The following is a 72,089-nucleotide window of genomic DNA, read 5'->3' as shown; positions in this document are numbered from 1 at the left end:
TTTGGTATATTTCTTGAAGAACTCAAGGATTTAAGAGCTTAATTGGAACGAGAAAAAGCTAAAAGATCCAACATCTACTCAATTGTAGCAACCATTTAAAGGTAAGAAGCTGTAAGTCCCCAAATCCGGAACCAACTAGTGATCAAACACAAGAACAAACAATAATCAATGGGAAAAAGAAGGAGTAGAAGCAAGAATGATCCAAATTGAACACATTTCTATTGAACCGAAACTGTCTGGTTTAATGGACACACACATACAATCGTACACTACTTCTGACAACATTGACACTATATATAGGGAACATGAACCGTAAACGAGTTCACGGCTGTAAACAGACTTACAACCGCAAACACCAGTTGAATCGAAAACACCTTGTTTTCAGTTCACCCAACCACAAACCCTATAAACACCTAAACAAAGACAAACAAGACTCATACAAATGAATGCCTAGACCAAACCAGAAAAAATATGACCTAACAGTCTCCCCCTTGGTTTGAGGCTAGCATAAGCTCAATCCTTCTCAATGATATGCACGCCTGACCTTCCCATTGCTCCCAGCCACATTTTCTTGCTAATAATCTATGTGACCATTCCTTTGAATTCTTTAGTAGCAGGCTCTAGAATTTCAGTCTTGATCACAATCTGATGTCGAGCTAGGGTATGAATGTCATGTTCACCAAATTGCAGAAGATCCTTTTCTTCAACTAGTCGGAAAAATGTTGGTTCAAAATTTAATGACTGTAGTGGCTGTAGCTTCATCATAAACCCAAAACTCCATATTGTCCAGAGATCCATCTTGGAAGTGCTGAATAATATGAATATGGAGCAATTGCTTTGTAGGAGGCCACATCACAGCCTTAACTGACTGATTGGTCTTGGGATCAAGGACGTCTTGGAATCTCTTGACAATTGACTCAACACTCTTCATTCCATCAAAATTCATCTTAACCTTATTCTCTAAGAAGTGTTTGAAATCAGTTGCACGAGGATCATTTGACGGATTGTGAAAAGGAGCATCAGCAAGTTCTCCATGATCGACTCTGGTCCATGAGCAGAAGTAATTTTGGTGTTTGTAGTACTCCACCTTTCCACTCTTCCTCTTAACCACCCAGACATTAAGTTTACCGTGAAATCCCCACATAAAGATTCCAGCCTGCTCTCCGTATTTTACCCTGAATCGTTTTCGCTCGAGCTCAGTTATGGTCAGTTGAGGTTGATCTTGACGAACATTTTTGTCTAAATTTTTCATGAAGAGCAAACCTCCCTTTCGTTGAGCAGTAACTTATCTTGGACCTTGCTTCAGAGTTATTCTTGGATGAGCTTGAGTAAGTTCACTCTCAAATCGATCAAGGATACGAGTTGTCCTGACAGGTTGATCAACAGGAGGATCTAGAGCAGCTTGGGAAGGAGCACAATGAGAAGGTTCTGATGCATTTGGTTCAGCGACCGACATCTTGAATTTGTTGCCAAATTCACCGATTAGCTTGTTTTCAGGTCAAAGTACCCAACAGATAATGCACCCAGATTTAGATGCATGTCGGAGATCCATTTTGATTTTAGAATATTTTCCTCCTCAAGATTGGAAACTCTGACGTCAAGATTTCCTATCAAAACATCCTTCTCGATAATTTTTTATTAGAATTCCGATCTCCTCCTGAGCTCAAACATTGTTGCATCTTCTTTGTCTGAGCTCCCTGTACCTATAGACATACCCTTGCCTCTTGGTGCAGGATCAATATCCTCACGAGCCAAAAATCTTGCCAGCCACTCGGAGGCTACATCGTGTGAGGGTGGAGGAGTTGAAGAGCCATCAGGAGCTGAAGAACTCCTGCCGATTTCAAAGAAAGATCGTACAACATTTGGTCCTTCATTCAAAACATGAGCTTGTTGGGTCGGTGTACCAGTTGCAAAAGATTGTTGGGCCGGCGAAGCTTGTTCCCTAATCAGCACTCCCGGCCTAGGATCAACTCTTCTCCTTTTGAGTGGAGGCTGGGAGGCTTGTGTTGTACAAAGACCACCTTCAGATGGAAAAGTGGCTGGAGTAACAACTGTAAGGGGAGGAATCCTTATAGTTGAATCTAGATTAGTTTAAGTGTCGACCATCTGATTAGCTATGGGAGGCGGCACTTTGAGAACATTTCCAACTCATTCAGTCTTCGTTGTAGGTTGTACAACATCATAGATGTCATCAAAAAACTCATTGAGTTCATCATTACTTGGCCTGAAATCATCATCCTGCTCGAAGTCGAATAATAAGTTATCATCACCAAAGTCAAGTACATTATCTCCTATATTCATCACATCTTCACCTTCATCATCATCATCATTTACCTCCACATTAGTCATCGTTACATGTTCCTCGACAACAATTGCAACGGGAGGAACAAGGTCTTCTTCATGCTCAGAAGCGGTAATAACATCATCTTCATCATCTTTATTGTCTAAGGAGCTTTCTGACTCGGATGCTTCACTGATCTCCATAAATTGCCCAAACTTCTCCAGTGGGTACTTTCCTTGGAATACAAATTTCGTATCCTTGTGGTTTTGTTTCATGAGACCAAAAGTATTAGCACCCAAATACTTCAAGTCCAAAGTTTAACGTCTTCTTTCTCACTCCGGATATTTACTGTCAAATATCATCTGGAGAAACCTTGGGAACATCAGAAATTTTTCCTTCCTTTTTCCTTCTAAATTGCTCATCATCTCATTCAAAACGTATCTTGAAAAGTTGAACTCAAGACCCATGGAAAGAGCAGCAATAGCACCAGTGTTTAATAGGAAATCTCATCAGCACTAAATTTCCTGCCTGGGATGCAAATTACGAAGGAGTGAGCAAGAAATCGCCAGTAAGGAGGCAACAACTTATTCACGGTAGATGGAAACAATCCTTCATATCCCATTCTTTCGAGAATCTCTTCAGTTTGTTCCATAGAAATCTCATCTTGAAACCCTGGCTGGATCTCAGCTTGAAACCCTGGCTGGTCATTGATTTGCAACACTTCACAAATAGTTTTCTCAGACACTACAATTTTCTTTCCTTGAATAACAGATTCCACCGTGTCTTCTTCATCTTCTTCTTTACTCACAGAAGCCTTGTTCCAAAACTACTTCACTAAGTCTTGATAAATAATAGGATTCAACGTGATAACATATGCAAGGCAGCATCTCTTAAGTCCATGAATCATGGCCCTAGATTCTTGGTGTGCTGCTGGAGGATCTAACAGATAAGCAGCAATGTTGTGGTTCTCTGAGAATTTCAATTCAGCCATTTGTTGTGCATCAAATCGGCCAAGTGAAAAAAATCAAGAATTTAATCCATTAAAATTAAAATTTCTCAATTATCAATTGATTATATCTTAATGAAATATGATTTAAATGAAAAAAAATTTTATGGAAATAACCAAGTTTATAGTCGTAAACAGGTTTACGGCCGAAAACGAGTTTACAGCTGTGAACAGTTTGCGGCCGTAAACGCAGTTCGATGCCAAAAAATGATTTTGCTTCCAAATCCTGCAAAACGCGATCGATTCGAGTTAATTTCAACAGAGTGGGGGTCGCCTTTGCAGTACCTATAAGATTCAAGGATCAATTTCAAATGAAAAACACAAAAAGATGACGAATTGGAGATGGGATCGAAGAACAGTCGAGAGAAAACTGAGAGGGTTTACGGTTGTGAACGCAAAAATGAATCTGATGAGGTTTACAGCCGGAAACATTACCTTATATACCCAAAACCATATCCGACCCAAAAACCCATGGGCTGCAAACCTAAAGCCTCAAGTGTAAGCCCAATACATCCAAATTTAATAAAAAAATAAAACATTTTGAAGACTTAAAAGTAAAATTAAAAATAAAATAAAATCTATAAATTTAAAATAAATTAATTTTGTTTAATTTTTAATTTTTAGAAAATAATAATAATAATAATAATAATAATAATAATAATAATAATAATAAAATAACACTAATTTCTCTTCGCCGTTGCTAATATTATTTTTTTATGATATTTGGATCAAAGTTTTAAGACAGCGTTAATATGTTTTTTCAGTACCTCCACCTTCATGAATAAATCTTGTCAATCGTCGATATTGTGGTCCAGTTAAACATGAAAGATTTTGACAAATTTGGACATGCTACAAGTGACAAGACTTTTGAACATGTATACCAAAATAATACTCTTAGAGGGACCATTTAGCTGATGACGACGAATGATATTGTTGTCCACCTAAATTTAACAGCAAGATCTACAGACAACCTATTAAATGTTCAAATTTAGATGTACCAAAATGTGTTTCCTGCTTCCTGATATACCCCGATAATCAAGGACTTCCAAAATACTCCTTGCTTTAGATGAGCAAACAATTATTAAGGAAGAAGATAGATTTAGAAATGCATATGTCTTATTCCCAGGTCGGATCTCTTCCAATCACGCAGAGGGATTAACATATGACTAACTAAATCAGAGGGATTGAGAAATAGAATGTTGCATATGTTGTGTTCCAGGTCAGATAAAAACTTATCACGCAAATGAGACATGATATGACTAATTGACAGAAATAATTGCATATAGAAGGATACATAGAGATAGAGTTGCATACGTTACAGTCCAGGTCGGATCTCTTCTAATCACGTAGAGGAGGCAACATATGACTGACAGAAAGAAAGCAAGAAAATAACCTTCTAAAGACCTACTTTATCGGAAGTCCCAGTCGCCCTATCAGTACCAGAATTAAGGACATGCATCCATACATCGAGGAAAATTTATGCCATAGTTCTAGATACATATTACTTTAGTGTAGCCTGCAGATTCCCATGTATATCTCACTGCTCAATCTACTCGAGCATCGTATTGTCAAACCAAACGGAATGATATAAGTCAATATTTGTGAAGTGTTTTCATAGTCCATTTATGCCTAGTCTACTCTATTTAAATCCTTCGTGTCTACCAACGCATTGAACACAGAGTCTAGACAATTCGGCTTTAGTGCATTACACACATCATAAATTTCCCTTTAGCACTATACTTCATATCACTTCCCAAACAATACCTACAAACGAAAAAGCTATAAGAAAATAAAAGATTGTCTTCAAAACGAATCAGTTTAAGATAAACTCAGGAGTATCGAGAAGAAAAATCAAACCGTAAGTCACCGATTGAATTTGCATCCAGAAGGTCTAAGAACAACACGCATAATCTCAGAACAAATCCAAAAATTCTTCACATCCGTAAGCACAAAACCCCATGTGTGATCCTTTCCTTTCTTCCTTTCCCGTAGAGGACACATACTCTCAAACAAAGTTGTGAGTGTAGTACAGTTGAGAGATGTCCCTTATCATGTGCCTGGAACATCCACTATCAACAAAACGAAGTCTGATGATATGCCTCCATAGCTGCTCCAACACAGAGCGGGATCAGTTGATCTTTGGAACCCAGTCCATTTTGAAACTGGGTCGACCTTTGTCATCTTTGCAAGGTACTCTCTCCCATGACATATCCTGCTTCTCACAAACAAAAGATGAAGAAATGTTAGAATCATTAGAACATTTGGGAGATTGAACCTTTGGTACCCATCTATAGTCGGGTTTGACCCATTTCTTGTTCGATCGGATGGATTCCTTGTCACTTGATTTGGAACTTGAAGCCAATCGCTGAGATAACTTTGACCTAACCAGTCTTGGTTTCACTGGAGCAGCTCTTGAAATTGGCTTCTTGGACTGCATTTCCTTCTTGACTTTGGGATTTTGATTCTTGGCCTTCTGCACGTTCCAGTCACCATTGTTTGAATGAGGCCTCAAAGGGTTTCTTTTGGAAATGCTCCCTCTTTGTGTGTTCTGCTAGCCTTGTGCATAGTAGGGGACGTATGCACAATTTAGACAATTTCTGGCAATGTGTCCAGGTGTTCCACATGTAGGAGTTGTTTATTCATGTCCCTGGTGGCATACCCTTGCCTTGAATCTAATTGTTCCCATAAGCACACTTGCAACAGGTAATCTGTTTAGCTTGAATTGGTGGCCTGTATTTACCAACAATAGGTTGATTAGAAGCAACAGATTCAAAGTTCAATGAGTCATTTGTTTGTTCAATAGTGTTCTCCTTGTTCTCATCTTCCACTACTTTACCAGCACATAAAGTAGAATCATCAAAAACATTCACCTCAATATCCTCAGTTGGCCCAGATTGTTCAGTCTTAACTGAAATTAGTTCAGGAAGTAGGCCAAATTGAGTAGAAATTTCTTCCTTATTGGTCTCAAGGGGTGGGTTATAGTTGTCGTTGAAGGGAGGTGGTACATTGCGATACCCTAGACTCTTGGTTTGATTATCTTTAAATGTCAATTGTTTTTCTGTCATGGATGCAACTACCTCACTTGACACATCAAATTTCTTAAAGTTGAATTCAACATCTTTATATTTATCTTTCAATGCATCAAGTTTGGTAGTCAAGTTAGCAAGTTGTTCCTTAACATAATCATAATTCACACATTTATTACTGTATTCTTCTTGAAGTTTTCTAAAATCCTTGGTTTTGGCCTCTAATTTTTCTTTTAAAGGTTTTTGGGCCTTACTAAGTGTATACGCTTCATATTTAAGATCCTCATTTCCCTTTTTAGCAAATCATTTTGTTCACGAAGAAACTTAATTGTAGCTTCACACGATTAAGAGCATGAAAGTTCATTGACCGGAATGTTTGAAGAACTCATTGTTTATAAAAAATGACCTTTTACTATAAACCTCAAAAGTCAACCTTAAAAGTCAAATTTAAAATTTGAAAGTTAAATGAGAAAGTCAAAGTTTAAAGTCAAAGGTCAAACTTGAAAGTCAAAGTCAAATTTTGAGGTCAAAAGTCAATTTAGAAAGTCAAATTGACTTTAAATTTTCTTAATTGATTGAAAACAAAACTTGTAAAGAAAGCACAACCGAAAACTAAGTTTACAGCCAAGAATGAGTTTACGGCCAAAAAAGGGGTTTACAACCGTACATGGGTTTGCAGCCGAAAACAGTTCACGGTCAAAGCAGTTTTACGGTCAAAGAGCGGTTTAAAGTCGAAAATAGGTTGTTTGCATTCGAAAAGAATTTACAATCGAAAACTCAGTACGTTTATGGCCAAAAACACGTTTACAGCCGAAAACTCCAAAATCTTGATGAAAACAAATGATTTCATGCAGATTTTCAATCCCTTTGGCCTTGAAATCACGATCAACAGCAGAAACTCAGTAACCAAGCTTGAACAATCACGAAAATGAAGAATAAATCCAATCAAAAAAACCACTTGAACCGTTTTGACACTGGTATGGCTCTGATACCAATTGTAAGTCCCCAAATCTGGAACCAACTAGTGATCAAACACAAGAACAATCAATAATCAATGAGAACAAGAAGGATTAGAAGCAAGAATGATCCAAATTGCACACGTTTCTATTGAACCGCAAACGTCTAGTACAATGGACACACACATATCACCGTACACTACTTCTGAAACCACTGACACTATATATAGGGAACATGAACCGTAAACGAGTTCACGGCCGTAAACAGACTTACAACTACAAACACCAGTTGAACCGAAAACAACCTATTTTCGGTTCACCCAACCGCAAACCCTATGTTCATAAACCAAGTCATAACAGACTTACAACGGAATGATACTCATTGAAGCAACTCCTATGCTCTACCTAGGTTCCTAACCTCACCGAACCGCCCCACTAACTCACTAGAGCATATCCTAGGCTTTCCTAGGTTCCCAACCTCGCCCTGCCATCAGCTGCTGAAGAACTTCCCATGATGCCAGCCATCCACCTCCTGGATATCGTCATATTCACTTAGTAACTAACTCCCATCACTCAAGAGTCCCACAAAGCACAAAGCAAGCAACATTCATGCAATATCACTCCGATCCAAAGAACTGCCATAGAACATTCCGCCCATATATCGCAACTTGTGCTATCCACATCCATCTATCATCGCTGTCGACTGCCTTATGCATGCAAATTATACATAGAACAAGATCTAATAAACTGTCGAATAATAGACTCTACCCTAGGACCACAACCAAAAAAAGAATAGGAAATAAGGCCAAATCAATTATTCTAAGGCTATAAAATCCTAACCGTGTACAATTTTAAAAGCATACACGTAGCAGTTTGTAACATCCCAAAATTCAAGCCCGAAAATTTCATTTTTAAATTAAGTATAACATAAGTCATAACACCAGAGCATTGCCAATAAAGAAAATCATAAATTCATGTCTCAAAATCCATATCATCAGTACAATAAAAATCAGAGTACAATCCCAGAAAGTCCGATGCGGAATCATGTGTGTGTGATGCGATGCTACGCCGCCGACTCCTTCCCCTTAGACGAAGAGGTACCTAAAACCAAAACTGAAAATGTATGCACAAAGCTTAGTGAGTTCCCCCATCATACCACATACCATACAATATCGTCAGTATCTTTCAACCGGTAACTTCCATCGGTATCTTTCAACCGGTAATCATCATCGGTATCTTTCAACCGGAAACTGCCATCGGTATCTTTCAACCGGTAACTGGGGACTATTCCACCCCTACCACTAGCATACAACAACAAGATATAAACATACAGTCAGGCATATCCAGGTACTGGCCTACCCTTCGATCCTAAGGACCGCTGTCAGGGAAACTAATCCCTACTATTCACATAACATATCATACAGATAAATCTCATGACCAAAGCACATAAACAAACCAAGATAATTATCACAGAGACAATCATCTTCTAAATACCCATTTTTGATGGGCCGACATTGTGGCCTTAGACCCACCCCTACTGGAAGGTAACTCACCTCAATGTCGTGCAGTGTTTGAACTATCCTCTGCGTACAAGTCGACTCCCTTTGACTCCTCGATCCCTACATGACAACCTTCAAGTCATCACACATAACGTGTAACCCTAAACAGGGTTAGTTCAAGTCTAGTCAAAGTCAACTTTAAGTTGACCCGACTCGCCGAGTTGGGCCATTAACTCGTCGAGTCCTTAACCCTTTACCCGTCCTAATCCACAACTCGACTCTTCGAGTTTGGCAATGACTCGATGAGTTCCTCTTCTATATGAACATCAAATGAACCTTCATCTGACTCGCAAAGTTGTATGAACAACTCGTCGAGTTCACCTTCATCTGATGAACAAGTCTTGTCCTTGACTCGCCGAGTTGTATGAACAACTCGTCGAGTTCATCTTCAACCATAAGGAGATTGCCTTGGACTCGCCGAGTCTGCTCTAGCACTCGCCGAGTCCCATGAACTCCAGGTCTAAAGCTAAGTCCAATGCGTTGGGTCACTCCTTCTGACCTGCTATAACCCTTCTAACACCCAACTGAGTTCTTTTGACCCTCAACAAATATAGGACTTTATGCCTTGGACTCTTCGAGTCCCAAGAACGGACTCGTCGAGTCGATAACGTCCACACCCTAAATCCTCGATTTCTGATGTACAACCTTTGACCAAAAGTTAGATCCAAGCCCCTAAGCTCGATCTAGCACGTAAAGTTATGAACTTTACGTGCATGCATGGTACTTTTGAGCCTAAAAGGCCCTAAAATGGTTCTTATAATGCATGGGATCTTCCTTGAGTGCAAAAGCAACTCCAATCTGCCTTGTGACTCTTCCCAACTGCTAGATTCGAAGTCTTGACCCCCAACCATATTTGCAAATCATGGTTGGTCACCTCATATGGCTTAAAAGCCTTAAATCTTCCCCAAAAAGGGACCTAACAAATAAGCAAGCAAGGTATAGACTTTATACCTTTCAAAGACTGCAAATGATGTCCCAAACACGAATCCTTCAATCTCCTCTTGATCCTTCTATGCTCTTCCTTCTTCCCTGTGAACAAAACCACCAAAATCACCACAAGTGCCTTTAGATTTTCACACACTCGGCTAGGGTTTTCTATGGAGGGTCTTTGGGAGCAATAGGGATGAGTGGTGGCTGAAAGAGATGATTAAATAGGGTGGAAACCCTCAGATTAGGGTTTTTATCCAGTCAGAGCCTACTCGTCAATTCTGGCCGCCGACTCGACGAGTCCGCCACTTAAGTCCTGTGCCCAAACCCGCTCCTACTCGACGAGTTAGGCCTTCAACTCGCCGAGTCCCAGGCCAAAAATGCAAAATACTTAAATAAAATACATACCAAGAACCGGGTGCTACAATGTTACTATACCAATGACCATTCTCATTCTAGCATGGCATCAAATATTCCCAAGGCTACAAGCACCACATATCAAGACAATCTATTGCTGACCACTCAGCACTAGCATGCAAGCCTTCCAGCTCATATAACATATACATACATCTCTCCTAGCCCTAACTAGCATGTGATTCACATATTCATAAACCAAGTCATAACAGATAACATATATGGGTATTCCGGGGAAACTTACTTGAGCTCGGCTGATTCCATGCACCACACCCTTTCTTGTCTTATAAATTCTTTCCTTAAAGCATTTTTTCTTTTGAAAACTTAACAGATCCTCAGTTTGAGTTCAGGCACACCCAAAAGTGTCTAAATCCCTCAAACCGAGGCTCAGATACCAACTTGTAACGACCCAAAAATCAAGGGTAAAAATTTCACTTTTAATATAGCTAAAACATTGACACTACTTATTCCAAACATTTCAAATCATCCTTAAGTAAAACATTTATCAGAGTTTATCCCAAAATCATTCCTTGAGGAAATCATACGTATGTGTGCAGTGCGATCAACCCGAGCCCTCCTCTTCCAAATCGGTAATACCTGAAACCAAAACTATAAACTGTAAGCACAAAGCTTGGTGAGTTCCCCAGAGCATACCCCACACACAATCCGCATAACACATATCATATTAGCTATAAAAGCTATCTCTACCACATAACACACACCCTATTAGCTATGATAGCTATCTCTACCACATACCACATAACATATTAGCTATAAAAGCTACCTCTACCACATAACACATATCCTATTAGCTATTAAAAGTTATCTCTACCATTAGCCGTAAAGGCTATATCTACTGTTACCTATAAAAGCTATCTCTACCATTAGCCGTAAAGGCTATCTCTACCATTAGCCATAAATTCTATCTCTACCCTTAGCCATAAAGGTTTGCTCTACCATTGGCCATAAAGGCTGTCTCTACCATTAGCCCTAAAGGCAATCTCTACCATTTGCCATAAAGGTTATCTCTATAATTAGTGGTAAAAGCTATCTTTACCACATATCACTACATAAATATGGCACACACCTCTACACAACAAGTATACCAACTATCATAAAATGGTTCGGCCTTGGTGCCTTAGACCCATTGGTATGGTGAGAAGACTCACCTCGCACTGCTGAAGTCTCGCAGACAAACTCTAGTTGTTTGATGACAGATTCCCAAACTGTCAATCATCAAAATAACACCCAATCAGTAATTGGGTTCCAATGGATAACCACAACTCCATACTTGGGGTAAAAAGACTTCTTTACCCCTAACTTAACTTTATTCAGTTCAAGGCCCAATCCAACGCCTAAAAGTCAAACCATGGACCAAAGCCCAAAATATGGCCCACTTTTCCAAATTGGGCCCAAACATCTATAAGGTCTTCTCTTAAGGCCCAACTATTTAGTCCAGTCCAAACATTTGGCATTCAAATGGCCCAATATCTCATAATCATCAAGGCCCAAATTATGGCTCATCAATGGCCTAATTTTCCAAATTGGGCCCGAACCCTCATATGGACCTTACCCTAAAGCCCATTCAATTATTCTAGTCCATATGATTGTTCTTCAATGACCCATTATTGACCCAATCACCAAAGCCCAATAGAAAAGTCCAACTTAAGGCCCAAGTGAAAGTAGGGTTTTTACATAAAATGATGATTAGGTTTAAGTGTTTCTCACTTAACCCATTAAGGACTTAATCATTTAAGTCCATCAATCTATTGGGTCAATCATGTAGTGTGGCCTGGCTTAATACACAATCCCAATCCAATCATCCAAATGCAACTCCCCACAGTCCAAAACCAATATGTCCAATATTAGGGTTTTCTAAACCCTAATTAGGGTTTCCAACCCAATCATAGCCCAATAGACCCAATAGCTAGGTCTTTTGATTAATTAGGGCTCATTAGGCCCACTAGGGTCTCATAAGACACATTAGGGTTTTATTAGTCGGGCACCACCCACTATCTTCTCGGGTAGTGGTGGTAAACAGCGACTCACAGCGACGGCTGATAGGTGCATTTTATGCACTATTTTGCATGTTTATTTCAGTCATTTTGTAGCATTCTACTTCATAATTCTTGCATTTAGTTGATTATTAGGGCAATTGCATATTTCATCAAGAATGCTTAGTACTTCACCATTTTTGATTTATTTTGCAGGCATTATTGAGCATGGAACGTGGATCTTGGATGCATGGAGCTTTGGAGCATGAAGAGAAGATGAACCGGTCATTCCATGGCAGAAAACATGAAGACGTAACCCGAGTCATTGTGCATTATTATCAAAGTAAAGGACTATGTTTGAAACGCGATTCTTGTCATACCGACACGGGTCGTGCTTTTCCTTTGTCATCTTATATTTGAGCAACATGACTCGTGGTGAAGCTAGATTGAAGATGGAGCCAACGATAAAGACTTTTTTGAATTTTAGCAAAAGGCATGGGCCATGCCAAAAACACATGGTCAAGACAAATGGTCGTGCCAAAAACACATGGGCAAAAGGCATGGCAATGCAAAAAACGCATGGTCTTATGGAAAGCACGTGAACTTTAATTAAAAACACAAGAACGCCATTTTGAAGGGCAGATGGTTTCTGGAGCAGTTTTGAGGTGATCTTGGGAGAATTCTTGGAGTTTTTTAGAAGACCTAATCATTGCAAACACTTTGTATTTTGTTTTTGTAAGTATTAAACATTCCAATTCCATCTTTATTCTTATTTGATTTGTTCTTAGCCATGTGTGGCTAAGAAACCTTAGTTTCTAGTTCTTGTTCAAAACATGTTGATTGTTTGACTTGAAGCATATGATTTGATGTTTGATTTGTGATTCTATTCTAGTGATTATGTTTATGTTTAAACTAGAACCCTTAAATTTGATTTGTGTTTGATTGGCCACTTTCATGAATTGAATTTTTGTGCAGTTAATTAACTTTTAGGGCACCTAGTCGTTCTATTAAGTTAATAATTGGTAACAAGCAATAAGTTTTCTTATTGTAAAACATATATCACATGTTTTCATACTTCCGAGCGTATGAGAAGAAATGAACATTGTTGGGAAGCTTGTACAAAACTTAATGTAGTTTTTCAATACAATCTAAGAACCTGTTTAGGTTGAATTAGTGAAGCTAGGTCTAGTCAAAGAGTGTATTTTGGTTAGATAATTTGGAAAGCAAGAGGAATTAAAGCGTGTTAATATCTTTCAGTACCGACTTAGAATAACAATATTGAATTACATCAAGTCATAATCAAGTTGAACAACAACATTGAGAACTAGAACTATAAGCACTTTTACAACTTGTTTTCGAATCTATTTCATTTTCTACATGTTCCAAAGTTGATTATTAAATTAGTATTTCACTTTTGCAAACAAATCCCCCTTCTTGTGATCAAAGTACCTTGCGCAAAGAGGTATAGACTCTTGTCCCGTGTCTCTGTGGTTCGACCCTGCTTGCCTTGTACTACTTTTTAGTGATTAAAGCAGAGTATTTGGAGTCTATTGTACCCCTTTTATTCGTTGGGTTTGACACACCTAAAAAATTGGCGCCGTTGCCAGGGACACGGTGTTACTAATTGTTTATGCCTAGATCTTTTCGTATAGGTACACCACTTCCAATTGACTCGGAGATAGAGAAGACTGCAATAAGCTATGGAAGCAAGCAAAGCTTCGTAAGAGGCAACCGGTTTCCGGAACTTCTTCATCATCTACCCCTCTGGTCATCAACATTTGGGAGGATATATCCCTCTCAAGTGTGTCAGAAATTGAAACAGAAAACCCATCATCATCATCTCAACCATCCTCACCCATAAATACCACTCCACTCTCTTTGCCTACTCACACTATCCCAACCACTACACCCACAGAAACCTTAACTCCTACTCATACCACGGGAGATAGCCATGGAGGTAATCCACCCTAAAACCCACCACCTAAATAAACCCTTCACCAATGGGTGAGGCAAGAGGTTACTCAACAACCTCTTTGCATCACCTATCCAGCATCCACAAACCTTGAATTGAAATCCGGTCTCATCCATTTACTCCCAACCTTTAGAGGCTTAGAAAATGAAGATCCCCACAAGTTCCTCATGGAGTTCCATGTTGTGTGTGTTGGCATGAAACCACACAATGTCACGGAGGACCAAATTAAGCATAGGGCATTCCCTTTTGCAGTGCAAGACTCATCAAAAGATTGGCTTAATGACCTTCCACCGGGGATGGTCAACACATGGGTGGATCTTGCACGCCTCTTATTAGACAAATACTTCCCAGAAATGAAAGCCTCAACCCTAAGAAGAGAGATAATTGGGATCAAACAACACAAGAGAGAAGCCTTTCACACATATTGGGAGAGGTTCAAAAAGCTTTGTGCCTGTTGCCCAAAGCATGGTATTAGTGAGTATCAAATCCTTCAATACTTCATTGAAGGCATGAAACCTTGGGAAAAAAGACTTCTTAATGCTTCAAGTGGAGGATCTTTTTCTGACAAGACTCCAACCGAGATTCAAGATCTTATAAAAAATATGGCGGGGGATTCAAAGCATACTAGTCAAGATGAAGATTGGTACACGGATGCACCCCGAGGTGTAAAAGAGGTGCACACTCCTCAAATGGAAACTGGTGGTAATGATGCTTGCTAAGGACAAAGGGGTGCAATCCACACCCTATCCTTGTGGCATTTGCACTTAAGTGGGACACCCGATTGATATGTGTCCTCAATTGCAAGAAGAAGAATATGAATAAGCAAATGCTATGGGAGGCTATTCCAGGCACAATCAAAGAACTTATGATCAGCCCCGAGGCAATCAAGGGTGGAACAACAACCAAAACATGTGCTATCAACAAAGACCGCCACCCCATTACCAAGCAAGGCGTCCATTCCAATAACAAAATTACCAACCGATGCAATCACAACCTCCTCCTCAATAAGTCGGGTCCTCAAGCATGTCCTTAGAAGATATAGTCAAAAGCCTTGCCACTAGCACTCAAGCAAGAGACCAAGGCAAGAATCAATAATATTGAGCAACAAATGGCACAACTTGCTTAATCGGTGAGCAAAATGGAGAATCAAGGAAAGCTACCTCCTCAAACTAAAAAGAACCCAAAGCATAATGCTTGTGCAATTAGCTTGAGGAGTGGAAAGAAATATGATGGCCCGAAGATGCCCGAAGAAGAAGAAGAGGAGTTGGTGATCGAAGAACCACCAAAGAAGGATGAAAAGAAAGAAAAAATGGTGGAGAAAAAGAAGCCCGGAGAGAAAGAAGCAAAGATCACACCACCACCTTTTCCATCAAGATTGAGCAGCAACAAAAAAGAGAGAGAAGATAGTGAAATCATGGAAATGTTCTGGAAAGTTGAAGTCAACATCCCCCTTTTGGACGCCAGCAAACAGGTACCTAGATTGCTAAGTTCCTTAAGGAACTTTGCACATCTAAAAAGAAGCTGCGAGGTAATGAGACAGTGAAAGTAAGTGAACATGTTTCTGCAGTTTTACAGAAGAGGATGCCCCCAAAGTGCAAGGATCCGGGTGTTTTCACCGTTCCTTGCAAATTAGGAAACATTTATGTCCCTCGTGCAATGCTAGATTTAGGAGATTCAATTAATGTTTTACCATATTCTGTTTATAAATCTATTGGCATAGGTACTTTAACAAAAACTAGGGTGATCATCCAACTTGCAGATCATTCTATAGTACTCCCAAAAGGTGTATTAGAGGATGTTTTAGTGCAAGTTAATAAGCCTCTCTATCCTGTAGATTTTTATGTGCTTGATATGGGAGATGATGACCGTCCATCCTCGAGTTCCATACTTTTAGGTAGACCATTCTTGAAAACAGCAAGAACAAAAAGTGATGTCTATAATGGTACATTGTCAATGGAATTCGATGGGTAGGTCATCAACTTCAATATCTATGAAGCAATGAGGTACCCAAGTGATGTTCATTGTATAAATTTTCTTGATATGATCCAACCGTTGACTAAAAAATGTTTTGAGTTGACTAACCATGATTTGTTGGAGTTAGTTTTGAGCAGGAATTTGGATAACAATTCAGTCAAAGAGATTGTAGAAAATTTCAAGTTAGATGAAGAGTTTCTGGAAATTGTGGAGATCATGGAAGAAAACAAGAAAATGAGGTATGATAATAGCAATGTGAAATTGCCCATTTCTACAACAAAACTTCTTCCTTCCGTTGTGCAGGCACCTAAGCTAGAATTGAATACTCTTCCAGATCATTTGAAGCATGCATACCTTGGAGAAGAGAAGAATTTGCCTGTCATTATCTCCAACAAGCTGTCCATTGCAGAAGAAGATGAGTTGGTGACTTTGCTGAAAAAGTATAAGAAAGCTATTGGGTGGACAATTGTTGACATAAAAGGGTTGAGCCCTTCCTTGTGCATGCATAAGATTCTCATGGAGGAAGACTTCAAACCAACTCGAGAGGAACAGAGAAGATTGAATCCACCCATGATGGTGGTGGTAAGAAAGAAATCATGAAGCTTTTGGATGCATATATGATCTACCCTATCTCAGATAGTAAATGGGTGAGACCCGTTCAAGTAGTCCCGAAAAAAGCCAATGTCACAATTGTCAAGAATTCTGAGGGAAATTTGGTGCCAACCCGTGTGCAAAACGGGTGGAGGATCTGTATTGATTATAGAAAGTTGAATGCCTCAACGAGAAAAGACCATTTTCCCTTGCAATTTATTGACCAAATGTTAGAGAGATTGGCGGGTAAATCTCATTACTGTTGCTTGGGTGGTTTCTCGAGTTTCCATCAAATTCCGGTAGCCCCGGAAGACCAAGAGAAAACCACCTTCACTTGTCCCTTTGGCACATTTGCTTATAGGCGTATGCCTTTTGGTCTATGCAATGCACCCGCGACATTTCAGAGATGCATGGTGAGCATTTTTTATGAATATGTTGAAAACATCATTGAAGTTTTCATAGATGATTTCACAGTCTATGGAAACTCCTTTGATGAATGTTTAAGCAATCTAACAAAAATTTTGCAAAGGTGCATTGACACAGACCTTGTGCTCAACTATGAAAAATGCCATTTCATGGTGGACAAAGGATTGATCTTAGGTCATATTGTGTCCCGAAAAGGCTTGGAAGTTGACAAAGCCAATATAAATGTTATCAAGAGTCTTCCTTACCCGACAAATGTTCGGGAAGTTCGTTCTTTTCTTGGCCATGAAGGTTTCTATCGGCGGTTCATCAAAGATTTTTCAAAGATCACAATGCCGATGTGTCAACTACTCCAAAAAGATGTTGAGTTTGAGTATACTCAGCCATGCAAGGATGCCTTTTATTGTTTGAAGGATTTACTCACCTCCGCTCCAATCATCCAACCAACTAATTGGGAGCTCCTGTTCGAGATTATGTGTGACACGAGTAACACGGCTATTGGGGCGGTACTGGGTCAAAAGTTGGATCGAGCACATCATGTCATCTACTATGCATCAAAGACCCTTGATAGTGCACAAAGCAACTACACCATAATAGAAAAAGAGTTGATTGCTATTGTGTTTGCACTAAAGAAGTTCCGATAATACCTCCTTGGAACTAAAGTGGTCATATATTTGGACCATGCAACCATGAAGAACTTACTTAAAAAGAAAGATTCAAAGCCAAGGTTAATACGGTGGATGCTGCTTTTGCAAGATTTCGATATTAAGATCAAAGATAAAAGCGGGAAAGAGAACCTAGTCGTCGATCATTTGAGTTGAATAGTCCAACCCGAAGATGCAACTCGCATCCATGACACATTCCCAGATGAGCACTTGTTTGCTATGCAAACACCACCTCGGTATGCGAATATATGCAACTTCATGGTCACAGGAAAGTTCCCACCCGATCTCACGAGGTCACAGAGAGATAAGATCAAGAAAGATGCAAGAAGGTACATTTGGGTTGAGCCATACCTTTGGAAACATTGTGCAGATCAGGTAATAAGAAGATGTGTTGAATAACATGAGGTACAAGCTATCCTTAACTTTTGTCATAGTTATGCGTGCGGAGGGCATTTTGGTCCTCAAAGAACTGCCAGGAAAATTTTAGACTGTTGGATTTTGTTGGCCTCAACTCTTTCATGACTCTTACACCTTTTGTAAAAGCTGTGAGAGATGCCAAATGACAAGTTCTTTGAGTTCTCGAAATCAAATGACCTTGACCCCCATATTGGTTTGTGAAATATTTGATATATGGGGTATTGATTTTATGGGTCCTTTTCCTTCATCCTTTGGGAATTTATACATCATTTTAGTTGTTGACTATGTTTCAAAATGGGTAGAGGCAAAGGCAACAAGAACTGATGATGCTAAAGTTGTTGTAGATTTTATCAAGGCTAACATTTTATGTAGGTTTGGAACTCCAAAAGCCTTGATCAGTGATAGAGGCACACACTTCTGCAACAAAACTCTTGGATCAGTTCTCAAGAAGTATGGAGTCCAACATCGGGTGTCCACAACTTATCACCCGCAAACAAATGGATAATCTAAAGTGTCAAACAGAGAAATCAAGTCCATACTTGAGAAAACAGTGAACACAAACCGCAAAGATTGGAGTTTGAGATTAGAAGATGCTCTTTGGGCATACTGAACTGCATATAAAACTCCAATTGGGATGTCACCTTATAGACTTGTGTTTGGTAAAGCATGTCATCTCCCTGTTGAACTAGAGCATAAAGCTTGCTGGGCTGTCAAAAAGCTAAACATGAAGATTGATGAAGCGGGTGTTCACCGAAAGTTAGAGATTCAAGAGTTGGAGGAGAGAAGAAATGAAGCATTCGAGAGTTCACGCATCTACAAAGACAAGACCAAAGCATTCCATGATAAGTAACTCTCCTGTAAGACCTTTGAGATTGGTCAAAATGTATTACTATATGGCTCTCGACTTAAATGGTTTTCCGGTAAGTTACGGTCCTGGTGGGTGGGACCGTTCATTGTTACTAATATATTTGATCATGGTGCAGTTGTGATTAAGAGTAACAAAATTGGAAAAGTATTCAAAGTTAATGGTCACAGGTTAAAGGTCTTCTATGAAGGTTTCCAAGAGAAAGACATGGAGGTTGACAGCTTGGAATGCCCAGACTACATTGATTGAATCTAAAGGGCAAAGTCGAGCCAAAAGACTTGAAACAAGGGTGACTAACCGAGAGGCAACTGGGGAGTATTTCTTTCTATTTTATTTATTTTGATTTATTTTGATTTATTTCATTAGTGTTGCAATGTTTTTGCGTCTTTTCGAGGGTTCCGCACAAATAACTTTCCTATCTAATGGTCAAAGAAAATTTGATTTTGAAAAAAAAAATTCGTGAATTCGATGTTAACAGAAAGAAAACGCACGGGGTAAGCCAAAAACACACAGGCTCATGCTAAAACGCATGGTCATGATTTTTTGTTCGTGCGGCCACTTCGAGGTATTTAAGAAAGAAAAAATTTTGGCATGGGAAAAACTTGAAAAAGCACAGGTAATCTCCAAAACGCACGACCTAAGCCTTAGACCATGCATGCCATCGAGGTTAGCAAGCAAACAGATACCAAGTGCATGGCCTAAACTCCAAAAATCACGGGCTAGACAAGAAAACACACAACCGACCCTAGACCGTGCGTTCCGGGTTTGACACACCCAGCTATCCGAGTGTGACACGCCTAAAACGCACACCCTCCTTATTCTTTCTCGAGGGGTCAGCGATCGAAAACACAAGCTCATGGCAACCATCTTGACGCGACTCACAAAAAGAAAGGGCCATGCATTTTTGATTTATCTTGTTCCCCATCCCTCACGATCATGCGTTTTTTTTCTTGTTCTCTTTCCCTCCTCACCACTCTCGGCCAATATATACCACAAACCCTAGTCTAGGGTTCTAATTTTTATTCAATTAATCCAAGATTGAGGCACAAAGGTATGTCATTATGGGTTCCTAGCTTCACTTCACTCATCATCTAGGTCGAATTCATCATTCATGGGTAAAAAATTTGAATTTTTCTTCATAAACCCTAGTTCTTGATTTGAAACGTTTGAATGAATTCTTGTAATTGGTTTCAAAATTCTTGTATAGGGTTTGAAGAACAAGCTTGGGGAGGTGCTCTTGGAAGAAAATTGGAAGCTTTCATCTCTAATTGGGCATTCCACCATTGAAGAGTTCAAGCTTTCTTGAGGTTGAAGATGAAGTGAACGATACAAGCCAACACTAGAAATTCAAGAGTTTGAACGGTACATTCCTTCCATATCTCACATTTTATGCGTTGAATTTAAGTTTGTTTGGTTAGAATGGTTGTGAATCCGTTCTTGTGCTTCATATAATTGTTCATCCGTGCTTGTCTAGTTGTGTTATCATCTTTGGGCACCACCTGTTTGTCATAAATCCGGTTTGTCATCATGCCAAAATGCAAAAATCAAAAGCCAAAAGAACAATTGGAATCCGAATATGGTGCCACCACCATTATTCACAACTCTCTTGAGCACCATGAGCGATTCCTTCACCTTAAGGACCGCGAATATTCTCAACAACGGTTTGTAGATATTCCCACTCTCCAAGAAATAGGAGTTTATGATGGCGTCCTTAGGTTATTTAGCAACATCGTTTGAGAGAAACTTCTCACTTTGGCACCAATAGAATCGTATAAAAACACAACCATTGAATTCTTACAATCTTTGGAATTCAATGACAGTGCCAAATGTCTCGCATTCTGTCTCATCCGTTTGCAATTTTTACCAAGTCTAGACGATCTTAGTGGTTTTGTTGGGATTTCTAAATTTAATACTTATGGTCCCAAATTAGGCTACATGCAAGAGAAAAATAATCTTTTCAAATCCTAGGTCAAAGCCTTTTAGAAGGAAATCACGGGGATGGATGTGTATGAGTCTCGATCCGCCAAAGCATCTCATATCATCCATCCGATCTTAAGGGTAGCTCTCCGAATTATTGCTAACATTGTCTTCCCCCAAGAAGATGTTAGCAAAGCCGGTAAGATGGAGTTAGAAATTCTTTGGTGCATGGTCACCGACTTGAAGAGACCTCATTTTGGTGCCTTCCTTGCTTCCAAACTTCTTAAGGTTTCTACCAGCGATTATGGCCCTATTCATTGTGGCGGGATTATCTCCTATCTTGCCACCCGCCTTGCTTGTGCCGAGCTTTTTGAGAGCAAGCACTCGGATCTCAAGAAAATCACACAAGGCTCTAATACCATCACATCCAATGTCCTTGTAGCCTCATCTTTCTTCCATAAAGAAGGTGATGGTAGTACCACATGGTTAGTGTGGGTGAGCCACATCTCCGAGTTCCTGCTGGGGATTTCAGCTCTCTCCAACTCCAGCAGGACATCACTCAGAATCGGTGGTGTCTACCAAAGAACACTCTTGCAATTCCATTCCACGCACTCCTGCATCCATCCCGAGAGCTCCTGAGCGGCTGGTCGTCGACCACGAAGACGACACCCCTATTCCTCACGCTCACTCCACTCCTCCCACTGCAGGGGGATCCACTTTTGTTGCCCCAGTAGAGACTGCACGTTATTTCTACACCCGGCGGGCGACTCAGTACCATGACACATACATGAGGCGTTTTGATCACCTTGATCAAGTTGTTGCCGACATTCGTGCTGATTTGTCTGCAACCAACACCTCCGTTCAGAAATTGACACAAACGGTACAACAAGCTATGCAGTTCATGCAGCGTTGGGCCCCTTGCAGCTAGTAGATTGCCCTACCCTCTTCGAGCATCGAGGACGATGCTTAATCTTAAGCTTGGGGAGGGGTCTTTGTACATTAGGTTCTAGTTTCCACATGCATTAAAAAAAATCCAAAAAGATTTTACTTTTCTTATTTTCATTTTTTTTCATGCATTCATTTCAAAGCATACGAAAAAAGAAAAAAAATCAATCTAAAGAAACATAATCTTTTTGAATAAGTTGAAGTGGTAAATTAGTCGTGGCTTGAGATTAGAACTTGTTCGTTTTTCATTAAAAATCTTGAGGCAATCTAATCACACACGAACACGTCTCCCGAAGCTACTCGTGCAAAACAAAAAATGATAAGGTTATCAACACCGAAACATAAAAACTGATATAGTTTAGCCCTTGTAACACACAACCGGTCTTATGAGTAGTAAGTGCTCACTCATATCCAAACTTCAAATTCAAAAGAGCCATAAAATGAATACAAAATTTCAGTGACTCGAATTCTCCAGCGCTCTAAAAAAATATTTTCTACCTATTCCCTTCTAAATACCCTGCTTGGGGACATTGTTTTCAACTATACTTACGGGTCTTTACGCGTTTACGCCAGTCCCTCGAAAAAATGTCTTATAAGTCTCTCACGGTAGTAGACTGTGAGATGTCCCAACAATAGAAAGAGTCAAGGACGAAAATATAAGGAAATAAGCCTAACAAACAAATTAAAAAATAATAAAAAATAAATAAAATTAAAAATCAAAATATTATTAAGTTAATCTGTGACCTTTGGGACCTGAATCAGTAAACCCCGAGGGGTGTTCTACACCTAATTGCCTAAAGTTGTATTGTTTGGGACTGATTGGGTCGAAAGTTCGCTACACGGGTTCCATAGAAAGTCATGAACTTAATAATAACCAAAAATATATATAAATATGTTTAGATATTCAAATAAAGCTAATCTGTGGCCTTTGAGGTTCGGGTAAGTAAACCCGAGGGATCTCTTTAAATCTAGCACACCAAGGTCATCTGGTCTGGATATGTTAGTTGGAAGCCCGCTACGTGGATTTCAAAGAAAGCCATTAGTTTTATTCGTAGGGAAATATAATTAGATAGTTTGTATATATTTATATTTATAGTTCAATCGAATAATATGTTCAGGAAAAATGCTTGGCTGCCAAAAGATTCCTTTGAACTTGGACTTGAACTTATGACATTGGGACTGACTGTAAACTACTTTGACTGGTGTACGTGGTTTGAAACATGTAACCAATCTGGGTAGGTATTAGGGAATTTTTAGAAAATATTTTTTAGAAAAATATTGTTTTAGTCAACAAATAGATGGAGTCGATCACTATCATGCTTTGTAAAATGAAAATGATTGAGTATTTTTGTCATAACATGTTTTCACAAGAGTATGGCCATAATTTGTTCCATGTGCTAACCCAATACCCGTAAAAGTGAAAAAGTGTTGTAACTTTTGATTTTGTTGATTTGTGTTAGGGAATGGCTAAAAATCTTGTTTTAACTGTTATATATCTTTGTGGGGTTAGCCAAGTTATCTCAAGGCACAACATGTGCACCTTTGACTGTATGACATAATGAGGTTAATTGGATTGAATATGTTCATTTGATTTTGTTTATTGCATTAATGTTTGAAAAAAAATCTTTTTGTACATATTTTATTTTCTTTAGTTTTTCTTTTATTGCATGCATTCACTCTTAATTCCATTTAGACCTTTTTGTTCCTTCCATTCTTTTCATCTTAGTTTCTTTTTAGTCGCCTATCGTCTTCTCTAAGGTGATTCTTAATTTTGTTCTTTCTTGAGGATAAGAAAGGTCTAAGCTTGGAGAGGTTACATCGAGAATGCCTGGTACTTCACTGTTTTTGATTTATTTTGCAGGCATTATGGAGCATGGAACGTGGAGCTTGGATGCATGGATGCACGGAGCATGGATGCTTGGAGCTTTGGAGCATGAAGAGAAGATGAACCGGTCATTCCATGGCAGAAAACATGAAGACATAACCCGAGTCATTGTACATTATTATCATAGCAAAGGACTATGTTTGAAACAAGATTCTTGTTACACCGACACGGGTCGGTTTGTCATTTGTCATCTTATATTTGAGCAACATGACTCGTGGTGAAGCTAGATTGAAGATGGAGCCAACAGTGAAGACTTTTTGGAATTTTAGAAAAAAGCATGGGCCATGCCAAAAACACATGGTCAAGACAAATGGCCATGCCAAAAACACATGGGCAGAAGGCATGGCCATGCCAAAAATGTATGGTCTTATGGAAAGCACGTGAACTTTAATTAAAAACACAAGAACATCATTTTGAAGGCCAGACAGTTTTGGAGCAGTTTTGAGGCGATCTTGGGTGATTTTGGGAGAATTCTTGGAGTTTTTTAGAGGACCTAATCATTGCAAACACTTTGGATTTCATTTTTGTAAGGATTAAACATTCCAATTCCATCTTTATTCTTGTTTGATTTGTTCTTAGCCATGTGTGACTAAGAAACCCTAGTTTCTAGTTCTTGTTCAAAACATGTTGATTGCTTGACTTGAAGCATATGATTTGATGTTTGATTTGTGATTCTATTCTAGTGATTATGTTTTTGTTTAAACTAGAACCCTTAAATTTGATTTGTGTTTGATTGGCCACTTTCATGAATTGAATTTTTGTGCAGTTAATTAACTTTTAGGGCACCTAATCATTCTATTAAGTTAATAATTGGTAACAAGCAATAAGTTTTCTTATTGTAAAACATATATCACATGTTTTCACACTTCCGAGCGTATGAAAAGAAATGAACATTGTTGGGAAGCTTGTACAAAACATAATGCAGTTTTTCCATACAATCTAAGAGCGTGTTTAGGTTGAATTAGTGAGGCTAGGTCTAGTCAAAGAGCGTATTTTGTTTAGATAATTTTCCAAGCGAGAGGTATTAGAGCGTGTTAATATCTTTCAGTACCAACTTAGAATAGCAATCTTGAATTACATCAAGTCATAATCAAGTTGAACTACAACATTGAGAACTATAACTGGAAGCACTTTTACAACTTGTTTACAAATCTATTTCATTTTCTGCATGTTCCAAAGTTGATTGTTATTTTATTATTTCATTTTTGCAAACAAATTCCCCTTCTTGTAATCAAAGTACATTGCGCAAAGAGGTATAGACTCTTGTCCCGTGTCTCTGTGGTTCGACCTTGCTTGTCTTGTACTACTTTTTAGCGCATTAAAGCAGAGTATTTGGAGTCTATTGTACCCCTTTTATTTGTTGGGTTTGACACGCCTAACAGCGGCCACCACCTCACGGTGGTGGTTAGGGTTTCTAGTCCATTTTGTCCAAGCATCCAAAAAGCAATCCAAACACATCCAAAGCACACCACCACCCAACATGGTGACAGGAGGCGGCAGCCACCACCCTACGGTGGTGGTTTTGAGTTTCTTTTAATTATTCCGACCCGATTACAATTTACAATGCTTAAACTCAAAAATAAACACACACACACACACACACACTAATAGATAAACACACATACACACACAACCACCTTGTGGCGGCAGGCGGAGGCGAAGAGTGGTAGCCACCACCTCATGGTGGTGGCGGTGGGGTTTTCCTTTGTATCTCCGGCCAAGAATCGCTCTAGTAGCCTTATACCATCACAACACACAAACACAAACACCACAATACGCACACAGCCACCTCTCATGGTGGCTAGTGACGGCAGGATGGGGTAGCATGGTGGCAGCAGCAACACTATCGGCAACTGGGGTGGCTAACGATGGTAACAACAATGGATGAGGTGATGTTGACAACGACAGCCACCATGACCGGCTGCCATGGTGGTTCTTCACAGCTCCTACTCGATAGAACCCTCCCCCATAAACGAAACCACCTTGAGAGCTACAAATGATGTCGCCATTGATCGGTGATAACATTAAATGCAACCCGCACGACAACCTTAAGACGACAGACGATGATCGGAGAGCACCAACGTCACAACACCACAATACGCACGACAACCTTAAGGCGGCGAAGAGTGGTAGCCACAACCTCATGGTGGTGGCGGTGGGGTTTTCCTTCGTATCTCTGGCCAAGAATCGCTCTAGTAGCCTTATACCATCACAACACACAAACACAAACACCACAATATGCACACAGCCACCTCTCATGGTGGCTAGTGACGGCAGGATGGGGTAGCATGGTGGCAGCAACAACACTATCGGCAGACGATGATCGGAAACGATGGACGCTCCAGTGCTCTTTGGTGTTTTTTGGCTTCATCGGCGGCAACCATGGTGACGTAGCAGTGGTGCCGAAAATAATGGGAGTGAGGGTGGCGGTTGGGGGAACTAGAGGCATAAGGTGGCGGCGGGTGTTGTTGCTTAGGGTTAGGGTTTGGACCGGGGGTGACGGGTTATATACCCCGATCCCTCGTGAACTTATTTCCATAATAACATAATCAGTCCCTCATTCCCTCTTTTCTTTCAAAATGAGTCCATCAATTACCCTTTTAACCCCCAACCATCTAAAATCCCTTCAAATGAAGTCCAACATTTTACCAGTTAGCCCCTCCCTCTACAATTATTTTCAAATGAAGTCCATATTTTATTCTTTATACTCCTTCTCCCATAAATCCTTCAAGCATAAGTCCAAAAATTACCAATTGTCTCCTAAAATCCTTACAAAATAAGTCCCGAAATTATACTTTAAACCTCGAAAGTCTAAAATATATCATTTGGCACCCGAAACCAACTCTCCGCTAAATATTATTGGTTTTAGGGCCATTATAAAATAATATAAATCATAAATTTACATCTTGGGGTTCCCGGTCTATTATTTAATAACCTTACTTCAAATGGGATGTTACACATGCACGTAAAGTTGCAACTTTACGTGGTAACTACACCCTAGGGGACTTGATATGTAGTTTGGAGCTTTGGATTCAACTAGAATGGACTGAACTTGAAAAGGGCTGAAGGAACTCGATGAGTTGGGTAGGGTTTACTCGTCTTCTGGATTTGGAGTGAACTTGTCGAGTGGGTGAGATGACTCGACGAGTTGATTAGATTTTTCGGTCTCCTGGACACTAAAGAAATCGACGATTTACTCAGGTAACTCGACGAGTGGACTCAAGTTTTCGGTTTTCTAGACTCTGAAGGAACTCGACGAGTTGCTAGATGCACTCAACGAGTTGGGGTCAACATGGACTATTGACCTTGACTTTGTCCATGGTTGATCAAGTTGGAATATAAGGGTATTTTTGGTGTTTCAGGATTTTGACAAGTTAATCACATGATGGCTGTAGATATTTGAGTTGGAGATGCAAGTTGGGACTTATCTTATCAGCTCAACATTTCTTGAGAGGTGAGTCTTCTCACCATGCCATTGGGTCCAATGCACCAAGGCTGGTCCATTTCATGATATATGGATTGTTAGTTGATTATGTGATATGTCACTATGACATTTATATGGAAGTCCCCAGGGGTTCCTGTGGCAGTATATTAAGACCATGAGGAGGTTCCTATGGCATTTGGTATAAGTCATTGGAGGGTTTCCACGACTTCCTAGTATGTTTACATGTTTAGCTTGTATGCTATTTCTATGGTTAGTATAGACCGTGTGGAGGTTCCCACGGCAGGTAGCCAAGACCATGTGGGGTTTCAGTGGCTGCTCACAAAGACCATGTGGGGGGTTCCCATGGCTGATAGTTAAGACCACGTGGGGATTCCAGTGGCACTTGGTATAAAACCTTGGATGGTTTCCATGGATTCCTCATATGTTTATATGCATGGCTTATGTATTATGTGTAGCTTATAGAGCTATTATGGATTATGTAATTATGTGGATTGTGTGGGGTGTGCTCTGGGGAACTTGCTAAGCATTAGCTTACAATTTGTTGTTTATTTCAGGTACTTCAGAGCTTAAGGGAAAGGGCCCGACTTGATGGCGCGACGTGCACTTTCTCCGACAATTTTATTTTGGGACACTCTGATATATTGAATAAAATGTCTGATGTTATGAATTTTGAAAAACAATTGTTATTGAAACTCCAAATTTATGGGAATGTTTTGGTGATCTAAAAATGAAATTTTTATTTGGAAAATTTAGGATGTTATATCTTCATTACATCCGTAACACACTCTTTTGTTGAATGTATACTCATTGGTGTAATGCCCAGTCTTCCCACGCTTGAAACAAGTCACCTTCTTGCCACGTTTTCCAGAGTGTTTCTTTTTACACTTCTCACACAATTTTGCTTCACCTCGTCCTTCTCCAGACTTTGAGAACATGTTGCTCTTGTTGGACCTTGTAGATCCCTCAAATTTCCTCTTCTCGCCAGCTTCAACCTTGTTGGTGGTCCTTCCTTTGATCATTTCTTCAACAGACTTAGCAACCCAGATGGCTGACTCAAGAGTAGGTGTGTGGCGTACCGGCATAATATACTCCCATGGTAGTCCCTTTGCAAACCTACCAGGTTTTGTTTACTCGTTAGGGACGATGTGCAAAGCAAACTCCATATTGTCAATGAAGGCATTTGTATACTCATCAATGGATATGTTTCCTTTTTTCAATGTCAAAAACTAGTTTTCCAACTCTAGCATGTTTTGGGCCGAGCAGAACTTGCGTTTAAAGTGTACGAAGATTTATGCCCATGTTAGTTGTAGTGGGTTATTGGGGCTTATGATATTTCTTAAAGTGTTCCATCAACGAACAACCCCACCCCTAAACTGACACACCATACGTTATTTGTAGCTTGCCCTTGCAACCACATGTTATGAAAGCTAGATCCATCTTAGAGATCAAGTCCATAACTCCGATTGGATCTTATTTACCAGTAAAAGTTGATGGTTTGAACGTGGTAAAGTCTTTATACTTGCATCTATTCCTTTCAATTCCTTCATCCTGGTTATTTCTTCTAACCACTCGGGGTTCAACTTGACTCACTGTACGACTGTAATTTCCAACAGTTCTTCATTCAGTTTGAGCTCCACAACAGGCACATTATGTTCATACCTATTATTAAGCAACATTTGTCTCATCTCCTCCCTTTGTTTGGCCATCATAGCTCGAATCATTGCTTGGACTCATGCCATCATGATTGGCTCGGGTGCAGCTGCTACCTCTGGTGCACGCTCAATCACTCATGGATCAGGATGCAAGTTACCGTTTCCCAATCCACTTCAAGTTCTCATCATTTCGATTTATACACTCTAGCAGATGTTTAGTGTATAGCAACGATAATTTAAGACAGGGAAAGCTTTATTTACGATAGACATATAAATCTCCTTATCACTACGAAAATTTATATGCCAGTTCTAATAACGTGATTAAACGTTTAGAAATATGAATGCATAAAATTTCCAGATCCGGTTGGCAACAGACCATAGATCCGATCAAATAATGGCATTATAAAGCATCACAAATCATTTAGCAGATAAAGCAATTTAGGCATCTTCTATAAGTAAGCTAGTGCTCGTGTCTATTCAGGAATACATCCTAAAATATATTAGACACACTCCTCATGATCATCGCTTAACATTCTAAGTTTAAGTCTAGAAATTTCCTAAAATTCCTAGTTCGCTTAAACTAATGCTCTGATACCAACTTTGACATCCCCAAATTCACAGTGATTTTAACAATTTTATTTATACTTATTTTAAAATAGAGTAATCTTTTTGAAGAATAATATTGCGGATTTTTTTCCCAGAAAAAACATGATAATCATATTATCAAAGCATTTCCAAAGAAATGTTTTTTATTTATATTAAAATATTGGGATGTGATCGTTAATACAAAAACATAAGGATAAACAGACCTTACATTCCTTTACACTAATGATTTACATCTCCTTTAACCTCTCAGTGTAATGTACATTCATATCGATACCTGTGATACAAAAAACTTGGTGAGTACATAAGATTTTCCACCCACAATAATATAATTATTATGTTTAATCATCAAACAATTATCCCAACTTCGCATCCCCATTATCTTCTTTATTCTTAAGGATCTACCCTAAGAATCATTTATTATTCATTCAGTCATTCCTAAGGATTCTCCTAAGGAATAGGCACGAAGTCCATCGCTGCCGATGTTATCTATTATACACAACTGCCAACATTATCCTTTAGGCAGCTACCAGGATTATGATGCATTTATTAGGCACAACTGCCAATATTATCCTTTAGGCGCAGTTGCCAGGATTTTTAGAGTACATCTGGTGAACACGTAGTTCAAAAGCATCTACAGGTTGTGGCACAACTGCCAATGTTCATCTATAGGGCACTAAGTCCATAGTTGCCAATGTTCATCTATATCATCTTTCATCTCTCATCATTCATATACCCATCTTTACCCAATATATTATAGGTATAAAAATACATATATAGTTTAAATCACGTAAAACATGTATAAATCGTTCATCCAACATAGATATCAAGAACACAGATAATAGGTACATATAGCATGTAATTTATATTAAACACTTCATATCTATGTGTAAGATGGAGGTAACTATGCAATCACTAGTTAAAGTGATGAATCCAAACTCGGGCAACGATTCGCTTCTAATAATTTTATTTCCCTTCGACGAAACCTAGTATCATTATCACTAGATTTTAGTCTAATATTTATTGCGACAAATTATTAGTCTAGATTTATCATTAAGTCAAGGTCTACGAGAAATATTGTTTTTCTTGTATTATATAAGTGTTAAACAATACTTTTCAACTACTATGTACAAACAGAGGTCAGACATGAAACACTAGAGGGCATGACCATTTTGGCATTAAAGCTGTTCAGAAATCCAACAACCCTATGCGGCCATTCAAATCAGATTTCCCGTACCGTGAACAGTTAAAAGGTATTATAATAACACTCTGTATAATTTATAATACTTAGCACATATATTATTTATAGGTTCATAATAACGATAATGAACTTAAACATAAGCTATACTTAAAGTATGGTAAGCATAACTCACTTCCAGTAAGGTTTAGCGAGGAACCGAGCTTTGCGCGGGCAGAACTTCGTTGCTGATTTAAAAAAAAAGATTATTATAGCTCTTTAACGCTTACCTTATTATACTAAAACTACAGAAAGAGAAGTCGAATAAAAAGGGACTGAAATGCTCGGGGAATAAGAAAAGAAAGACTATTGAATACAGAGAATGGTGCAATATTTATAAGAGCCTAGAGCCTCTTATTTATAGTAATTGAATTTTCAAAATCCACAATCTATAGTTACTTAAATGACCTTATAGTTATTTAACGACTAAACAACAATTTATCATACTATTTTAAATAGATTTAATGATATTTGTACTAAACTAATGTCGAAAGTACTCAATACCAGTCTTATAACGACCGAATCGTCGGTACCTTTCTAATGATATATACATATGTATATATATATATATATATATATATATATATATGTATGTATACGTATATATGATTTAGACTTTATTTTAATACGTAAATATGCTATTATGAATTATAACTCGTTCATACGAACTAGGTTTTGACGTTCTTTATATCCACGTGTAGCTATCGACGAGATCTACAACTTTCGTTTAGACTCTGTCGGCTAATTTTGACTTTATTTTTTGTCCATATTTTTATAAAATTAAATGATTTTGCTAAAATCATAATTCTCTTGTACGAAATCCGTTTTTGACATTCTTTTTCTCAAAATTCTTATTTTAAAGAATACTACGATTTTCTTTTTGGTAACTTTAGCAAAAAGTCAAACATTCTCTTTGTAGTTTTTTACGTCACACATTCCTTCTGCGTAACTGACTTTTATATCTTATAAAAATCATATCTAATTCATACGGAGTCAGATTTCTACGAAATTTATATTTTTGGGATTGGGAAGACGTGTACTTTCTCTCTCTCTCTCTCTCTCTCTATGTATATATATATATATATATATATATATATATATATATATATATATGTTTCGACACACTTGTTTTTATGATTTACGGGAGATTCGGTTGATTTTTTTTATTTTATTATATTAAAATAATCATGAAACACATAATATTCATATAATTCTTCATTATTACGTCAAATATGTTACAATTGTTGACCTTAACTACTACTTTGGTTAAGATTATTTATCCTAGATAATCTTCTATAAAAAATCATTTTTAAAGCTTATTATATCTTAATTGACTATCCCTAATTTGCGGGTGCTACATCAAGTTTATTGAATTTTGGAATATCGTTAAAGATAACAAAAAATTTCAAGTGAGCAATGTTGGTGATTTGATATCATCAATATTATTTAAGTGTAATATGATTAAATTTGTTGACCAAAAATGATATTGGAAAATATTGAACAAGTTAGGATGATGCGAAGCGCACACTTGTATAAGTTTTCAAGATTCAAAGTACACTATTATTTAGGGGCGAAACACCTGAACGTATGAGGGTCCGGGGGCAACGATCCTAGGAGTGGGGTCTAAGGGGCAGAGCCCCTAGCTAGGTTTTAATGACAGTTTTTATCCCAAAATATGTTTTTATGACATTTTTAATGGTTTGGTGACAGTTTGAAGTTGTCATGTGACCGCTTTTAGACAGAAAACTATATACCTGTTTTTGGTCATTTTTCTGGTACTTCTTGAAGAACATTCATCAGCATTCTCTCATTCTGAAAACTCTGAATTTTATCCAAGTGTTCGATTTGTAACATCAAAATACTTCAATTTGATGATGTTTCATGGCATTCAAAGAATCCAAGCAATCTTTTCATCCCTAATTTCTAAAAAACAAAACATTCGAAGAACATATCGATAGTGGTTCAAAACGCTCAAGAATATCTAAATTCGACCACACTACAAACATATGCTCATGTTGATTTCGACCTTAAGGATGATGTACCCATTCAAGTTTCACCACCTTCCCGACCAATGGGATGGGACAAAGCAAAAAAGTAAAGGCAAATGCAAAACGTTAGATTCAGATGAGCTGAAAGAAATCGGGGACGATATAAAGAGTATAAAAGAAAGAATGGACAAAATTTTGCAAATTGTTCAGAAAGATGGCTTTGGAAACAAAGTGATAGTGACATAAGAATACTAATGATGGACACATCAAACATGACCGGGGAGGAGCTTGAAATTGCTATGACGATGAAAGCTAACGTCAAAAAATTATGCAAAGTAGGTAGGTTTAAGATTGTGAGTTTTAGTCGTTTGACGTGTGTTTTTTTCTAAGTAGGTAGTTTTTTTTATTTTATTAAAAATGAAGTTTTTATTTAAAAATTATTCAAAAAAGTGTGACACCACTTCTAGTGTGTACCAAAAAACCACACTTTTGTGGTAAAAAATGATATGACATCTATATGACATTAAATGGAGTATGCTAAAAGTGACGCCATTCTCTATGAACTAATATACTTTTACGGGTTTTTCTTAAAAAAAAAGATGTAAAGGATAAACCGTATGACATAAACATTTGACTATCTAGCCATTTTAGAGGGTGTTTGGTAAAGCTTATATAAAATATGTTTTAACATTTTAACTTATAGCTTATTAACTTATAGCGTCATCAAACATTGTTTTTAAAAAAAATGTTTGGTTAAGTTTATCGGGTATCAAAATGCTATAAGCTTAGTAACTTATAGTGCATGTTTTTGTGTCGACTTGCTACGGTTAAACGACCCTCTTCGGATAATTCGTCCAATCCAAGAATAGCTATAATATCTTGAAGTAACTTATAGCGCATGTTTCTGTGTCGAGCGTAGGTTTACGTTAAGGTTTAAGTTAAGGGGTATATTTGTTAATTTTTTTGAATGACAAACTAAAATAGTTTTTGATAAGTAATAGGTAAATGACCGATTGAATTTTCCAAAAGTAAAAAAGTTGTTTTATAAAAGTAACAAAGTTTTTTTTTTTTTTTTTTTTTTTTTTCGCCAAACACCCTCTCAAAGAAACTTTCTCGTTTATGAAGTTTTCAGTCGGAATCTTCTTCTTACAGTATGTGTAGAGAGTGATAGAGGGGTTCTCCCGACGTACGCCGGCGGAGTAGTTTTTCGCTTTATACTCCCAATGATATTATTACGTGGTTCATTCTCGCATAACCCATTTCAACCTTTCCCGCGTAAATCAGCAACAAATTTCCCGAAGGTAAGTTCATCAGCTCTCTTATACTTCATTAAACCCGAATCTGTTTAAATCTGTGGAACCCATGTTGGAATTTTCGGTAAAGAAATATATTTTTCTCCAACTGGTTCATAGTTTATACCGTTAATAATGACAGTGTTGCTCTAATTGCAGTATTTTTGTGGGAAATTGAGTGGATTGAGATTAGCTGCTTTTCGAACTTCTGCAAGTTTCCAAATCGTCGATCAAGAAGATGAGAAGGCCCGTGAAAGTTTTGAGACGAAGGTGGATAACAACAATTCCGGCCGATTTTTTGCTGATCAGCAGACATACTGTTGGCTCTTAGAAGGATATACGAGTTCCGGATCTCTGATAGACGCTAAGAAGCTTCATGGAAGGATCTTGAAATCAGGTTTTGATAGGGATTACGTAATTTGCAGCCGTCTAGCTGATGTTTACGCCTCAAAACGTGATTTAACCGATGCATGCCAGGTAATCGATGAAATGCCTAACAGAGATGTGACTTTTTGGAATAACCTAATCTTTGGTTTAATCGGAAAGAAGTTGTCTACTATAGTATTGGGACTATTTTCAAAAATGTTAGCAGAAAACCACTCTCCTAATGAAGTAACATTTGCAAATGTTCTACGCGCTATTACAGGAGATAACTTTCATCATAGCAACATAAAACAGATCCACAACAAGATCATTCGTTATAGTTTTGGTTCAAACTACATTGTCTGCAATCCCTTAATCAATTTATATGCAAAAAAAGGGTATATCAACACTGCAAAATACATCTTTCAAAGCCTGGATATGAAAGATAACGTTTCTTGGGTTGCTATGATCTCTGGATTCTCCCAAAATGGACATGAAGAAGAAAGCATTTTGTTATTTCTTGAAATGCATAATTCTGGAACTTCACCCACTCCTTATGTTTTCTCTAGTGTCATAAGCTCATGTACAAAGATTGCATTTTTCAACCTTGGAGAACAGTTACATTCCCTTATCCATAAATGGGGTTTCTCATCTGAAACTTTTGTCTGTAATGCCCTTGTGACTTTATATTCACGCTCCAGCAATTTCTCATCTGTTGAACAAATCTTTAGCAGAATGGAATATCGTGATGGAGTATCATACAACACTCTTATTTCAGGTCTTTCTAAAAAAGGATTAAATGAGAAAGCTTTAGAACTATATGAAAGAATGCAATCTGATAACTTAAAACCAGATTGTGTCACAGTTGCTAGCCTCTTAAGTGCTTGTGCTTCAATTGGAGATTATAATAAAGGAACACAACTCCATTCTTATGCAATAAAGTCAGGAATGTGTTCAGATATAATCATAGAAGGTTCTTTACTTGACCTTTATGTAAAAGCTTCAGATGTGAAAACTGCTCATGAGTTCTTTAACACAACAAGAAAAGAAAATGTGGTTTTATGGAATGTGATGTTAGTTGCTTATGGACAATTAGGTGATATTCATGAATCTTTTTGTATTTTTTCTCAAATGCAAATTTCAGGATTGAGACCTAATCAATACACGTATCCTAGTATTTTAAAGACATGTACTTTAGTTGGGGATTTGGATCTTGGAGAACAGATTCATACCCAAGTTGTGAAAACGGGTTTTCAGTTGAATGTATATGTTTGTAGTGTGCTTATTGACATGTACTCCAAGCATGGATACTTGGACACTGGTTTGAAAATTCTCAAAACCCTAAATGAAAAAGACGTTGTTTCTTGGACAGCTATGATTGCTGGATACACACAACATGATTTGTTTCTTGAAGCTTTGAATACGTTTTATGACATGATTCATGAAGGAATCCAATCAGATAACATCGGGTTTTCAAGTGCAATTACTGCATGTGCTGGAATTCAATCGATTCATCAAGGAAGTCAAATCCATGGTCAAACGGTTGTTAATGGGTATTCATCTGATCTTTCAATTGGGAATTCACTTGTTTGTTTATACGCAAGATGTGGTAGAATACATGAAGCGTATTTAGCATTTGACAAAATCGACCTTAAAGATAATGTCTCATGGAATGGATTAGTTTCAGGGTTTTCACAAAGTGGGAATTTTGAGGAATCTTTGAAAGTTTTTTCTAAAATGAATCAACTTGGAGTTGAAATGAATATGTTTACTTATGGATCTGCTGTTAGTGCAGCTGCAAACACAACAAACATGACACAAGGGAAACAAATCCATGGAAAAATGATAAAAACAGGGTATAATTTGGAAACCGAAGCTTCAAACGTTTTAATAACTTTATATTCAAAATGTGGGAGTCTTGAAGATGCTAAACAAGAGTTTCTTGAAATTCATAACAAAAATGAAGTCTCATGGAATGCAATGATTACAAGTTATTCACAACACGGATGTGGAAATGAAGCGATTAAACTCTTTGAAGAAATGAAATGTTACAAATTCACACCAAATTATGTAACTTTTGTTGGTGTTTTAGCAGCTTGTAGCCATGTGAGATTAGTTGAAAAGGGAATCGAGTATTTCAAATCCATGAGTGAAAATTACGGATTAACCCCTAGACCCGAACACTACGCGTGTGTTGTAGATATCCTTGGGCGGGCCGGGTATTTGACCCGAGCGATGGAGTTCATAAAGTCAATGGAAGTCAAACCGGACGCGATGACATGGCGAACGCTTTTAAGCGCGTGTACAGTTTATAAAAACAAAGAAATTGGGGAAATTGCTTCGAAGCATCTTCTTGAATTAGAGCCAGAAGATTCAGCGACTTATGTTTTGTTATCAAATATGTATGCGGTTTCTGGGAAATGGGAGGATAGAAATCGGACGAGAAAGATGATGAAAGAAAGAGGGGTGAAAAAGGTACCTGGTCAAAGCTGGATTGAGGTCAAGAACAGTGTTCATGCGTTCTTCGTTGGTGATCGATTGCATCCGAAAGCTGATGAGATTTATGATTATTTGGAGGTGATTAATAAAAGGGTTTGTGAAATTGGGTATGTGCAAGATCGATATAGTCTTTTGAATGATTTGGAGCAAGATCAGAAGGAAGCATCGAGTTGTGTGCATAGTGAGAAGTTAGCGATTACATTTGGGCTTATGAGTTTGTCAATTAGGGTTCCTATTCGTGTGATGAAGAATCTTCGTGTGTGTAATGATTGTCATAATTGGATAAAGTTTGTGTCGAAGGTTTCGGATCGGGAGATTGTAGTTAGGGATTCGTATCGGTTTCATCATTTTGGGGAGGGTGTTTGTTCTTGTAAAGATCATTGGTGATTTTGATGCATTCAAGTAAGTTGTTTAAGGTGTATAATTTCTATTGTGAAAATCCTTACTTGCTAATTATAGATTTCATTTCATCATTTGGGAACATTTGTTTGTTCTCAATGTTGCCCTTATATATGAGATATAAAACTATCTTTCAAAATTGGTATATGTATTGTAAGTGAGTGTTGAAGGTCTGTCAATAATATGTTGGCGTCATTGCCTTATGTAGAAAAAAAATTGCAAGAATTCATCAAAACAACAACAAAATTCAAATCCCATAAAAAAATGGAGGGATGACAAAAGAATTCACATTACCAAACATATTTAGTATGTATTTTTTCTCAATTGCACAATTGTTTTTCAAAAAGTCTACACTCATATCCAAATTGTCTATTTAGAGTGTTATAAAGAGTTTAGACCGTTTTGACATTAAAGCACTTCTGAAATCCAACAACCCAGTTGGCCCTTTAAACCGGATTCCTGCTACCGCGATTAGTTAAAAAGATATTATAACAACACTTATATAAGTCATAATACTAGCCCATATATTTATTATAAGTTTATAATAACAATACTAAGTTTAAACATAAGCTATACTTAAAGTAATATAAGCATATCTCACTTACTGGGGTTTTAGCTAGCAACCGGGCTTTACGGGGGCAGAACTTCTGAGCTAAAAGCTCTTCTTTTCGGAGCCTTGTGGCGCTCTGGGACTCGCCTTTAGCACTTAGGAAGTGCTACGGAAAGGGAGAGAGGGTTTGGGGGTAATAGGAGAGAAAGAGGTTGAAAGGTGTGAGTTTTGGGGATGATTTACACCTTTATTTATAGGCTGTCCGGAGCCTCTCACATCTTTAGACATGGCTCTCACGTCGTGAGACATGGCTCTCAGATGTGAGCCTTTCGTAGGCACCAATGTGTAGCCTGGTGCTGACACGTGGCGCAGGACACAGGTAAAACAACCAACCTTTAAAAATTCATAACTTTCACATACGAGCTCCTTTTTTGATGTTTTTTATATACACACGTATGTAATGACAAGATCTACAACTCTCCTTTTGACTCCATCGGCTAATTATAGGCTGATTTTAAATTTACTAGTATGAGAAGATTACATTGTTTAAACGACCGTGTAAAATTCATAACTTCTACATACGAACTCCGTTTTCGTCTGTCTTTTTATAGTTAAAATATTATTAATGCGATCTTCAATTCTCAGTAAGGTTGCATTGGCTAAAAATCGATCGATCTAAAATTCGAATTCCGAGCTGTGCACTGCTATGCTAAATCTTAGAAAAATCGTAACTTCCTCATACGGAGTCAGATTTGGACGTTCTTTTTATGCATACTTTTGGTTTAACGTATATTACGAATTTCGTTTAGATTGCTAAGGCTAAAAAGTAATTTATCAAAAATTCACTTTTTACGTTACGATGTGCTGTGCCGGTTTAGCCGTAAAACTTCGATGGGCCAAACTTCTTCGTTATAACTCGGATTTCGGCATTCTTTATATGTACGAAACCCTTGTAACATATACTATAACTTGGTTAAGATTATTCATTCTAAATATTTTTTCATCAAAAATTCATTTTTGACACTTATTGTCTCTAAATTGACTAACCCGAATCTGCGGGCATTACAGATAATTAATGTCTTGACGATGAAACTAAAAGTCTTTAAAGTCATTAGTATTTGTGTGTGGACCAAATACACGAATCAATTTAGAAATCGATGAATAATGAATAAATAATCATACATTAAAGTAATTATCCATGATTTTGAGATGTAATCAAATCTTGACCAAAGTATCTGAAGTGATTTGTTTCTAATCAGTTTATTTAGTTAGTTTAATTATTAATTTCCTTGTGATATTATAATAAAAAAAAAACTCTTTTTACTGTTTTCTTTTACTTAGTATAACTTATAATAAAAAATCTTAATGTTAATTCATTACGTTTCCCAATTGTTCGACACATTTTCATGCCACAACAATATAATATATCACGATTAGGTACATTGCATAAGATGTGAAAGCTAGTTTATATAGAATTGGAATTACAAATTTAAACTAGTACATAAAACACACATAGTAAAATGATTGTTTAAGTTTAAAATTATGTTTTTTTTTTTATTTAGTCTAATTTTGAAAAAAAATATACAAATTACTTGGAGTGGTAACCATTTCTAAAAGCTTGTGGTGTGGTGTGGTAGTATGAATGTAACGAAGATAAACTGATAATAATAACGCTCTCACTCTTCAATTGAAAACCCAGAAGCAAAACGCCCTATCTTAATACTCCACGTTCTCCTAACCAATCAAAAACAAATATTCATTAAAATACCATACAAAATAAATAAATAAATAAATTAAAACACCATATAACTCTCCTTCTAACACGAACAATTACTTATATTCATTGCATCACCTTTATACTCTTGGAGAAATAAATCGTATTCATAAGACCAAGCTAAAACACAGACAAATGCATTCGAGCACTCTGAGCACCTTCATCCCATCTCAATTAAATTGCTATGGTGCTTCATGTTTCCCCTAACCATAACATCTTTAAAAACAATTTGGCTATTTTGGCGCCCTAACCATAACATCCTTAAAAATTTAAATGATAAGTTATTATATGTATTATCAAGTTGTATAGGTTAACTAAAAAGGATGTGGACTTTGGGATTAATCAACTTACATTCCAAATAATAACAGTAGCAATTTTACAAGACATAATTAGGCTTTCATGGTACTTGGCCTATAAACTATTTAGCCCTAAATTAGTGTTTCACCCCAATTATGTAAATGAAAATAAAGAAACTATTATTTACAAGTTTATAAGTCGGAAATAAAAATTTGTTTTCTTGATATATTTTTATAACTCTCGAATTGTAACACCCGTATTTTAGACTAACATTTACAAACTACGTATTACGTTAGCTATATAAGTTATCGATTTTATAATTTGTATTTTTTTAAGGTGTCCTTAGGGGTCCTCATTTTAAAATAAGTAATATATATATATATATATATATATATATATATATATATATATATATATATATATATATATATATATATATATATATATATATATATATATATATATATATATATGAAAAAAGTGAATATACCCTTAAGGGTATATAAGCTTAGGTACCCAAACTCACCATACTACATCGTTTTGTATCATATAATACATTCTAATTGTCCAATGTTCTTATAATTTAACTTCTAACTTGATTTACTTCAAAGATTTTTACAAATTACACATTTATCTTCCTCTTACACACACACACACACACACACACATATATATATATATATATATATATATATATATATATATATATATATATATATATATATATTGTAGCAACTATTGTGTTTTTAAATGCACCAATCACAAATTAGCAAATAATTAATTAAATCAAAAAAGGTATTTTTGGTTTTTTGCACTTGCAATTAAGGAAACAAAATAAATATATGACATAGTATCTTCTTTATAACCAAAGAGTCGGTTGCTTCACAGTTTCACCCGATCACCACACACACCAACAACTCACCACCAAATTCTTTGTTCTTCAAGGAATCAAAGGACTTCAAGATATTATACAGGTAATTATAAATTTCGTTATAGATTATTCGTTCTTTCATTTTTTTTATTCACCCTCCAAAAATAAAAATCGAGAACAAAATTTTTCCGTCGACACTGAATAGTACACAGGCTCCAACCGACAACCAAATTTTATTTCAATCGATTTCTACAGGCATCGCCCCTTTGTAATATATATATATATATATATATATATATATATATATATATATATATATATATATATATATATGATTAATTTCAGCTTTGTTTACTTCCTATATTTATTTGATTTTGGAATTCGATAACAATCAATTGAACAGTTGTGATTTCTCTCTAAATCGATTTCTTTGTTTTTCTATTTTTCACTATTTAGAAATCAATACAATTTATTTGTTTTTTATTTTGTAGAAATCAACAACATTTTGGGTAGAGTCAAACTAAATGAAATCAATATATTTTATGTTTATAATGCTAACCTGGAAACATTATGTTTTACTATTTGAACAAATATAGATGGATGACCCATAAATGTGAATATACAGTAAAATTTACATGTATTTTCTCAATTTGTTTAGTGGGTTTTTCGGGGTTTGATTATTTAATAATAACTTTATTCCATGATTGATAAAAAAAGCTTTATTCAAGGATTGATAATTGTTTTATATGAATTTTGGCTTGTTTTATGATAATGCCTAACAAATGTTTGTTGAAATGCTTGAAAGAGAATCTAAAGAATCTAACCATGTGATATGTCATGTTTAATGCACTAGAATGTTTATGCATATGGAAGAAAAGACTATGATTATGACAAAATACATTTATACATGCTTTAGAATGTTTATGCATATAGAAGAAAAGACTATGATTTAAGTATATTCTGTAATGTATTCTGTTATAATGTGTGTGTATATATATATATATATATATATATATATATATATATATATATATATATATATGCATTCTGTTAGAATGTCTTTTGAGAATGTTTGTTAACAACAAATATATTTGTTTAACTTGTAATATTAACGAGTAATGTATCTTATTCTTTCAGAATTGCATGGAGAAGGAATTCAATATTGATCATACACGAGAAATATTTGGAATCGAGTTCAACAAGTATGTATGTGAAGATCAAGTGGATTATATGGACCACTGAGAAGATTAAGTGTATTTGTTCAATAATTATATATTCAAAAATGATATTTTTTAAGAATTCTATTCATGTTTGATGATATTATGTTAGAATATGTATAGATATATTAAAATGTATAAGGATATTAGTCTGTAAGAATATGTATGATTTTTTATTTTGTTTCGGATGTGTATTATATATATATATATATATATATATATATATATATATATATTATTTATTTATTTATTTATTAAAGCGCTTGGGCAGTTTTAACAGAAACCTTTTCAAATTCATACTTTTGCCACTATACTTTTATTTATTTACACTTTTGTCTTAACCTTTTTTCAATTCATACTTTTGACAGTTTACTTTTATTTTTTCTACACTTTTGCCTTAACAGGAACAATTTATACTTTTACCACTTTACTTTTATTTATTTACATTTTTACCACAAAACTTTCACCTTTACTTCTTTACACTCTTCTTTACTTTTATTTCTTTACACTTTTGCCACATAACTTTCATTTTTACTTGTTTACACTCTTCTTTACTTTTATTTCTTTACAACTTTCACTTTTACTTCTTTACACTCTTCTTTACTTATATTTCTTTACATTTTTTCCACAAAACTTCCATTTTTACTTCTTTACACTCTTGGCACTAAAGTTTGATGATTATTTACACTAACGGCACTAAACGTTAACAATTTACAATGTTTGAACCGTAAACTTCTACATTTGTGACTTTTCTCCCATATTTTTTATATTTTCCCAAAAATGCTCAGAAAATTTTAGACTTTTGCCGGCATGTTTTATAAAAAATTGTTGAATTCAACCCTTTTTCTTTATTCTTTGTCATTTTGGTCTACAATATTCTTCATCCCTTTATTTTTTTCTAAAACGATTTGTTTGTGACTTTTTCTCATATGTTTTTTTACATTTTCTCAAAAGTGCTCCGTTTACTTAATCCATTTATAGTTTAGCCTCCCATTTTCAACATTTTTTTATTTTGATACTTTTCCATCTTTTATTATCTACCGAAACTTTTTAACATTCACACTTTTGCCACATGTTTTCTAAAAAGTTGTTAAATTCAACCCATTTTCCTTTATTCTTTGTCATTCTCGTCTACCATATTCTTCTGTCCTTTATTTTTTTTCTAATGCACATGCCTTTTCCTACTTAAAAATAAAATCATAGACCCAACTTGGATGTATATGAATAATAATCTAGAATTCTTAAATCAGGTTAATTATAGAAAATATCTGCATTGGAAATATATTCTGCTAGAATAAAATTGAAAATATATTTACTAGTTTATGTTTGGTATTCTGTCATTCTAACACAATAAAATCAGATTTTTAAATTTGAATTAATTTAAAATATTCAGATTTTTAAAAATAAAGGAATTAATTATCCCTAAAAATCCGAAAATTTCCTTTTTTAATACAAGTTAGTTGACTAAAATGTCCTTATGCTGAAATTTGTGTGATTATATAGTACATGTTACCCTATTGTAATATCATAGACCCTCAAATCATAACCTTTAATTCTATTCCATCTGGTGGTCCAGATGTGTGCATTTTGACACACAATAGTTAGTAAAAACAAAATAACTTAAGCCTATATATATATATATATACACACACACACACATGGTAAAATCTTTCATGTAGCTTTGTTAATGAAACCAAAGTAACATATGGTTCCACATATTATAGATTAGTAGCAATTTTCATCGAAAAGATTCACATACCTTCCATTTTGGTTACGAGAAGTTGAAGAACCTTCCTTAGATAGGTTTCGTTGTGAAAGAGAATGGGGGTTTGTAGGTATCCTTCTATTTTGGTTAGGAGAAATTGAAAAACCTTCTTGCCTGTGTGGTGGAAGCACAATCGGGTTCTGTGAATGTGCAATAGAGATACAATGTTAACAGGATTTGTGGAAAACCTATTTCATTAGCATGAACCATTTCAATTTCTTTTAATTATGATTATTTTCGTATATAAATATTCTTAGAAAAGTATTTGGTGTTAATAAATAATATTAGTGTAAAGAATCATTTTGATCCATTAGTTTCTTTAGTATGACTCTGTCAAGCGATATTTTTGTTAAATAAGATATAAAAAGAACTATTACACTTATATAAAAAAAAGATATCATTAACATTTTCGGTCTCCACGTCTCATCTCATCTCATCTCATCTCATCTTTATATACTTATAAATGAAGCATTTTTCATTTTACCACATTCATTTGAAACTCCCACATATTTTTCCTTTCACCACATTCAGTTGAAACTTCCATGACTTTTCAATTTCTTTCCAATAATAATTATAAGTTGTTTAATAAGGTTAAATAAATATCAAACCTAAAGTGTAATCATATAAACTAAATTTCAATATTAAAATAATATCTTTACTTCTACTTATAAAGTTATGTTTGTTAACTTTTAACATGTTATACTTAACTTATTAGTTTTAATATATTGTTGGATGTAAACCATTATCATTTTAAGGATACAATTTTGGAACAAGTTGTATAAAATACTTAAATTATTAATTTTGAGTATAAATTATAGGGTCAACGTAAATATAAATTTTAGTTTAACTTAAACAACCCAAAAAATATTTTGTAAATAGTTAAAAGTGAAAAATTGTGGTGTCTTTCTAATAATGATTATAAGTTGGTTAACAATGTTAAATAAATATAAAAAATAAAGTGCAATTATAAATAAACTAAATTTCAATTTTAAAATAATATATTTATTTCTACTTATAAAGTTATGTCTTTAACTTTTAACATATTATACTTAATTTATTAGATTTAAAATGTTTTTGTATGTAAACCATTATTAGTTTAAAACTACAACTTTTGAACAGTTTGGAGAAAATACTTAAATTGTTAATTTAAATATAACATTACAGTGTCAACTAAAATATAAATTTCAGTTTCACTTAAAAAACCAAAAAATATTTTTGTAAATAGTTAAAATTGATATATTATAGTGATAAATGCAAAAAATAAATTATAATCCCAATTTAACTAAATTATTTCCTAAATATATTTTTATAATAGTTAAAAGTTTTTAAATAAGTAGCTTAAAATAACTTACAATAATAATAGTTAAAAATTACTCTATATAAATGATTATATTGTTACCTTTAAAATCAAAAAACAATGTTTGATGTTTTAAGTAATTATAATGATAGAAATTAAAACATTAAGCAAATAAATTTTAAAAAATCAATTAACAATAACCACTATAAATAACATTAAATCATATATTATATTTAATTTTATTCATTTGTAACTCGCGGGTAGAAGTGATTCAAACGATTAAGATTATACAATTATAATAGATGTATATATTATCATATAATTCAAAATAATAAATATATTATATCAATTTAGTATATAAATTATTATATCAAAATTAACAACAACGTTATTGTTATATTTAAAAAACATATATTTATAAAGAATTTAACTATATAGGTGTTTCTGCACAACGCGCGAACATTCGCCTAGTTCTTTAATAAAAGAATACACAATAGCCACGTGACATGTTTCTACGCCTCCTCCAACTAATTTTCACACTTTTTTTTTTCTTATCTTAAATTTCTAAAATGCCCTTATTATATTTTGCCCTAATTTGAAGCTACTAAGTAACTAATTTCGACTTTCATATTCCAACTATATATATGAGTTATCAGCTCCTAAATACCTAGATTCTTGGTTGATTAGCAAAATCTCACTGATTTTACTCCTACACATCCATAAATCTAGCTAAAAACATTAATCACCCCATCTTTCTTCATTATCTCTCCTCTTCATCGATCCTCTCTATCAATGCCTTCAATGGTTGTGTTGCGATGTGTCCATCTCTAGAGCTTCTACCCACTATTTTTTTCTTATTCAAATACATACTCTACCCTTCCCTTCCATTTACAAAGAACATTCAGAACGAGAAATCAAGGCCACTGTCTCCAAACCCAAATATTTCATCCTCATCTATTGATCCCTTTCTGAAGGGTAACAAATAATATATTCAATAACACAAACACATCGGTTAACCTTCCGAAATATAATTTCAGTTCGGTTAACCATTTAAGAATTACAAGCAACTATTTGAGTTTTTCTAAAAAGCTTCTTTTGCCAAGAAGATATCAAAAGTAACTATAAGCTATGGCAAATCTAAAATCAAAATTTTAATTAAGACCTCCATTAACCAACTAGATATGACAAATTTAGATCAACTAATTTCATTTCTCATATAATAATATAAAACAAAATTTATCAATAAAAAATTTTGTTCTCTCTTTTTTTATTTATTTTATTTTATTTTTTTTATTTCCTTGAAATTATATAACAAAAAGTAGATTAAAAATCACTAAAACTAAATGAATAGAAAGGAAAAAAGTAACTTACTTGATCTTCGAGTGCTCTTTCATGTTCTGTCACCATCGTGTCCATTAATGGCCGTTGTTTAGTGTCCCGGGTCAAACATTCGTAAGCCATTTTTGAAAACACACCAAGAGAGCTAGGATGTATTTCACCCTTTATATCACGAAAAATAATTTTATTTAGGGTATTCTCATTTTAATGCTTGCGTACCAAATCGGTAAACGAATGATTCTTATCATTTTGCCCTAAACACAACCTCCCACACAAAACTTCAAACAACACCACACCAAATGAGTACACGTCTGTCTCCTTTGTTAGTATCCCAGTCTCAAGATATTGGGGATCACAATACCCAAGTGTGCCCGCAATATTATTGGAGATAACAAAGGTGTGTTTTTGGTTAGCTGGACCAAATTTTGATAGACCAAGATCTCCCATCCTTGCATTCCAGTTTTCATCTAATAAGATATTAGAACTTTTAATATCCCGGTGCAAAACTCTTTGTTGGGTTCCAGCAGGATTATGAAGGTATGCCAGTCCGCGAGCCACCCCGATGCATATCTTAAGGCGCCGAGCCCACGTTAGATCCTTGTTGTTGAGATGCAAGTCAAGACTTTTATTGGATGCAAACTCGTACACAAGGATCTTCTCATCATTTTTATTACAATACCCTAAGAGGGAGACAATATTTTGGTGCTTGTACATGGAAAGCATAGTGACCTCCTTCCAGAATTCAGAGTTTCCTTGCCCCATATTAAGATCTAAGCGTTTTATAGCAACTGTGGTCTGCCCCTTTGATAGGAGGAGTTCTGCCATGTAAACTTTCCCAAAGCCCCCTTCCCCTATGAGATAGTCTACAGCAAAATTATTGGTTGCTGATTCTATAGCTTCTAGTTGTATTTCGAGGTGTTTAAACTCTTCTAGGACGGACATTGTATTGATTTTTGGTCAAAACGAGGAAACAAGAATAAGAGTTCTAAAGAACTAAAGTTGAAGTGCGTGAAAGGTATAATATTGCATATACATAGTTGCTTGATAATATATACAACTTCAGGTCTTTTAGTCAACCCTCTCCGCCTTACATAATTGACGTTTATTAAGTATTTCTAAAATAATTATAAAAAATAGTATTATAAAAACTAGCATGGGTTTAACATGGTTAATTAATAGCTTCCATGTGCTTTAACGACGTTTGCCAGCTTGCAGAATGAGTATATGATTATGCTGTACCTATACAAAAGTCTCCTCCTAATAAAATATGCTCTTAGGTAATTAACGGGTTGGTTGGCTGGTTCAAATTCAATAATTGATTTTTTTTTTTAAATGTTACTATTCGTCTCACACACATATATACACATACATAATATATACATCTTTATCATAAGAAATTAAATAGGTATCAAGGTGTGGTATTAATTGGTTAAAACAATTAGTTATTGCTAAACATTGGTTTATAAAAATAAAGAAATTGGAGAAATTGCTTCGAAACATCTTCTTGAATTAGAATCACAAGATTCAGCCACTTATAATTTTGTTATCAAATATGTATGCGATTTTCTGGGAAATGGGAGGATAGAAATCAGACAAGAAAGTTGATGAAAGATAGAGGCGTTAAAAAAGTGCCTGGTCAAAGCTGGAATATTAAGGTCAAGAACACTGTTCATGGGTTCTTTGTTGGTGATCGATTACATCCGCTAGCTGATGAGATTTAAGATTATTTAGAGGTTATTACTAATAAAAAGGTCTTGGTCTTTTTCGATCGGTCCAGTCTTGTGGTCTTTTCGTACGTCTTTTTTCGGTTCGGTTTTTGGGTTTTTTAGTCGGTTTTCGGGTTTTTTCGGTCCAGTTTCGGTATGTATTGGTTTTTTGTTTCAGTTACAAGTTTTTCATTTAACAAATGTGTAATTAACATCAAAATAATAGATTAAACTTTATTAAAAATGATACACTAAAGTTTATTAAAAAATGAAGTTAAATAGTGTGTGATTAAAAATTGTGTAATTAACACAAAAATGATATATTTATTGGTCCAGTCTTGTTTTAGACCGGTCAGGTCATGGTCTTTTTTCGGGTTCGGTCCGCGACCGATTCTTTTATGCAAGGCTATACTAGACAGTTAAAGAAACTAATTATAGGTTACTTGGTAAGATGCTTCACCAGAATTGATTTCTTTTTGCTAAATATAATTTTGGTAATATTTACGTGAATTTTCAAATGCTTATAGTGTACTTTGTAAGAATCCTAATTTCTTTGAAATATGTACTATCCATTTCAAGTGTAATTTTTTTTTTTTTCTTTCAAATTTGACTTTATTTTATACTTATACAAACATATTTAAAAGAACGATAAAGATTGCCTATGTACCAAGTAACCACTTGATTTTTATCAAATTATTCCGGATCCTATCTCTATGCAAATTGGTTTTTTTTGTTTAATAACTATGATTTCATATATGTATATATAAATATATTTAAAAAACAAAAAATATTATGTAGTGTAGTTACAATCTATACAAGAAAACAGAGTATTGCAGGCAACTCTTTTAGCGGCGACATTAGATGAGACACATACACGTCTAGTGTCGCCGCTAAAAGTCAATGTCGTCGCCAAATGTGACAACTCGAAATTTCTATCTTGTACAATCATTCAACTCAATCAAAATCGGACTTGTTTCAACTATCTTTTAGCACTGTTTAAGGTCTGTTTGAGTGTTCTAAGCCTAGTATATCCAAGGAATGAGTATTAGGAAGTATTTGCTGAAGTTCAAAACCAACAAACAAGCCATAAACTCCATCATAAGGAGTTTACGGCCACAACACAGGAGTTTACGGTCATAAACTCAAGGTGGCCGTAAACTGTTCCTTCACTTTTCCCTCATTCTTCACCATTTCAAGTCAAGAAACCCAAATTCTCTCTCAAGTATCATAAGGATCTTCATTTTGATCTTAAAAAATGTAAGTGTTTCATCCTTTGATTAGTTGATACATCTCCTTAACTAGCATCACCCTTAGATTTCATCCATAAATTTCATCTTTTGGGTTAGATCTTTAAGAACACCAAGAACACACACTGGTTCTTTGGTTCGAAATCAACCCTTTTTAGCTTCCATATCGTAAGTATCCTTTCCCTATACTTGTTATCTAGTTGAAACACTTGATTTGCACCTTGAAAACATCCATTTCCCAAGAACAATAGGAGTTTACAGCCAATAGCATCTCCATTGGCCGTAAACCCTTGTTAAAGATGCATTTGTTGGCCATAAACTCCCTAAAGCTAAGCATTGAACCTAGAACACTTCCTTGATGCTTGAAAGGACTTTAAAACACTCTTTAGCACAAAACGTCATGAGTTTACGGTCGTAAACTCATAGGGCCGTAAACCCTATGGCCGAAAACTCTCAAGAAGCATACCATTTTGGCCGTAAACACCATTGTGTGGCCATACACCCCTTATATGCAATCTTATGTGACTCTAACACCTCCATTCAGGTGTTTCCTTGTCCTTAAGGTGTTTTCCTTTACATGATTAGTTGTATAAACACTAATTATATACATATATGTGTCATTATATGCTAAATAGGATCCGTGTGTGCTCGAGTCTTCACTTAGCATCCTATACCGATCTTACTTTCGCATCACTCGTTGTAGGTGAGTTCATACCCTTTAATCTACCTTTTAAATGGTTTTAAATGCTTTTATAAGGGGGGGGGGGATACAAGTTGAACATTATATTTATTGAATCAATCACATGTGATTAATAACTATCAAACATATGGATTTCTTATACTTCAAGATGTTTATCAAACAAACTATTTCAAAACATTGTATCAAACTCTTTTACATGCTAAACTCTTTATCAAACTCTTTTATATGCTAAACCTTTACTTTATTTCTTTTAAACTTAAATATTGTCAAAACCATGTCTATACATATATAGTTATATAAACAAGGTTGGAAGGACTTAGGACTGATCACTCACTTTATTTCCTGTTCCTTGTTTGGTAGTGGACTTAAAGTACCCTGTTGTTTGTCCGAGTGTCGTTTGAATCTTATTTATATATTATGTATATGCGTATAGATATAAAAGTTTTTACCTCAGTTCAATACCTTTGGGTAGCAAGGGTATACAAAAATACACAATTATTCAAACAAGATTACTAGTAAACTATAATAGGTATAGTTTAGAAGTCTACTACTCATTATTTCTAATACAAAGAAACATACAAGAGTCAGTTCATACATGAGCCAGTTCAAACATACTATAACGAGAAACAGAAGAACATACTATAAAGAGAAACAAAGAGGAACATACTATACACTATACAAGAGAACATACAATATACTAGTAAATAGGGAACATACTATACAAATACAAGAAAACTATAACACTAATGTGAGCCACTACTTCATGGCATAGCAACCTACAGCCGTGTCACGTTTTGTAACTAGAGTCTCCTGGAGGGAGAACGTGAGTTTGTGTATAGATCTATACTGGATTGACCATCCTACACCTTGCTGCTAGCTACAGTGGGACCTGCAGGTCTGCGGGTGACAAATGTCATACCTTTTTCGACGTCTTCGAGCATCGTGTTTTCACTAGTCGATCAAGTATGGTTACAAGCTCATCACATTATACCTTAATTAACAATTGGTTTAAGGTAATTAGTACAACAGTAGTTACTATATATACAATGCTATAATACTTCATTATTTTCCCATTTGCATTCACTTTGTGATCTTCTCACATAAATGATAAGGTAAACTATATTTTGATAATGATAGCTACTTGGGAAAAATACATACTCTTACAAAAGAACAAACATACAGAACAGTCAGGTCTTGGTAGAAGACTACATTTTAGTAGAAAATATAGGATTTTCTAGGATATGCAAACATTTACTACAAATACTTACAAACATTTACTTTATACATTTACAAACATTTTCTTCAAACATATACAAACAAATGACACTAAAGTACTTATGAACTCACCAGCTTTAATGCTGATAAACTCTTTCAAAATAACTTGTATTCTTAGGTCACCAGTAGACAGGTACAGATGGCCAGGTTTTGAGAAGACGGACCACATTCAAGTCGTCCTTATTTTGATTATTCATTTTTGGTGCCTTATATTATTAACATAGAACACTTATATTGAATTATACTATTAATGAAATGGATGATATTGTTGATTGTTTACTATATTGCATTGTTATGATACTATACATGACGTCCTCCGCCCCAGAACGTTTTCGTCATTCCGGTTTTGGGGCGTGACACTAAAGGTATAGATCAGTGATCCGTCGGAGACATGCCACTTTCAATCTTAGCCCTTGCTGCTTTCTCTCTTTAATCCTCCGACAACCCAAAGCGATTTTCACCATCGACCCACGACGATTTTCACCCATAATCACCACTGATCGGCCTCCACCACCAACTTGTCGTTATAATTCCAACCCTTTCGCTGGAGTTCTTTCCACACCCGATGACAGCAGCTTCTCCGACATCGATCTTCGGCGACAGTATGTGCTCAGCGCCCTCCTTTCCCTTTCTCTTTAACTTCTGACCTTGATTTATCTTTTATCTTGTTGAATTTTGTGGTTTTAAATCACCTTAACATCCACCATTGATTTTTCCGATGACCATCGCTACTACAACACCACATTTCTACAGTTTCTAGCCACATGTCCTTTTTTCTGGCATCTCTTCTCATTTGTTGAATTCTGTTATATGTATTATGTGTATTTGTTGCACATAAGGAATTGTTATATGAAATTTGTATAAGAAATTGTTAGAGAACTGTATACGAAATTGTTAGAAATTCGTATATGAAATTTGTATATGCATATTGTTTGTATCTTACTGGTATATATGAATGTATTGTATGCGTTAGAAATTTGTATATGAAATTGTTAGAAATTTGTATAAGAATATTGTATATGCATATTGTTATATGAAATTTCTATATGCATATTGTTTGTATCTAATTGGTTTATATGAATGTATTGTGTGTGTTTAGTATATATGTTTTTTTATATGATTTGTCTTCGACAAATTTTTATGTTTTTGTGGCCAAATATGGTAATTTCATAAAATGAGTCAACAATTTTGACAATGGTGAATGGATATATATATATATATATATATATATATATATATATGTATATATATATATATATATAGTAAGTGTATTTGTATTTGTTGTAATCATATCATATTTTAAAGATCTACTATACTCAAGAATCATATTAAAGGGATATTGCTAAGAAACATATGATACTAAAGGGTCACACTAACAACTTGATACAATTGATTCTCTATTAGAAATTGATTTTAATAAGTATTCAATGAACTCTTATAATTAAATTGGAAATTATTTATTTCTAGGAAATAATAATTTTTCATTAGCAAGTACATTATATAATTCATATTGTATAAATTATTAAGTCATGCACAACATTTTGAACTAGATAAATTCTTTTGTGTTTTATCAAAAAGTTAAAGTTTATATTTTATAAACTTGGTTTATAAAATATACAAGGCTTTTGTCCTATTTGTTCCTATTTTCGAAATTATGGCTAGACAAATGGAACACATGCATTTTGATTATTTAAATAAAAGTATGGCTTCTCTTAAGAAGCATGGGGGACAAATCTAGCTAGTAGAATCATTGTTTCTTAATGGTTAAAAACCCATGTATATTATGCATGCTATATATATATATATATATATATATATATATATATATATATATATATATATATATATATATATATATATATATGAGAGTAAAGCTTTCATTCTTTGGCTTGAACATGCACAAAACTCTAACATGCTAGGCATGTTACTCTCTGTAATTTTCTTTTTAACTCATGAAGATATTACTTGCTTTTATACTCTTTTGAAGTTCATACTTTGGTTATGAACTTCAAGATTAAGAGATTAAGAGTTTGTTACAAGACTAACATCTTAAATCAAGTTGAGTCATTATTGCTGTGTCTTAACTTCATCATTCTTCATCAGCTTCTAAGCCTCCGAAGAGGATCCATAGAACTACAAAGGTTGTTTGTTTTCTTTCCAAACTTTGCAAGATGATCATTAGTGGGTTATAAACTTGTTTTATGTTATTCAAAATATCAAGTCTTCCATTGCCCAAATTTTATGTTTTTGAAACTAGTTTTTGAATAAAAACCCAACAATTGTGTGACATCCCCAATTTCACGGCCAGAAAAGACCGATTTGTTTATGTTTTGTTTTAAAATCAGAGTAATCGTTTAAAGAAAACAGTTGCGGAATTTGTTCCCAAAACAATATATGATAATAACTTATCAAAACATTTCTCAATGAGAATGTATTTTCATTTAATAATAAAACCTCGGGATGTCATGTTCCGATACAGACACATAAGCATAAACAGAACTTACATTCAATTACACTAATGATTTATATCTCCTTAAATCTCTCAGTGAAACACGTCTTCGTATTGATACCTGTGATACAAAGAAAACTGAGTGGGTCACAATATCGCCTGGACTGGTAAATCATAGCCTATCTATTCTTATCTAATTATCATCACCATTCTATCATCACTTATTTATTATCACATTACTATAATCACCTTCCTCTCATCACCTAATTATCATCACCATTCTATCATCACCTATCTCTCATCACATTATTTCATCACACACCGACTACTTCATCTACCCATGATTTACCCTAACATATTTGTAGATATTAAAATACGTATATAGTTTAAAATCATTTAATACCTGTACAAAACATTCCTTCAACACCATCTCAAATAAACAACAAAATATAAACACATAGCACGTATTTCATAACAATTACTTCATATCTAGGTATTAGAAGAAAGTAACTACACACTCACCCAAACATATACTTAATAAATTCACACAATACTTGTATTATACTCGTGTTTATGAAAGGGACTATATACTCACTTGATAAGATGATGCTCGGACAACACTACGACTCTCTAAGTAGTAACTCTTCGGTGAATCCGGACTATCTTCATACATCGGGTTTCTCGCGGACAGAGCTTCGGCTCGAAAACTCTTTCTTCTCGGGATCTTCGGGCTTCGGGACTTGCTTCGGGTCTCGGGATGATATCGGGGCATCGGAGGGTTAAAATAAGGCTTAGAGAGTATATCGGGAGTGGGAGAGAAGAGACGGAGCAACCAAAATCGGCTGCCCCTTGAATTCTATTTATAGGGCAAAAATTCCAGGCTCACCTCGTGAGTTTTTAATTCTCACCTCGTGAGTTTTCTCACCTCATGAGTTTTTAATTTTCACCTCATGAGCTCGATATGTCATTGCGTTCGTCATGGCCACTTGCCCTGGAATACGTCCATCATCTACTCACCTTGTGAGTTTTGTAATTCTCACCTTGTGAGCTCTGACACCACCTTGGGTTTCGCACCCCGAACTTCAGAAATTCATAACTTTTGCATACGAGCTCCGTTTTTGTTGTTCTTTATATCCACGCGTAGGTGAGATTATGCTCTACAACTCTCGTTTAGACTCCATTGGCTAATTCTGACTTTATTTTTAATATATTATTAATATATTATTTTTAGTAGGCCGGGACAGAAAACTCCGTTCGAAATTCATAACTTCTTCATCTGAACTCCGTTTTCATCTGTCTTTTTATTGTTACGCTACTACTAATGAGATTTTCGATTCTCGTTTAGATTGTTTTGGCTAAAAACCGCTCGATCTCATATTCGAGTATTCGGGTTGCACACCGCTAAGTCGAAACTTCGGAAATTATAACTTCCTCATACGAAGTCAGATTTGGGCGTTCTTTTTATGCACACTCTCAGTTTAACGTATTCTACAACTTTTGTTTAGATCTCTAAGGCTAATTATCGTTCTAACATAAATTCACTTTTTACGTCATTCAGCGTCGTGTCGGTTCTGTCGCGAAACTTCGACAGGTCATAACTTCTTCGTGATAACTCCGATTTCAGCATTCTTTATATTCAGAAACCTTGTAACATAAACTAAAACTTAGTTAATATTACTCCTTCTAAATAATCTTTCCTCAAAAAGTCATTTTTGACGCTCATTGTCCTTAAATTGACTAGCCCAGATCTACGGGCGTTACAATTATCTCCCCCTTAGGATGATTACGTCCCGGAATCATCAACAAAATAGGACTTGCATAATGATTCCATACGTTACCTATTCATCCTAGGTAGTGTAACTTCTATGTTTCCTCGAAAGAGTATCTAACTCTAGGGTTTCTTGACTGCATACGATGCTGAATCTTGCATCCACTTTTCGTACTATGTTGTACTCTCAATCGTAACCTCCAAGTTACAAAATAAGTCCTTATTGTGGACTCCTTCTTCTTCTCAGGATAAATACTTTCCTTTATCTATTGTAATAGACCGATGGGTTGTGCTCTAATGACCTCTCATCGAATGATGCAATGCTTAGACTCAGGTCTCTTAGAGTTAAATTCCAAAATGGAATGTACCTCCCTTCATATTTTAATGTGATATAATCACATTCCATCACGTAGCATGCTTAGCTACAAACTCCTTTAATAACGAGCGCGATACAATTGGTCGCATTAATTTCAACCTTTTGACTTACGTCCGATGTTACATCAAACTTGGTTCTCTGAACCACGTAACATACTCATCGTAGTCAGACTAAAATTGATATGACCACTAGGGTCGGAATAACAACCATCTTACTAGTCATTACCGAAACAAGGGTAATGACATATCCGAATAAAACAGAATCAATCACTAGCTTCTTGGCAACCTTGCGACTTTCCCTGATCAAAGCACGAGTCATGTGCTTCCGGTAGTATATGCATCTACTACCCTTCACACCTAATCATACTCTTCCCACGTATTGTCTCGCAGTCCCCAAGTCTTAAAATCACAAAACAATTTAACACATACGAATGTGTCCAAATAATGATAAAAAATTTCCCTAGACTCTACTAGGACTTCTTCGTTGCTCAATCTTCATTCATCAATTCTACTTCAACTCGATATGTGATGGAAATAACAGATGATGAGACAACCTCAAGAATTTCACCAATCGTTCCATCTGATGGGTTTTAGCCATAAGAACATCCTATGTGCTCATACAAACCCTAATGCTTGGATCTAGGTTTCTCTATTGTACATGCAAGTTATCCAAGACTATAAACCCTAGATCTAGCATATGATAATCAATATAACATATAATTAGGGTTTAGATCATACCTTGATTGTTATGTAGCAATAACAATCTCAATTCCTCCTTGTATTGACTTTAGAAAGCTTAGAGTCACAAATGTCACTCCTCTAATGGTTCACAAACACCAAGAGCAAGAGGATGAAGAGGGGAGAGGATGGAGGCTGCCCAAAACGTGTACAAACCCTAGAAGAGAGGTTCCCCACGTTTTTGAGCCTTAAGGGTTCTATATATAGTGAAGCTATTAGGGTTATCTAACAAGGAAAACCTAATTTGGATGCTTAAGCCCTAAGCAACCCATGGACTCCTTTACTTCAAGGCCTTGGACGATTTCTCATGGGTTTCCCCATAGAATTCGTCCACTCCTTAATATAAGGCAATCCATAGCCCAAATTGCAATTATCTTATAATTACAATTCCAGTCCCTTAAGTTTAATTAATCTCTTTTAGTCACAAACTTAATTCTTATTAATTCTTGACTAATATTAATTAAACAATATGATTTCTCCTTTAATATATATTATTCTCATAATATATTAATAAATCATATTTAATCATTTCTCTCCATAATTCATCCTATCAAGTTGCTTTGGTGAAGGCAACCCAAAAGGACCATGCACCATCGGGTCAAGTACATACCAAAATAGTTATGGACTTAGACACTAATCGAAAAGTCTCCCACTTGGATAAGTCAAATAACTATTATGCGTATGACTTCAGATCCTGATCTGCAATCGTAGCTTTCCAAAGCCGCTGTCAACTCTGATCCTATCAGATACGCGTGTCCTTTAGATAAGAGATCATATATTCCTCCCTTCTAGATATCGTATGAGACATGATTTCTAACCATTCTCTTTGTACTATTTCTCGACTTCCGATTTATGACGACTGACTAATTGAACAAATCAAATTAGCCCTAGCCCGGCCGAGCATTTACGTTTGTCATCACTAAATCATCGAGGGGCCCAAAGATATCGCTTTTATCCCACTTTGGATAAAAGGAACGGATAAACTTTAATACAATGCTTGCTTGCACTCACTCACCGAATTACACACAACAATATGTTTTATAACATCAAGTTACTAGTGCGTTTACATATTATCAATGTGCAACCGATTTGCAAGATACAACTCACACATCTCGGTTTCAAGAATATAAGATGTTATCGTCTCACCAATCACTCGTGATACAATTCATGGAGTGATCCAAGTGAGCGTGGGTTTAATCCAATGCTCAAATCATATTCATAAGCACTCATGAACGTTGCAGCAAACATTTGCTTAGGTCTAATACTCTTTTAGACAATCCACACACCAATTCACGAAAGTCTTCATTCATATCTACTTCCAACATATGAACGACTGTGGCCCGTTCGAATAATTTGACTGTTCTTAACCAATTAAATTATTCAAGAAGTCAAAACATGCAAAGTGAAACACAAGAATAATACTAATCCCATATGGCCTCAAACCTTTGAGTATAAATAAAACACCTTCTATTTATCACCATATCGATTACTCATTATTTGTCGTTTCGGGTAATCAACTTCTTACTTGAATTATTACACTTGTCCTATGCTCTCAGCATGCACACAATGTTTACCTATGGTTCTTACTTTGTGAAATAGATCAAATTGGACACATTTCCAATCATTCTCATTTCACAACTCCTAATCGTTTTTCATAAGTGTAAGAATATCAAATTCTTGCTACTTATAGAATATGCCAGATTCTAACATTTTATGCAATGATCCTTTTGTAATGTCACTGCACCAAAGTCACAAAGACTATTGCCAATGATATTACAAAGTCTTCTATCGGATATTGTTACAAGACAATTCCTTAGATATGATGTCTCTCACTCACAGTACATTCCTTTGAACATCCTTTTGCATAAAAGTTTCTAATCTAGTCATAGATTTTTTATATTCAATTCCCAATATGGACACGTTTCCATATTTTCCATATGACAACTCATTCTTAATAGAATCTTATCTATTCATAATAATGTCGATATGGTCCATCCAATATGGAAACATTTCCATATTTTCCAATACTATAGTTCCAACTACTCACAAGCGACCAATCATCTGCGAACTTCAGATTGTCCTTTGATAGTTGTTTAATTATTTTAGTAAAAATTGATTCTTGTCCCTTTTCCCTCTAAATGCGCTAGACATTTGGAAAATTTTAGAATGGTCAAATATTATAGCATTTGCAATCGATCCTATACCCGAAGCGTATGGGACACGATGCATAATGTCTTACATAAAGATTTGATACTTTATCAATCTTCTGCCATAATGTTTTATTTGCTATGTTCTCAAAATTCGAATTGTGAAGAGGAATGCCGTAATCATAATCGAAATTTTAAGAACACACTATTTACCTTTGAGTAAGTTTATTAACATTCCACAACCTAATCTTTTAGATTTTAAATGAAGCATAATATTCTCTCCCTTAATTATAGCAAAACAACTTTACAACCCTTACGAATTTGCAAGGTATAACTCTTGTTTTCTATAATTAATATTGCCAACTTGCAATACGTGCCTTAATAATCATACAATCATAACATTTATGCTCCCACTATCATGATGATTATTATAAACATAACACTTATGCTCCCACTAGCTTTGACATGTATTCAGAAACGGCTTAACTTTTGGAAAAGCAATGCTAATTGAATTTCTTAAGTTCATGTTTCTAATACTTAGTGCTTTGATAATCTTTTATCAAGGTTTCTTGAACTTATACACCTTTTGCCTTAGATAGTTCATATGTGTGTCTAAACAATTAAGACTAATTGCCAAACCTCACAATTCAAATCATGGAAAGGGATACCGTAACCATAATCGAATTCGAGAATGCAATTTTACAATCACTATCTTCTTAAAATCTTTCTTAGTGAAAGCATTTCCTCACAGTCATTTTCATGAAGGAGGGAATCTTATGACACTTAGATTTTAATGGTGTATGTGTTCCTATCCATGTGAATTTGTCAAAACTAAAGTTTACGACAAATTCAAACTCATATGGACTGAACTTTCTTAATCTTGATTTCTTGCCTTATGGTAGCACAGCTGCCCACCATGTCTTCCAAGTAGTTAAGCAGCTCACCCTTTCCTATCAATGTACTTTCAATTGATCAAGGTCCTTGCCTTTTATGCATTCAAATGAGAACTCATAGGACTCACATGCATAACTAACTTAATTGGAATGACACAGAAATAAAATAGTGTCAACACGATAGGTTGTAAACCTCAACTCGTGTGCTAGTGATTATCGATAAGGTCTATTTTGATTTGTTCTTGAAACTTTTCAAGACCATTAAGACTCCCACTGACTCCTTGACATATAAGATTCTCTTTTCAATAAACTTTTCTTGACAAACAGATATTCAAGAGTTAGTGTAGCTTTTATCAAAACACTTCATAAATTGGTCCTAGTTGGTCTTTGTCTTATCCAAGACATCACAGCTTACCAATTTCAAATGTGCGAGAATAAGAAAACCTTTTCCATATTCTACATTTGATGAATGTTATAAACCTTCTTAATACTTGTCACTCGTTGTCACAATCTTAACTTTAAGACTTGTTATTGGAACGAAGTATGATTGACTTCTTGATTTAACCATTTCTTCAATCCTTGATTCCTCTTCTTAGACATACAATTGTACTAAGACTCACTTAGAGGATCAATTGAGATATGGTTCTTAATCATTAAGACCTATCACAAAGCATAAAAGGTACTCTCTCTTCTTCTTAGAATGGAGAAACTTTTATCTTTCTGCCTACTTGATTCTTCTTATTCATTCTGCTATTGATTTAAACCTTTTCAATCAATTCAGAATTACACTTAATCTTATAGGTATAATCATATTTACTTATCTTTTAGTAAATCATAACGAATATCTTTGTTACTCTTATGGTGAACTTGATCAACACACAACTTTGTGTACTCGATCTCCTAGTCCTTCACTTGACACTTTATCAATGAATTGGTCTAATTTCGAAATATGAAATTTCTCATTCATCATGCAACCAAGTTGCGTGATTCCAAATTTCTGTCCAATTGAAACTTTCGGCGATGAGAAACTCTCCCTATTTGGTAAATTCTTGACATTTCCATAAATAAGAATCATATCCATTCGTTGTAGAAATATGTAAACAACAATTTTCATAACGATTTCATTGCAAGGAAATAAACAAATAAATAAATATGTCAAACCAAAATTGATTTTATTTATAAAAGCAGCGGAAAACATTTGTCATTACAATGCAAAATCCATTGAAAACTATGTAGTCAAATATTTCTAACAATTCTATCATAAATATCTAAGCTCAAAATCTAATCTTCAAGTCCATGCGATCGAGATCCATTTCTTTGTGATTAGACTCATCTTACTCTTTCATCAAGCTTCCTTTCTTTTCACCGATCCTGCAAAACATTCAAATGCAATCTTATCACATCATGTATTAAGGATCAACGAATAGGAACTTAATGGAGTTAGATAGTGGATTTTACCTGAAGCGCAGTCATACTCTTTGACTCTCCCATCTTTGGAATTTTCAGGCTCTTGGGGCAGACTTGTATCCAACGCCCTTTCTTTTGGCAGCAAACGCAGGTCGGTTCTCCTAGAACGTCCTCGGAAGCATGGTCGGTTGACTATCCCAACAAATACGCTCCATTGCTTCGCCAAGTCATTTCTGTTTCAGCAGCAATGAGCATGTAAGTTAGGTCAATGAGGTTGTCGTCATGATCCATCATATAATATTTTCTTTTGAACTCATTATATGATTCAGGAAGTGACTGCAAAACCCAATTCACAGCCAACTCATCCGGGAATGACACTCTCAACATTATCAACCTATCAATGTGTGATTTCATTCCTAGAACGTGGGCACACACGGGTTTACCATCTTCATGTTTCATTTCCAATAGGGCTTTAGTGATATTGAACCTTTCAATTCTTCGATCTTGTGGGTTAGGGAGAACAATTGGAGGAGGAGGAGGAAGTGAAGCATGATTTCTTGTTCCTCGATCGAATCGTGGAATACCATCTTCATGTGGAATGCTTGTTCCACGGGATTTGGGAAGACCATAGTTGTCGAACTTTGACATCTACAAAACGGGAGAAACAAATTCAAGTTAGTTGATCGATTGAGTCCTTAGTAAATCACCCAAATGAGATACTAAGGCTAGGACCCAACACAATATTCTACAACTCGGGAGAGGGATGCCGTAACCCAAATTGCAGAACATTTGAAGGTAAGTGAATGACGATTCACAAATTTCCACCATGAAAAACGAAAAAGAAATTTAAGTTTTAAATCTATGAAAACTCCTAGATCCTTTGAGATTCATTGAACATTTCAATGGCATGTTTAAATCTCGATATGCCCCTCTTGTTTGTGACTGGGATGCCTAGGATCACAAAGCGGGTGTGAATAACCATGGAAACTTACATGGTGCCCTCACATGTTACAGTCACCTATTCGATGTGCCGGTAAACCACACACGCTCCACCGAACTATGACAAACATTGAGTCACCCTTTGTTACCTTTGCTTAGAACCATTTAGTGTGCCGGTAAACCACACACACTCCACTAACGTCTTCGCAAGGGCATAAAGTGAAATTTCATGGAATTGCATCAATTCACTTTTGCCTAAGTAACTAAGATTGGGAATTTGTAAAACATTTAGTTACTTTTGTACTTCATTATACTTATATTGGAAGGTTTCGTCCTATCCTACCCGTTCGGCTAACGACCCTCCACTAGTCAAAAGTGCGGTGGGTAAGAGTGGATACCCATTCAATCACCATATTATAGGCAATTTCCTTAAACACCCCTTATAGACCATCATCATGAATGAGGCCTACTAACGGTAAGACTGACTTTTACTCATACATATATATAATGTTAGACTTTTAATGTTATATATAGTATAGGGTGTATTTTACACTTTTAAAATACTAGGTGGTCAAATTTAATAATTATACCTTTAATTCAATTAAATTGTAAATCAAAACTTTTATGGATTTATTAAACCTCTTTTAATTATACACCTTAATTAATTAATAAAACCATAAGGGTGTGATTTGAACTTTTCAAAACAATACTAGGGTTTTAGAATTTAACATTCCTAATTAAGCTTTTAATCAACTTTTAAATTCCAAAACTCGAGGGAAAGTTTTGAAACATTTCAAAACATTAGGGTTAGAATTTAAATATATATCAAAATTAAACTTTTAATCAAAATTTAAATTCCAAAACTTGAGGCCAAGTTTTGAAACCTTTTCAAAACATTAGGGTTTCAATTATTTAAATTTCAAAACAACAAAACTTTTGAGTTCAAATTTAAACTATAAAACCTAAAAGGGAAAATATGAAACTTTTCATAACACAAGGATCAAATAACAAATAATATTAATTAACATTTAATCACATAATTATCCATATTTGATTTATTTAATGATTTCTTGCAAAACAATTACCAATTTAATCAAAATAATTAATCAATTATCACATAAGGAAACAAATATTTTATTAATTGATAAATATCTTCAATTAGATCAAGAATATAGTCATATATATCATAAAATCAGATTTATATTGATCTAATATGATAAAGGCAAGTATCTCAAAGATAAACAGCAAGAAATCCCGAAAAAAGCTCCATTTGACGCTCGAACTCGCCGAGTACCCCCATGGACTCGCCGAGTAGGGGCAACTCGTCGAGTCCACAGTGGGACTCGCCGAGTCCATCATGCAGAACCACAAAAAAATGAATTTTTTCAACATACAAGGCATCAATACAATAGAAACCAATCTAGACTCTGATACCACTGATGGGTTTTAGCCATAAGAACATCCTATGTGCTCATACAAACCCTAATGCTTGGATCTAGGTTTCTCTGTTGTACATGCAAGTTATCCAAGACTATAAACCCTAGATCTAGCATATGATAATCAATATAACATATAATTAGGGTTTAGATCATACCTTGATTGTTATGTAGCAATAACAATCTCAATTCCTCCTTGTATTGACTTTAGAAAGCTTAGAGTCACAAATGTCACTCCTCTAGTGGTTCACAAACACCAAGAGCAAGAGGATGAAGAGGACAGAGGATGGAGTCTGCCCAAAACGTGTACTAACCCTAGAAGAGAGGTTCCCCACGTTTTTGAGCCTTAAGGGTTCTATATATAGTGAAGTTATTAGGGTTATCTAACAAGGAAAACCTAATTTGGATGCTTAAGCCCTAAGCAACCCATGGACTCCTTTACTTCAAGGCCTTGGACGATTTCTCATGGGTTTCCCCATAGAATTCGTCCACTCCTTAATATAAGGCAATCCATAGCCCAAATTGCAATTATCTTATAATTACAATTCCAGTCCCTTAAGTTTAATTAATCTCTTTTAGTCACAAAATTAATTCTTATTAATTCTTGACTAATATTAATTAAACAATATGATTTCTCCTTTAATATATATTATTCTAATAATATATTAATAAATCATATTTAATCATTTCTCTCCATAATTCATCCTATCAAGTTGCTTTGGTGAAGGCAACCCAAAAGGACCATGCACCATCGGGTCAAGTACTTACCAAAATAGTTATGGACTTAGACACTAATCCAACACCATCATCCTGCCAATCGAAGGTGTACTTCAGACGTACCGTACTCCTCTAAACGTACTGTTTACAAGACATATTCTAAAGGCAAGATACCACTCTTACGATATCTTCCGATAGGTGTCACTCACTATTATAAGCCTTTTCATTTCCTCCATTTACTCAATTCTCTACGTGTCTTCACCATGACCTTTTGTACACCCAAGCAGATGTTTAGTGTACTAGGCGAGAACTTAAGATAGGAAAGCTTCATTTACGATAAACGTATAAATCTATTTATCACTCCGAAACGTTTACATGCTAGTTCTAATATCGTAGTCATACGCTTAGAATCCTACACACATAAGGTTTCCAGATCCGGTCGGCAACAGACCATAGATCCGAACAAATAATAGCATCGATTTAGCTATCACACAAAACAATTAGCACATAAAAGCATTTTAGGCATCATTCCTAAAATAAACTAGTGCTTGTCTCAATATAGGTGTACTACCTAACATATTTTAAACACACTCCTCGCGATCAATACTTAGCATTCTAAGATTAAGTCTAGAAATTTCCTACAAATTCCTAGTTCGCTTATACTAATGCTCTGATACCAACTGTAACATCCCCAAGATATGATAATAACTTATCAAAACATTTCTCAATGAGAATGTATTTTCATTTAATAATAAAACCTCGGGATGTCATATTCCGATACAGACACATAAGCATAAACAGAACTTACATTCAATTACACTAATGATTTATATCTCCTTAAATCTCTCAGTGAAACACGTCTTTGTATCGATACCTGTGATACAAAGAAAACTGAGTGGGTCAGGCTTGGGAGCCTGGTGAGCATATAGGGTTTTCAACCCACAATGTTATATCATATAAATATATATTCAATCATCAAACAATCATTCCAATTACCCATTCCCATTATCTCCATTTATCTCTTAAGTACCTTCCCTAAGGAATTATCCTAAGGGTCATCTCCTACATCGTATTTACCTCTCATCTCCTTACATCACATTTCTTTATATGTTTGTTCCTAAGGACTTTTCCTAAGGATCATCGCATGAATACGCAGTCGCAACGTCGCCTGGACTCGTAAGTCATCGTAAGGGTTAGGTTATCATTGCATGAATACGCAGTCACAACATCGCCTGGACTGGTAATTCGTAGTAAGGGTTAGGCTATCAACGCATGAATACACAGTCACAACATCGCCTGGACTAGTAATTCATAGTAAGGGTTAGGCTATCATCGCATGAATACGCAGTCACAACATCGCCTGGACTGGTAAATCATAGCCTATCTATTCTTACCTAATTATCATCACCATTCTATCATCACCTATTTATTATCACATTACTATAATCACCTTCCTCTCGTCACCTAATTATCATCACCATTTTATCATCACCTATCTCTCATCACATTATTTCATCACACACCGACTACTTCATCTACCCATGATTTACCCCAACATATTTGTAGATATTAAAATACGTATACAGTTTAAAATCATTTAATACTTGTACAAAACATTCCTTCAACACCCTCTCAAATAAACAACAAAATATAAACACATAGCACGTATTTCATAGCAATTACTTCATATCTAGGTATTAGAAGAAAGTAACTACACACTCACCCAAACATATACTTAATACATTCACACAATACTTGTATTATACTCGTGTTTATGAAAGGGACTATACAATCAGTTGATAAGACGATCCTCGGACAACACTACAGCTCTGCAAGTAGTAACTCTTTGGTGAAACCGGGATATCTTCACACACCGGGTTTCTCGCGGACAGAGCTTCGGCTCGGAAACTCTTTTCTTCTCGGGATCTTCGGGCTTCGGGACTTGCTTCGGGTCTCGGGATGATATCAGGGCTTCGGGGGGGGGGGGGGGGGTTAAAATAGGGCTTAGAGAGTATATCAGGAGTGGGAGAGAAGAGATGGAGCAACCAAAATCGGCTGTCCCTTGAATTCTATTTATAGGGCAAAAATTCCAGGCTCACCTTGTGAGTTTTTAATTCTCACCTCGTGAGCTCGATATGTCATTGCGTTCTTCATGGCCACTTGCCCTGGAAGACGTCCATCATCTACTCACCTCATGAGTTTTGTAATTCTCACCTCGTGAGCTCTAGCACCACCTTGGGTTTCGCACCCCGAGCTTCAGAAATTCATAATTTTCGCATACGAGCTCCGTTTTCGACGTTCTTTATATCCACGCGTAGGTGAGATTATGCTCTACAACTCTAGCTTAGACTCCATTGGATAATTTTGACTTTATTTTTAATATATTATTTTTAGTAGGCCGGGACAGGAAAACTCTGTTCGAAATTCATAACTCCTTCATCTGAACTCCGTTTTCGTCTGTCTTTTTATTGTTACGCTACTACTAATGAGATATTTGATTCTTGTTTAGATTGTTTCGGCTAAAAACCGCTCGATCTCATATTCGAGTATTCGGGCTGCACACTACTAAGTCGAAACTTCGGAAAATCATAACTTCCTCATACGAAGTCAGATTTGGGCGTTCTTTTTATGCACGCTCTCGGTTTAACGTATTCTACGACTTTTGTTTAGATCTATAAGGCTAATTATTGTTCTAACGTAAATTCACTTTTTACGTCATTCAGCGTCGTGTTGGTTCTGTCGTGAAACTTCGATAGGTCATAACTTCTTCGTTATAACTCCGATTTCAACATTCTTTATATATTCAGAAACCTTGTAACATAAACTACAAATTAGTTAATATTAATCTTTCTAAATAATCTTTCCTCAAAAAGTCATTTGTGATGCTCATTGTCCTTAAATTGACTAGCCCAGATCTACATGCGTTACAAATTGGTATCAAAAGCCACCTTGCAAGTTTAGTTAGATTTTATGATTTTTGGATATCTTAGTTTTTGGAGAATATGGACAAATTTGTTTTGTGTAAAAACAAGTTCATACATATTTTATATGACATATTTATACTTGATATTTTATGTGACAAAAGTTTTCGCTCATTGTCCTTAAATTGACTAGCCCAGATCTACATGCGTTACAAATTGGTATCAAAAGCCACCTTGCAAGTTTAGTTAGATTTTATGATTTTTGGATATCTTAGTTTTTGGAGAATATGGACAAATTTGTTTTGTGTAAAAACAAGTTCATACATATTTTATATGACATATTTATACTTGATATTTTATGTGACAAAAGTTTTCGTGCATCTTTTGTCATTTAAAGTTGTCTTAGAAAAACAAAGGTTGTTTTATGTGGATGTTGATACGTATGATGTGCATAAGCTATCCAAGGACCATTGTGTTTGTTGTGTTGTTGAGTTGGTTGTTTTTGTTATAAAATAGTTGTAATAATTTATTTATTCATATGGTATGTAATAAATTAAATACGTTAGTTTTCTTGGTTTATTTTTGTAAATAATAGATTTGTTGTTAGAAATAATTTATTTGTACAAAAATGTAACAAGAAATGAAGTTGGAGCCATTTTTGGAAAACAATAAGACAATTTTCGAGGTTTAGAGGTGTGCAGGGACAAAGGCAACCTTTTCTGCAATCTGTTGCAAAAGGTGTTGACATCTTTCCTTGGAGCTATTGGATCTAATGCAACCTTTTCTGCACCCTTTTCTGAAAAGTGTTGCATATTGTTGATATATTGCTTTAAAGAAGTTTTTCCAATCTTTTGCAAGAAATATATGTTTTTTTTTAAGTTGGAGCTTCTACAACAACATTACAAGAAAATTTTTGGTCCCTTAAAAAGTTCCTTTAGGAATGGACTTGGCATTTTTGTATTGGCTCACAAAAAATGTCATTAGTTGGTTATGTTTATGCACATATAATTTTATGCATGTTTGTGTTGTTTATTTTATGCAATTATTATGTGTAGTTGATAAATTAGTTTTTCACATGTTAAAATAATTTTAGACAAAATAAACATCACATGGAGTTTGGTTTTCAAAATTTATAATGTAGACATAAGATGTAACAAGTTATTTTTTCAAAATAAAATTAGGTTTAATGAAAACGTTAATAACATCAAATTATGAAATAATTAAATATAAGTTTTGAAATGGCGATTTTTATAACCTATACAAACTCCAAATATATAAGTAATAGAAGGAAGTTTTGTTGAAGATATAAAAGGTTCAAATGCACTCAAAATTTAATATTGGTTATTAAAATTGAATCACGTCGAATTATATAAAAACTAGCTTTTTATATAGAACCTTTAAAATGTGATTTTCTTTTGAAAATTGGAACCATGGTTTATTATTTGCATGTAATAACCACGGTATCATATGTTTTTAAAACTAGAATTATAAAACATATAAAAGACCATTTTACAAACCTTAAATCTATGCAATCCATTTTGAAGAACACTCACACATCTCTTGTATGCACTAGTGGGATAAAGGATACCAAACCGTTAGTGTTATCTTTTGATGGTCAGAGTGTCTTCGCAATTTCTATAACCAAGTTATTGTTCGATTACACAAATTTTTCAAATTCGATGATTTGTTCGTAAACCTAAGCAAGAGAGTTTTGAGGCATAGATGATATCAAACATGTCTAATTAAATTTGTTATTAGTGATCCCATAAATTTAGGAATTATATAGTGAGATATAATTGACAATTGATATCAACCAGGTTGAATTCAAATGAATGGGATAAAGGATACCTAACCATTTATTTGTTTTGCAACTTGGATCCTAGAATTTGATAATTAATGTTTTTAGAAACTAAAAGGGTATTAATTATTATAGAGTTTAAATATTGAAAATACTAAATGAATTTTGTTAAAATTTTTTAGTTAATAATCCATTCTCATTACCAAGAAATTGTCATTTTCTTTAATGACTTAATGAAACAATAACATTCAATACATACAACTTTAATGAGTGGGTTCATTTCTTAACAGACAATCTTGTGGGAGATATGAAACTATATACACTTAAAGGTCCATGTCCTAATCTATTTGATTTGAGCAATAAGCATGAATGTGATACCTAGTAAAGACATCACGGTGATGTTGAAGATGTTTCTAACATCAAACTAGGAATAGTACAAGGCCCAAAAGAGTCACCTTGTGTGATCTAAGAGGCCCATGTTATATGGACTGAACAACTCTAAGACCAAGAAATCCAATAAGGCTCACATAGATGGATCTTGTTTCCTTTGTTGAGAAACTGGACACTAGAAGAGAGTTTTCTCCTCTTATCTGGAAAGAAAGTCTGGAAGAGACTAGTACTTCAATTATCTACAGATAGAACTCATACTTTTCATATAACACTTAGGTACTTGGTACTTAAATGTTAATCTAATATTTGCAACTGGCTTACAGATATTTACTGAAGAGTAACCAGCTAAGCACAATCAAGTTGGAACTACACTCTCAGAGTTTAGTTTATTAATCATGCTAGGAACATAATTCACTTGTATTATGAAACAATGTTTTTTCGGAATAATGTATGTTTTAATTTAGCTTTCCTAAATATATGTCTCAATTTAATTTATGAATGATTGGCTATTTACTTAAATCGTTTTTCATAACAATCACCATCATATTCGACAATGATTAAAATTCTTTTATGAGACTAGATCTATTGATTCGAATTATAAAACAAATATCAATGTTATATAAATAACAAGTCCTATATGCAAAATACTTTTGACTTAAACTTGTTTTAAATCAAACTCATCTTTGGCATTGTTATCATTATTATATAAATGAATTTCACATATTCTAACTTCAAGAAAGGGATCTTTGAAGTAAAATAATGTACTTTATTTGACATATGTGTATCTTATTTATACATAAAAGATTCATAATGTTATTTTCACTAAGTAGTAGAGAAAATAATTATTAAGGAACCATACACTATGGTGTATGATTTCCTTTCTAATGAATGTCTAAGATTTAGAACAAGATACCAAATTAACTTCATTAATAACTATAGTAGTTTCAATTATATTTTACATGGTAAAGCATAATTGTGATACTTTTGTTTAAGTTTCCAAATATAAAGTTGAAATACAAACTGGTAAGAACTATCCAAGGCCTTAATGATAATAAATGATGAATGAAATCTTACTTAGTATGATTTACTTTCTAATCAGTAGAAATATCCTCATTTTAATTCCTTGGGATAACACCTAGAACACTATCAATTGTACCTTAAGTACAAACACCAACTAACTAGTAGATATAACATTTTCTTCATAAGATTTTGTATGGAAGGGCTCTATCCCTATCTTATTAAATCTTTTATGGATTTAAAGCATATGTTGGACTAAAGCTTTTAAACCCAAAATGTACTAAATACATATTTTCAAATAATACTCTAAATGTAGCTTAGATTATTATAAGCAAACCCACCAAGAATAAGTTTTTCTTATTCCTTTGATAGTTGAGTTAGCAGAAAGCAAGCTTCTAATGACAAAGCAAGTGGGAGGTACATGGAACTTGAAGCAGCTCAAGAATTATTACCTGATGTAGTAATAGTTGGCACTAGTTTTAACAAGGGATTGTTAAACATGAATAATAACTATTCACAAACACAAATTGTTCGCTTTAGTGGTAGAAATCGTCTATGACTTGAGAAATGTGGAATCTCTCATTGATGAGCTTTTCTTGACGGTTTCTTTCAAATCCATCAAATACCAAGATGCTATGTCAGATCTCAATTCTGATTAATGGCTTAGAGTCATAAAAATGAGATGTAATCTAAAACATCCCAAAATACCACCCAACAATTTTTGTTTTAATAATAATGAAAATCATATACTGAACGTCACATCATAAAAACCATACGTCAAATATCTCAAGCCATAATAAAATGTCGTGCTAAACTGTATCAATTCAAAACTAAGTATCAAAACAAACTCCCAGGCCAAAATAACTGAAGCTGTGGTGTGTGGGATGCCATCATCCCGAGCTCTTCCCTTTACTTGCGGAAGTACCTGAAACCAAAACTGAAACTGTAAGCATGAAGCTTGGTGAGCTCCCTCAAACTACCACATACCATACATTAACATATAAATCACATACTGTGCCTTGCCCACTGCATCGGACCGAAGTCTGGAAACTGCATCGGACCGGGGTCTGGAAATTGACTAGGGCCTTACCCTCTGCATCGGACCGAAGTCCGGAAACTGCATCGGACCGAAGCCCGGAACTGACTGGGACCATGTCCCTTGCATCGGACCGAAGTCCGGAACTAACTGCATCGGACCGGAGTCCGAAACTGACTGGGACCTTGTCCCCTGCATCGGACCGAAGTCCGGAACTAACTGAACATAACATAGCATAAACACATATTAACTATCATAAACACATATACTGCATACTGCATCGGGCCGTACCCCAGAACATATAACACATAATCTTGTCTGAGCCACGAAGGCATCAAACACACTAACTACTACATCGAACCGAAATCCGGAAACTACTTCTAACTAAACGGGCCAGCATTGTGGCAGTAGACCCATTCCTACTGGAAGGTGACTCACCTCAAAATCTGGCTACTGAAAGAACTGCTCTGGAAACTGTCTGCTCCTGCTCCGGTACCTCCCCGGCTACAATTTCCATAAGTACACTCAATCAAATACTGATAACTATATTGAGGGTAAAATGACAATTTTACCCCTGGTCGAAGTCAACCTCTTGGTCAAAGTCAACCTATAGTTGACCCGACTCGTCAAGTTGGGCCGCCAACTCGTCGAGTCCCTACTCTCATTTCTCATTTCTGCTCGCTACTACTCGTCGAGTTTGGCATAGACTCGAAGAGTTCCTCTTCG

At 35.3% G+C, this 72,089-nt stretch overlaps 2 protein-coding genes, 1 long non-coding RNA gene and 1 pseudogene across 3 annotated transcripts; 2 read left to right on the top strand and 2 right to left on the bottom strand.

The window, feature by feature from the left end:
* The first annotated feature begins 15,273 nt into the window (after positions 1-15,273).
* LOC145089610 (uncharacterized) lies at positions 15,274-16,106 on the top strand. Its single transcript, XM_079028026.1, has 2 exons — positions 15,274-15,606; positions 15,711-16,106. Exons 1-2 carry the CDS (start codon positions 15,274-15,276, stop codon positions 16,104-16,106), a joined length of 729 nt encoding a protein of 242 aa, XP_078884152.1.
* A 17,730-nt stretch (positions 16,107-33,836) lies between these two features.
* Positions 33,837-37,369, top strand: LOC145086859 (Pentatricopeptide repeat (PPR) superfamily protein). The gene is made up of 2 exons (XM_079024699.1): positions 33,837-34,043; positions 34,194-37,369. The coding sequence occupies exons 1-2, from the start codon at positions 33,966-33,968 to the stop codon at positions 37,281-37,283; spliced, it is 3,168 nt and encodes a 1,055-aa protein (XP_078880825.1). The 5' UTR covers positions 33,837-33,965; the 3' UTR covers positions 37,284-37,369.
* Positions 37,370-39,294: 1,925 nt separating this feature from the next.
* LOC145086858 (uncharacterized) lies at positions 39,295-47,449 on the bottom strand. The gene is made up of 3 exons (XR_013700660.1): positions 46,438-47,449; positions 43,764-43,909; positions 39,295-39,579 (listed from the first exon to the last, which is right to left on the bottom strand). It is a non-coding gene; the product is annotated as an uncharacterized LOC145086858 (long non-coding RNA).
* On the bottom strand, positions 46,609-47,346 carry LOC145089609 (putative serine/threonine-protein kinase PBL25 pseudogene; annotated as a pseudogene).
* Positions 47,450-72,089: the final 24,640 nt, after the last annotated feature.

The sequence above is a fragment of the Lactuca serriola genome, chromosome 2, assembly GCF_051521515.1.
Source record: "Lactuca serriola cultivar US96UC23 chromosome 2, Lser_US96UC23_V15, whole genome shotgun sequence".
Classification (NCBI taxonomy): Eukaryota; Viridiplantae; Streptophyta; class Magnoliopsida; order Asterales; family Asteraceae; genus Lactuca; species Lactuca serriola.
The sequence above is the reverse complement of the archived record's forward strand: the minus strand, read 5'-3'. Positions and strand labels throughout refer to the sequence as shown.

Excerpts from the sequence above, each read along its gene's own strand:
- LOC145089610 (XM_079028026.1), top strand. The coding sequence starts at position 15,274 with ATGGAGAATCAAGGAAAGCTACCTCCTCAAACTAAAAAGAACCCAAAG. Across the intron at positions 15,607-15,710 it reads TTTTGGACGCCAGCAAACAG|AAGAGGATGCCCCCAAAGTG; the intron begins GTACCTAGATTG and ends GCAGTTTTACAG.
- LOC145086859 (XM_079024699.1), top strand. The coding sequence starts at position 33,966 with ATGATATTATTACGTGGTTCATTCTCGCATAACCCATTTCAACCTTTC. Across the intron at positions 34,044-34,193 it reads CAGCAACAAATTTCCCGAAG|TATTTTTGTGGGAAATTGAG; the intron begins GTAAGTTCATCA and ends CTCTAATTGCAG.